At 47.9% G+C, this 71,718-nt stretch overlaps 3 protein-coding genes across 3 annotated transcripts; all 3 read right to left on the bottom strand.

Annotated features, from left to right (window-relative positions):
- Positions 1-19,513: 19,513 nt before the first annotated feature.
- LOC141022398 (uncharacterized) lies at positions 19,514-23,755 on the bottom strand. The gene is made up of 6 exons (XM_073498637.1): positions 23,256-23,755; positions 21,804-22,986; positions 21,497-21,584; positions 20,650-20,702; positions 20,184-20,256; positions 19,514-19,818 (listed from the first exon to the last, which is right to left on the bottom strand). The coding sequence occupies exons 2-5, from the start codon at positions 21,971-21,973 to the stop codon at positions 20,241-20,243; spliced, it is 327 nt and encodes a 108-aa protein (XP_073354738.1). The 5' UTR covers positions 21,974-22,986; positions 23,256-23,755; the 3' UTR covers positions 19,514-19,818; positions 20,184-20,240.
- Positions 23,756-27,952: 4,197 nt separating this feature from the next.
- Positions 27,953-29,144, bottom strand: LOC109786284 (uncharacterized). Its single transcript, XM_045228156.1, has one exon. It carries the CDS (start codon positions 29,136-29,138, stop codon positions 28,896-28,898), a length of 243 nt encoding a protein of 80 aa, XP_045084091.1. The 5' UTR covers positions 29,139-29,144; the 3' UTR covers positions 27,953-28,895.
- An 8,245-nt stretch (positions 29,145-37,389) lies between these two features.
- LOC109786283 (fasciclin-like arabinogalactan protein 1) lies at positions 37,390-40,343 on the bottom strand. The gene is made up of 2 exons (XM_020344863.3): positions 39,542-40,343; positions 37,390-37,887 (listed from the first exon to the last, which is right to left on the bottom strand). The coding sequence occupies exon 1, from the start codon at positions 40,341-40,343 to the stop codon at positions 39,543-39,545; it is 801 nt and encodes a 266-aa protein (XP_020200452.1). The 3' UTR covers positions 37,390-37,887; position 39,542.
- Positions 40,344-71,718: the final 31,375 nt, after the last annotated feature.

The following is a 71,718-nucleotide window of genomic DNA, read 5'->3' as shown; positions in this document are numbered from 1 at the left end:
ATAAGGAGTGGAAAGACCCTAAGCTTGGGGATGCCCAAGGCACCCCAAGGTAATATTCAAGGAAGACTCAAGCACCTAAGCTTGGGGATGCCCTGGAAGGCATCCCCTCTTTCGTCTTCAAAACTATCGGTATACCTTACTCGGAGCTATATTTTTATTCGTCACATGATATGTGTTTTGCTTGGAGCGTATTTTCAATTTTACTTGCTGTTTGAATAAAATCATTGGGTCTGAAATCTTGAATGAAAAAGAATCCTCCCATGGCTAGTTAATTATTTGACTACTCAGTGTTCTTCACTTATGTCTTTTTGGAGTAGTTTGTCATTTACTCACGTGCTTCACGTATATCCTATGAGTAAAAGGTTGCGTGAATTGAATATCATAAATCTGAATTTATATACGTTTCATATGCGTATAACATGGGGAGTAATGACTTCACACATAATAAGTATAGGTGGTAAACTTATTGAAAGTTAGCAAACGCAGAATTGGTCATTTGAACAATTCATGAAAGAATATTGAAGGAAGAGAGATTTCACATATAAATATACTATTTGGACATCTTTTGTAATTGTGAGCACTCATTAAAATATGACATGCTAAAAGGTTGATGTTGGACAAGGAAGACAACTTAATGGGTTATGTTTTCCTATATCCGAAACGTTATATTGTCTTGGATCATCCAACATGTTGAGCTTGCCTTTTCATCTCGTGCTAGCCAAATTCTTTGCACCAAGTAGAAATACTAATTGTGCTTCCAAACATCCCTTAAACCAGTTTTGCCATGAGAGTCCACCATACCTACCTATGGATTGAGTAAGATCCTTCAAGTAAGTTGTCATCGGTGCATGCAATAAAATTTGCTCTCTAAATATGTATGATCTATTAGTGTGAAGAAAATAAGCTTTATACGAACTTGTGAAAGGGAAGAAATAAAAGGGACGGACTGCATAATAAAGGTCTTATCACAAGAGGCAATATAAAGTGACGTTCTTTTGCATTAAGATTTTGTTCATCGAATCATAAAAGCGCATGACAACCTCTGCTTCCCTTTGCGAAGGGCCTATCTTTTACTTTTACCTTCTACCCCTATATAGGAGTCATGGTGATTTTCACCTTTCCTTTTTACATTTTTTCTTTGGCAAGCACTTTGTGTTGGAGCGATCCGGATATATATATCCACTTGGATGTAGGTTTTCATAAATTATTATTGTTGACATTACCCTTGAGGTAAAAGGTTGGGAGGCGAAACTATAAGCCCCTATCTTTCTTTGTGTCCGATTAAAACTTTGAACCCATAAATATCACATGAGTTTTAGCAATTGTGAAAGATTAAATGATGGTTGAGTATGTGGAGTTTGCTGAATCAAAGCTCTTACATAGACTCTTCCCGAAAATAAGATGAATTGCAATTGTTTGATGACTAAGACCACGGTTTGTTAGTTTTCAAGAAAGTTTACGATCTATACTTTAACATGTGAATAGCTTGTTACTTGATCATGAGAAGTTTTATGAGTTGAGCTACTGTTATGATATATAATGATGCTAGAAAAAGTGATTGGAACTATCATTGATCAAACTTATGCACTTGCTAGCATTCACACTTCATAAATTATTTCTTTTATCATTTACCTACTCGAGGACGAGCAGGAATTAAGCTTGGGGATGCTGATACGTCTCCAACGTATCTATAATTTATGAAGTATTCATGCCATGTTTACAATAGTTTTATATGATTTTGGTATGATTTGATTAGAACTGACCCGGACTGACACTGTTTCAGCAGAACTACCGTGGTGTTGTTTTTGTGCAGAAATAAAAGTTCTCGGAATGCGATAAAAATTAACGGAGAATTTTTCTGGAAAATATAAAAAATACTGGAACAAAAATCTACCGGAGGGCAGTCCCATGGGCCCCGCGAGGGTGGGGGCGCGCCCACCCCCTGGGGCGCGCCCCCTATCTCGTGGCCACCTCGGGGACCCCCCTGACTTGTTCTCGACGCCATCCTCTTCTATAAATACAGAAACCTTCAGAAAATAACCTAGATCGGAAGTTCCGCCGCCGCAAGCCTCTGTAGCCACGAGAAATCAATCTAGGCCCTCTCTGGCACCCTGCCGGAGGGGGCCATCTTCACCGGAGGCCATGGAGGAGGATCCCGGAGGGGCCATCATCGCCATGAAGGCCAAGGACCAGAGGGAGAACCTCTCCCCATCTAGGGGGGAGGCCATGGAGGAGGAAGCACAAGGGGGAGAACGTCTCCTCCTCTCTCTCGGTGGCGCCGGAGTGCCATCGGGAGGGGAATCATCGCCGCGGTGATCGTCTTCGTCAACATCACCATCCTCATCTCTTTTACGCGGTCCACTCTCCCGCACCCCGCTGTAATCCCTAGTTGAACATGGTGCTTTATGCCACATATTATGATCCAATGATGTCTTGCCATCCTATGATGTTTTGAGTAGATATCCTTTGTCTTTGGGTTGATTGATGATCTAGATTGGTATGAGTTGTATGTTTTATTTGGTGCTGTCCTATTGTGCCCTCCGTGTCGCGCAAGCGTGAAGGATTTCCGCTGTAGGGTGTTGCAATACGTTTATGATTCGCTTATAGTGGGTTGCTTGAGTGACAGAAGCATAAACCCGAGTAAGGGGGTTGTTGCATATGGGATAAAGGGGACTTGATGCTTTAATGCTATGGTTGGGTTTTACCTTAATGATCTTTAGTAGTTGCATATGCTTGCTAGAGTTCCAATCATAAGTGCATACGATCCAAGAAGAGAAAGTATGTTAGCTTATGCCTCTCCCTCATATGAAATTGCAATGACGACTATCGGTCTTGTTAACAATTGCCTAGGACAATTCCGCACACCGATCCATCATTATTCCACACTCGCTATTTATAATATTTAGTACTATATTCTAACTTTATGATAACAGCACCTACTTTTATGTTTTAGCTCTCCTATATCATGCAAAGTTATCCTCGTCATACCCATAACGTAGTTTTATTTCTCATTTCAAGTTGGAAGCAAACGTTCGGTGCACGTAGAGTCGTATCAGTGGCAGATAGGACTTGAGAGAATATTGATCTTACCTTTAGCTCATTTTGGGTTCGACACTCCATACTTATCACTTCCACCATTGGGAATTTCTACGATGATTCCCTGCACTTGGGGATTATCAATCGGGTCCAATGAAAATCTTTTTTGACAATACTGGTGCAATTGCCTTGGCAAAGGAATCCAGATTTCACAAGAGAACCAAGCACATCAAGAGACGCTTCAATTCCATCCGTGATCAAGTCAAGGAGGGAGACATAGAGATTTGCAAGATACATACAGATCTGAATGTTGCAGACCCGTTGACTAAGCCTCTCTCACGAGCAAAACATGATCAACACCAAGACTCCATGGGTGTTAGAATCATTACTGTGTAATCTAGATTATTAAGTCTAGTGCAAGTGGGAGACTGAAGGAAATATGCCCTAGAGGCAATAATAAAGTTGTTATTTATATTTCCTTATATCATGGTAAATGTTTATTATTCATGCTAGAATTGTATTAACCAGAAACTTAGTACATGTGTGAATACATAGACAAACAGAGTGTCACTAGTATGCCTCTACTTGACTAGCTCGTTGAATCAAAGATGGTTAAGTTTCCTAGCCATAGACATGAGTTGTCATTTGATTAACGGGATCACATCATTAGAGAATGATGTGATTGACTTGACCCATTCCGTTAGCTTAGCACTTGATCGTTTAGTATATTGCTATTGCTTTCTTCATGACTTATACATATTCCTATGACTATGAGATTATGCAACTCCCGAATACCAGTGGAACACTTTGTGTGCTACCAAACGTCACAACGTAACTGGTAAAGGTGCTCTACAGGTGTCTCTGATGCTGTTTGTTGAGTTGGCATAGATCGAGATTAGGATTTGTCACTCCGATTGTCAGAGAGGTATCTCTGGGCCCTCTCGGTAATGCACATCACTATAAGCCTTGCAAGCACTGTGACTAATGAGTTAGTTGCAGGATGATGCATTACGGAACGAGTAAAGAGACTTGCCAGTAACGAGATTGAACTAGGTATTGAGATACAGACGATCCAATCTCGGGCAAGTAACATACCGATGACAAAGGGAACAAAGTATGTTGTTATGCGGTTTGACCGATAAAGATCTTCGTAGAATATGTGGGAGCCAATATGAGCATCCAGGTTCCGCTATTGGTTATTGACCAGAGACGTGTCTCGGTCATGTCTACATAGTTCTCGAACCCGTAGGGTCCGCATGCTTAACGTTTGGTGATGATCGGTATTATGAGTTTATGTGTTTTGATGTACCAATGGTAGTTCGGAGTCCCGGATGTGATCACGGACATGACGAGGAGTCTTGAAATGATCGAGACATAAAGATTTATATATTGGATGACTATATTCGGACACCGGAAGTGTTCCGGGTGGTTTCGGGTAAAACCGGAGTGCCGGAGGGTTACCGAAACCCTCTGGGAGATCTAATGGGCCACATGGGCCTTAGTGGAGAGAGAGAGGGCCGGCTAGGGCAGGCCGCGCGCCCCCTCCCCCTCTGCTCTGAATTGGACTAGGGAAGGGGGGCAGCGCCTGTCATGGTTCTAAGTCTGACAGTAGAATGGGGGTAGGGATGTAGAGGCAAGGTCCTAGCTATGGAGAAGCTATACGCAAGAGTTTCACGAGTTCAGGCCCTTCTCGGAGGAAGTAACAGCCCTACGTCTCGAAGCCCGGAGGCGGTCGACTGGATTATATGCGTGTGTGTGTTACGGGGGGTGCGAACCCTTGTCTCAGAGGAGGGGGTGGCTTATATAGAGTGCGCCAGGACCCCAGCTCCCCTCCGTTACACAGGATTCAATGTACATAAAGTGAGAGCATTACAGGTAACGTCAATAATAAAGTGCTATAAATGATCATTAAGTCTATGAGTAAACGCCCGACCGTTGCTGTGCGGAGTGGCTTTAGGTCTTCTGCACGTCGAGTGGTTGAGTGGTCGAGTGACCTAAATAAGGAGGGATCTCCGAGTGAATGGTAGGTCGAGTGGATTGCACTCGACACCTTTGTTGAGCCCTCTCTGTTTGCTCTTGAACTTCTTTGCTCCTAGGACAAGGACCTTAGGTAGGACGTATAGGTCAGGCCTATTACCCTACCCCAGGTCTATGTCCTCATCATTAGCCCCCGAATGGATTGAGGTCCGAGTGAAAAGAAGGTTGAAGTTGATCTTGCTTTGACTCTTGTCTTTCTCAAGAATTTATCTCTGAACGGAGGCTAGTGTTGGAACTTCGGCTTCGTTTCAGTCTCCTTGATCGATTCAGGAATTGTCGATTCGTTTTTATAATGTCACCCGCCGAGTGTTGTCTTTGACGCGAAATCTTTGGCGTGATCGGTTGTAGAGGATCCCGGATTTCGCGGGATTCGAAATTTCGGTGAAAGCGCGCCAGGCGGAGCGTGTCGTGGTAAGCGGAGTGGATAAACAGGACGTTCGATTTCTGCGCCACCTTTTTCGCCACGTACCCCGTGCGCGACTGTTGCGGGATTTGACAGGATCGCCCGGACCCACGCGTCAGCCACTCGGAAGTGGGCCTTTAAAAGCGGCGAGGCCGAGGCATCCGCACTGTGCGTGCCCATTCTCCTTCTTCTTCCTCTCGCTCCTTCACACCATCCGGCTTCTCCACTCTCGACGCCTCTGCTCCGCCGCCATGGCGAAGGAGAGAACGGCAGCGCTGGAACGCGCGAAGAAGGCGACGGGGGAGGCGAAAGGCAAGAAGACGAATCGGGGATCTTCATCGCGCTCGGGGCTGCCGCGGGGTTGGATCCAGGGACATTGGATCCGATCCTCGCTTCAGCAGGAAGACTTGGATGATATGGCCAAGTTAGGGTTGATCGTCCATGGGTTCGTGCGGCTGCTGGAGGGGGAAACGGAGCCACAGCCGCAACCGGGTGAGTGTGTTCTGCTTGCCACTCATGTCGACCGCGGTTTCTCGCTTCCTCCACACCCCTTCTTTCGAGGATTCTTGAATTTCCTCGGGGCTCAACTCCATCATTTCACTCCCAACACCATCACATACCTTGCCGCATTCGTGTCCATGTGCGAGAATTTTCTGGGGTGTCGACCGCACTGGGGTCTTTTCAAGCACATTTTCACCATCCGCTCCCAAACAATGAAGAAAGCGAACTCGAACGATGAGAAAACTCATGTTATCCAGATGTGTGGGGGTCTAGGTATTCAGAAGAGGAAGAGGAGTTCCTTCCCTTCGATGACTCTTCCTGAGTCGGTCAGGGGCTGGCAGTCGACCTGGTTCTACTGCCAGGATATCGCGACCCCAGGCCAGTCGACTGGACTTCCCCCTTTCTCTTTTGATGGTGTTCAAACTCCATCTTCGTTGAAAGTGACCGCCGCGGAGAAGCCAGAGACGGGCATGTTGGTCGAGAGAGTAGTTCAACTAATCAACCAAGGTGTCACCGGTATGGATCTGCTGGAGGTGTTCCTCAGTCGGCGCATTCAACCACTCCAAGCTCGTGACCACTCCATGTGGATGTACTCCGGGGCTGGTGATACCGCTCGTGTTCATCCGGAGGAGGTGGAGGCAAAAACAGTGGCTGAGGGGCATCACCGGGAACAAGGACAACCCCAGGGGCGCCAAGAGAGTCAAACCTTTCAGCGAAAGCAACCAGCCAGACAAGGTCTGGCCACTACACTTGATTGAATTTGGATGTGTTTTCTGACTGTTTGTTGATTCGGCTGATTTCCACTCGGCTCCTTGTTTTGTAGATTTATACAGAGATGTACTCAATGCCCAATGGCGAGCAAGCTTTGGAGCAGGACCGTGAAGGCGAGGACAGCGCGGAGGAGAGCGGCGAGTGGGAGTCACCAGCTGACAATGATGAAGATGAGATCGATGAGTCGGACAACGAGGAGGTAGCCGACTCACCACCTCATTCCGAACGTCGATCCAAGCAGCACCATGATCCCGCGGGCAGGCGCGGCAAGGCTGTGGCCTCGAGCGCTCCATCTCAAAAGCGCGCTCGGTCTTCGACTCTAGAGTTGGCTGAGAAGGTCACCAAGCAGCCCAAGATCAATCCTTCGAAGGCTCGGAAGACCTTGCCTAGAATCAAGATGGACGTTCATGTTGCTTCTGGGTAAATGTTCTCCCCGTATTTTCTTGTTCTGAGCGATTCTCTTGTACTGACTGAGTGGATGATGAACCTTTATAGCCCGGCTTCGGCTGCGACTGATATGGATATCGACAAGACCCCACTCGACGAGGAAACCGCCGATGTAGCTACCTCCAAAGCCAGTAAGTCTGCTCAACTCGAATTTATTTGGACGACTGGATTGTTTGTCAGCTATCTCTTTGACTTTCTCTGTTTGTTGCAGCGCCACGGGACGTTGTTGTGCTCCCGGACGATGAAGAAGAAGTACCGCTGAGGGGAAGGAGGAGGAGGGACAAGGAACTGGGCAGGAAAGCGCCTGAGGTCCAGGTTCCTCAGTCAACTGAGATGCCTGAGATGGCAGTCGAGCGATCGACAGATCTGGCACGTACCAACGTCACTTTCGCTATCCCGCTGTCGACTGATTGTCCATCAGGATCAGCTGCTCAGACTTCTGGTGCGCCAATACCGACTGCTCTGCCATCATCGCTTTTCACTGCGTATCAAACTCCGGACGACCCACCGGCTGCCGCCAAAGAAGCTCTTCTTCAGTTGAACCTTGTGATGGGGCAAATGAAAGTGGTGCATGAGGCCAGTCTGGTGGCCTTCAATGCCGGAGCAGCTCTGCAGGCCAATGTCCAGGTTAGTTGATTCCTGATTGATCATACTTCTCATCCGATCACCCACTGGGTGTGACTGTTTTGAAGTTTTACGTTAATATGAGTCGTCTTGATTTGAATCTTTGAACTAGTGGGGGCACTCTTAGTGCACCCACTGGGTGTAGTCCCCGAGACCATAGTTCACTGCGGGCAGTCGACTGTGGTCTGAGAATCTAAATTTTGTCACTCGGTCTGGACGGACCAGGTCGAATGAATCCAGAATCAGTGGGGGCACGCTAAGTGCACCCACTGGGTGTAGTCCCCGAGACGGTGGTTGACTGCGGGCAGTCGACTATGGTCTGAGAACTGCTTTGCCTTTTTTTACTCTCGCACTGGGCAGGCCATGTCGAGTGTTTATTCAAACCAGTGGGGGCATGCTAAGTGCACCCACTGGGTGTAGTCCCCGAGACTGTCGTTGAATGTTTGATTCGGTGGTAGTCTTAGAGTAGCTATCACTGTGATGACTTTTTATCTCAGTCAACTGATATGGCTTATACTGCAAAAATCTTGTGATCTTGGGGCTCAGCTTTCAGCAATGAACAAGCAGCAAATCAGCCTCAACCTTGATCTGGAATTGGCCAAGAAGAATCTCAAGACTGCTCGTGATGAAGTAGCTGCCATGGGAGGTAACCAATCGTCAACTGTCCATCTCACTGCTGGCACTTTTCCTTTCCATTTTTTGAACCGAGTGACTCCACTCGAGCAGATGTATGTAGTGAAAACCGTCAACTCCAAGCCCGTCTGAAGAATGTTATTTCTTTAGAGAAAATGAAGCACGCTTTGGAGAAGAAGGATCTGGATCTTGTTGCTGCACAGAAGGAAGCGCGAGAGAAGACAGCGCTTGCTGACAAGAAGCTTGCTTCAATCGGCAAGTTAGAAGAAGAGAACTCCAAACTGAAGACTGCTGTTTCTGACGCCAATCGGGAGGTCGAGCGACTGAAGAAAGACAAGGACAAGCTGACTGACGAGCTTGGGAGCCTCAAGGCCAAGAAGGGGGAGTTGGAGTCTTATCTGGGCCAGCTTGCTGCAAAGCTGGTCCTAAAACTTGAAGGTATCGATGATTGACTGACTTATTGCGGTCGACTGTCAAGCCTGATCGTATCATCGACTCACTATTTATTCAACTGTGCAGAGCTTTGCCAAGACTTTGAAGCGGAAACTGGGTGGGTCGAGACGGGTCTCGATCCCATAAATTGTCCAGTCAAGGATGACGTCGCAATGAATGTGCTGCGATTGGAATCTTGCATGGACAGCGCGGTTGCTTATCTTGCCCGTCTGAAGGCGGCGATGACTCGGGTTGATGCTGAACTCTGGCCTCAGGCGGAACTATCTCAAGACCTCGAGTCTCTGATGGCTCGACTGAACCAAATACCTGACCGAGTGCAAGAATGGAAAAAGTCTGCTCGTTGCGGTGCTGATGTCGCCTTGTCTCTGGTCCGAGTGCACTGCAAGGATGTCAAAGAAGACAAGCTGGCGGAGCTCAAGGTTGCTAACACAAAAAGGCACACTTTCCAGTCCTTTATGGGCACTTTCCTTGACGCTGCCACTCGCATCGCAGACAGCATAGACCTTGACAGTTTCTGCGACCCAGCCAGACCTTCTCCCGAGGAGTGACCAAAAACATTATGCTCCACCTTTATTTGCCTCGGAATGCCGAGTGATTGTGTAATCTTTAAACTTCTTCGGGCTTGATGCTCGAGTACTTTTGATGTGCGGTCCGGAACCTTAGGATTTATCTAAACTTTGTTTACCTTGAAATATGCTTACGTTTGTCTTCGAGTGGGTTTCGTTCTTCACTCGGAATAATCTTTGAACTTGAGATGCAGCTCTGAGGAGGAGATTCCAGTCGACCTGCACCTCATCGTCCTCGTGGATGAGGATGGAGCGTACGTTGTACTTGTGGTGTAGCTCCAAAGGAGAAGGTTACAGTCGACCTGCACCTCGTCGTCCTTGCGGATAGGGATGGAGCCTACTTTGTATTTGTGGCGTAGCTCTGAGGAGAAGGTTGTAGACGACTTGCACCTCATCGTCCTTGCAGATAGGGATGGAGCGTACGTTGTATTTGTGTCGTAGCTCCGAGGAGAAGGTTGTAGTTGACCTGCACCTCGTCGTCCTTAGGCGAGTACTGGACTGCAGCTAAGCCACCGAGTGGGAGGGTTGCTCATCACTCGGTAGGATTTTTCAAACTTAGGCGAGTACTGGACTGCAGCTAAGCCCCCGAGTGGGAGGGTTGCTCATCACTCGGTAGGATTTTTCAAACTTAGGCGAGTACTGGACTGCAGCTAAGCCCCCGAGTGGGAGGGTTGCTCATCACTCGGTAAGATTTTTCAAACTTAGGCGAGTACTGGACTGCAGCTAAGCCCCCGAGTGGGAGGGTTGCTCATCACTCGGTAGGATTTTTCAAACTTAGGCGAGTACTGGACTGCAGCTAAGCCCCCGAGTGGGAGGGTTGCTCACCACTCGGTAGGATTTTTCAAACTTAGGCGAGTACTGGACTGCAGCTAAGCCCCCGAGTGGGAGGGTTGCTCATCACTCGGTAGGATTTTTCAAACTTAGGCGAGTACTGGACTGCAGCTAAGCCCCCGAGTGGGAGGGTTGCTCACCACTCGGTAGGATTTTTCAAACTTAGGCGAGTACTGGACTGCAGCTAAGCCCCCGAGTGGGAGGGTTGCTCACCACTCGGTAGGATTTTTCAAACTTAGGCGAGTACTGGACTGCATCTAAGCCCCCGAGTGGGAGGGTTGCTCACCACTCGGTAGGATTTTTTCACACTTAGGCGAGTACTGGACTGCAGCTAAGCCTCCGAGTGGGAGGGTTGCTCATCACTCGGTAGGATTTTTCACACTTAGGCGAGTACTGGACTGCAGCTAAGCCCCCGAGTGAGAGGCTTGCTCACCACTCGGTAGGATTTTTTCACACTTAGGCGAGTACTGGACTGCAGCTAAGCCCCCGAGTGAGAGGCTTGCTCACCACTCGGTAGGATTTTTTCACACTTAGGCGAGTACTGGGCTGCAGCTAAGCCCCCGAGTGGGAGGGTTGCTCACCACTCGGTAGGATTTTTCAAACTTAGGCGAGTACTGGACTGCAGCTAAGCCCCCGAGTGGGAGGGTTGCTCACCACTCGGTAGGATTTTTTCACACTTAGGCGAGTACTGGACTGCAGCTAAGCCTCCGAGTGGGAGGGTTGCTCATCACTCGGTAGGATTTTTCACACTTAGGCAAGTACTGGACTGCAGCTAAGCCCCCGAGTGGGAGGGTTGCTCACCACTCGGTAGGATTTTTTCACACTTAGGCGAGTACTGGACTGCAGCTAAGCCTCCGAGTGGGAGGGTTGCTCATCACTCGGTAGGATTTTTCACACTTAGGCGAGTACTGGACTACAGCTAAGCCCCCAAGTGGGAGGGTTGCTCACCACTCGGTAGGATTTTTTCACACTTAGGCGAGTACTGGACTGCGGCTAAGCCTCCGAGTGGGAGGGTTGCTCATCACTCGGTAGGATTTTTCACACTTAGGCGAGTACTGGACTGCAGCTAAGCCCCCGAGTGAGAGGCTTGCTCACCACTCGGTAGGATTTTTCACACTTAGGCGAAACGGATTCGCAGCTAAGCCCCCGAGTGAGAGGCTTGCTCATCACTCGGTAGGATTTTTCAAACTTTAGGTGAAACGGATTCGCGGCAAAGTCACCCCCTGGGGGATTTCAGACGCAAACAAAAGTAACAACAACCATTTAGGAAGACTGTAAAGCTCTTGTCTTTGATAAACAGACTACAAAGGTATTTCTTATTACATCTCATCCGAATGAGTACTTAAGTATAAAAGGGGCGGAGCAGCTCTGCGTTCCAAGCCAGTGGCTCGTCTTTCTGATGCTCGACATTGTAAAGATGGTATGCTCCATTGTGGAGAACTCTGGTGACAATGAAGGGACCTTCCCAAGCAGGGGCGGGCTTGTGTGGTTTCTGCTGATCCACTCGAAGTACCAAGTCTCCCTCTTGAAAGGCTCGGCCTCTCACGTTTCTGGCGTGGAATCGACGCGAGTCTTGCTGATAAATGGTCGACCGGATTAAGGCCATATCTCTTTCCTCCTCTAGGAGATCGACTGCGTCCTACCGGGCCTGTTCTGCTTCATCTTCAGAGAAGAGCTCGACTCGGGGTGCATTGTGAAGCAAGTCACTCGGTAGAACAGCTTCTGCTCCATAAACCAAGAAGAATGGAGTTCGGCCAGTCGACCGATTGGGAGTTGTCCTCAATCCCCAAAGAACTGATGGAATTTCATCGACCCAGGCACCTGCTGCGTGCTTGAGATCACGCATCAGTCGGGGTTTCAGTCCTTTGAGAATCAAGCCATTTGCTCTTTCTGCTTGTTCATTCGACTGAGGGTGGGCGACCGAAGCATAGTCGACTCGTGTGCCTTGGGAAGCAAAGAAGGCTCTGAACTCATCAGAATCGAAGTTCGACCCGTTGTCAGTGATGATGCTGTGCGGAACTCCATATCTGAATGTCAATTCTCTGATGAAACTGGCGGCAGTACTGGCCTCAAGATTCTTGATAAGCTTGGCTTCAATCCATTTGGTAAACTTGTCGACTGCTACAAGCACATGAGTGAAGCCACTCCTACCAGTCCTCAGGGGTCCAACCATATCCAATCCCCAAACAGCAAAGGGCCAGACGAGTGGAATAGTCTTCAGGGCTGACGCAGGCTTGTGGGACATATTGGAGTAAAACTGGCAGCCTTCGCATTTGTCGACTATATCTTTCGCCATTTCATTTGCTCGTGGCCAATAAAATCCAGCTCGGTATGCTTTGGCCACAATGGTCCGAGAGGACGCATGGTGACCACAGGTCCCCGAGTGGATGTCGTTGAGGATCATTCGACCTTCTTCTGGTGTTATGCATTTCTGGCTGACTCCAGTTATGCTTTCCCAGAACAATTGTCCTCTTATCACAGTGAAGGCTTTGGATCGACGGACTATCTGTCGAGCCTCTTCTTCATCCTCTGGGAGTTCCTTCCTCAGGATATATGCAATGTATGGCACTGTCCAGTCGGGAGTGATGACTAAAACCTCCATGATCAAGTCGACCACGGCTGGGACTTCGACTTCAGTCGGATCTGTGGCACTCTTAGGCTGTGGGGGTTCTTCAGTGAAAGGATCTTCTTGAACTGAAGGTGTATGAATGTGTTCTAAAAACACATTGCTGGGAATGGCTTCCCTCTTGGAATCTATCTTTGCCAAATCATCGGCTGCTTGATTTTTCAGTCGGGGTATATGATGGAGCTCTAACCCGTCAAATTTCTTTTCCAACTTCCTCACCACATTGCAGTAACCAGCCATAGCTGGGCTTCTGACGTCCCACTCCCTCATCACTTGATTGACAACCAAATCTGAGTCGCCATAGACCATGAGGCGACGGACGCCGAGCGAGATGGCCATACGTAACCCATATAAGAGTGCTTCATATTCTGCTTCGTTATTGGAGGAATCAAAGTGAATCTGGAGAACATATCTGAGCTTGTCTCCTCGGGGGGATACCAGTACCACCCCAGCACCGGAACCATTCAGCATCTTGGAACCATCAAAGAACATGGTCCAGTGCTCCGAGTGGATTTGAGTTGGCAGTTGCTGTTCGATCCACTCGGCGAGGACATCTGCTATTGCTTGGGACTTGATAGCTTTCTTTGCCTCAAACTTAATATCCAAGGGAAGGAGTTCAATCGCCCACTTTGCCACTCGACCAGTTGCATCTCTGTTGTTCAGAATCTCTGATAATGGAGCGTCACTGACGACTGTAATGGAGTGGTCAGAGAAATAATGTGCAACCTTCTTCGTGGTCATATAAATCCCATAAACAAGCTTCTAATAATGTGGGTATCTTTGCTTTGATGGAGTCAAAACTTCAGAAACATAATATACTGGGCGCTGAACTTTATAGGCTTTTCCTTCCTCTTCTCACTCGACCGTGAGTACCGTACTGAAAACTTGTCCAGTGGCTGCAATGTAAAGCAGTAAAGGCTCTTTACTGATTGGGGCAGCAAGCACCGGCTGGGTGGAAAGCAGGGTTTTGAGCTCTGCAAATGCTGCATCAGCTTCAGGAGTCCACTCGAACTTATCAGACTTCTTCATTAGTCGATAAAGAGGCAATGCCTTTTCACCGAGGCGAGAAATGAATCAACTCAAGGCGGCCAAACAACCTGTAAGCTTCTGGACATCGTGCACACGCACAGGGCGTTTCATTCGGAGAATGGCACCACTTTCTCTGGGTTAGCGTCGAACCCTTGTTCGGAAACGAGGAAACCGAGTAATTTTCCGCCCCGAATGTGCACTTTGATGGATTAAGCTTGATATCATACCTTCTGAGGTTGGCAAAAGTTTCAGCAAGGTCAGCCAACAGGTCGGAACCTTTACGTGACTTGACCACAATGTCATCCATGTATGCTTCCACATTCCGACTGATTTGAGTGAGTAAACACTTCTGAATCATCCTCATGAATGTGGCTCCAGCATTCTTCAGGCCGAATGGCATGGTGACGTAACAGAAGCACCCAAATGGAGTGATGAAAGCTATTTTTATCTCATCGGGTCCATACAGTCGGATCTGATGATACCCGAAATAAGCGTCCAAAAAGGGTAAGCGCTCACACCCTGCAGTCGAGTCAACTATTTGATCGATGCGGGGGAGAGGAAAGCGATCTTTCGGGCAGGCCCGATTGATATGCTTGAAGTCAATGCACATGCGAAGTGAGTCTTCCTTCTTGGGGACCATGAAAACATTGGCTAGCCACTCGGAGTGGTAAATCTCTCGGATAAACTCAGCTGCTAGGAGCCGAGCCACTTCTTCACCGATTGCTTTTCTCTTCTGCACGGCGGACCGTCGAAGATGTTCTTTGACCGGTTTCACTTTTGGGTTGACTCGCAAACGGTGCTCAGCCAGCCCCCTGGGAACACCCGGCATGTCAGAAGGTTTCCATGCAAAGATGTCCCAGTTCTCACGGAGGAACTGGATGAGCGCTTCCTCCTATTTGGAGTCGAGTGTTGTCGAGATATGAGTCGGAGCAGCATTGGGATCGGTCGGATGAATATGAATCGGCTTCGTTTCACCAGACGACTGAAATGCTGAATCCGTGGCAGGCTTCTTAGCTCGCAACAAATCACTCGGATCTGTATTTTTTATATACTCTTGTAATTCCACGACTACCATTTGTGCATCGACGATCTTTGAGCCCTTCTGGAAGCACTCTTCTGCCTTCTTCTGATTGCCAGTGATAGTGATCACTCCTTTAGGACCAGGCATCTTCAATTTAAGGTAAACGTAACATGGTCGAGCCATGAAACGTGCATAAGCCGGCCTGCCCAGAATAGCATGATAAGCACTCTGGAAATCGACCACTTCAAACGTCAACTTTTCTTTGCGGTAATTCTTGGAATCACCGAAAACCACATCGAGGGCGATCTGGCCGAGTGACTCAGCCTTCTTGCCAGGAATAACCCCATGGAAACTCATATTGCTTTCACTGAGTCTGGATATCGGAATGCCCATCCCTTTCAAGGTCTCCGCATACAATATATTCAGGCCACTGCCACCATCCATCAGAACCTTAGTCAACCGAGTGCCTTCGACAACTGGGTCGACCACCAACGCTTGCCTTCCAGGGGTGGCTATGTGTGTCGGCTGATCAGACTAGTCGAATGTAATGGCAGTCTGGGACCACTTCAAGTAACTGGGTGTCGCTGGAGCGACCATGTTCACTTCTCTGTTGATGACTTTCAGTCGACTCTTGCTCTCAACATTAGCAAAAATCATCAGAGTGGAATTGACGCGGGGGTAACCATCATCGTCCTCTTCCTTATCCTCAACTTCGTCCGATTCTTTCTCCTTTTCTTTGGGTTGTTTCTCTCGGAACTGCTGGATTAGGAGCCGACATTGTCGAGTGGTATGTTTCGGGTAAATGAGATTACCCTCCTCATCTTTTTTGATGTGAATGTGGCATGGTAAATCCAACACATCATTTCCATCTTGATCTTTTACTTTCCTGGGGTTCCCTGGCCCTTTGGGCTTCCCCTTGAACTTTCCTTGAGTCACGGCTAAGGTTTCTCCAGGAGCAGCTGGCTCGGCTTTGCGCTTCTGCTTCCGACTGGAGTTCCCTCCCCTGGTTTCGTGGGCGACTGCTTTGTGCTTGCCACTCCGGAGCCGATCCTCCTCTTCTCCGTTAGCATACTTGGTGGCAATTTCCATCATTTGACTCAGAGACATATCTCCGGTCCGACCGAACTTCAGATTCAATTCTCGATATTTAACACCTTCCTTAAAGGCACAAACTGCTTGGTGATTAGACACATTTTCCACCGTGTGGTGCAACGTGATCCACCTCTGGATATAATCTCTCAAAGTTTCATTCGACTTCTGCACACAAGACTGTAGCTCAGTTAGCCCTGCTGGCCGTTTGCATGTACCCTCAAATGTTCTGACAAACACTCGGGTAAGCTCTTCCCAGCTGTAAATACTGCCAGGCGCTAACTGATTAAACCACACTCTAGTCGAACCCTCTAACATCAGAGGCAGGTGCTTCATGGCCACTTCGTCATTGCCACCACCGTCTGCACAGCCACTCGGTAGTCCTCAAGCCAAGTGTCAGGCTTGGACTCACCAGTGAATTTGCTAACTCCAGTCGCCAACCTGAAGTTGGGAGGAATCACTGCTGCTCTGTTGGCTCCGCTGAAACACTCGGGACCTGAAACATGCACCCTGTTGCCGGTCGGGTAATCTCTATCGTGGACATCTCTGTGTGCTCTGTTCCTGTCAACCAAACCTTGAACGAGAATGGATCTCGCGTCAAAGCCTGGCTCCCGGGGGTCGACTGGAATCCTTCGCCCACCACTGCGAGGGCGCCTGTCATCGTGTTGCCGAGGCGCGTTTGACCCACTCCTTGGGGGAGGCGTGGGCACTCGACGACGATCATCGTGGTCGAGTCGGTGATCATACTGCTCACGGTTTCTGTACTGATCTCGTCGGTCCCCACGTCCCTCACGCCTCGGGGGCGATCTTGGACTGTGAGCCGACTGGATTGTGTCTGCTACCACGGATCTGCTATGGATCCTATTCCGCGACTGAGATACTGCTGTGTTTTGTTCCCCTGCTGCCCGGAGTAAAGCCCTGATCTGCATCAAACCTCTGCCAGCTTCAGACTGGGAGGGCTGAATCAACTCTGCTATTCGGGTTGCATCTGTGAGATTCTGAATCGGAGTTCGGTATACCTGAGTTGGAGGCGGAAAAAGTTGTCGTCGACTGGACTTAGGAATCCGCTGCCGAGCACGCTTGTCGAGTGCGTGCTGGAGATTCTCCAGTCGAGTGCGCTCAGCCAAGTTGGACAGGCGCACCTCCTCCAAGGCCCGAGCCTCGAGGGTCTCTCCAACGATAGGAGTGTGAAGTGCATCCATGTTGCGGCGGCGAAGCTCTTCCCTCTGCTGCGAAGAGAGGGGCTCGGGGCGGTACTCCTCGTGGGCACGCGACGGATCGCCTCCGCCGTCGCCACCATCCTTGCGGGGGAAGCCAGGAGGACTGCGCAGTCCGTTGACCATCAGGACTTCCGCCGCAGGGTCACTGTTGTCGCACTCGGACACAGTCTCAACGGAGCCAGTCGAACAGGCCGTATAGAGTTTCGTCGGGCTCGATTGCCGCGACTTGGGGGGTGGCCGATTGGCGAGCCACCGCGTGCTTCACCCACCGCTGGAGCCTCGACCGACTGGAACGCTTGTGCCGGCGGGCAGCAGGGAGTGAAGACGCCACCGGAGCCGACCGATACTGAGTCGACGGCTGCCACAGGAGGACGCCGCGGACGCACGCACGAAAGTGCGTTGCCCCGCGGACGGGGAGCGCCTCGACATCGAGTGGAGCTTCTTAGAGCCAAGCGGAATCATCGGCGACGAACACGAGCGCGCCGACACGGATCTCGCGGCCCTCGGCCTATCCTCCGCCTAAAACCATGCTGATGGGGATCGAAAAAATCGCAACTTCTCCAACAAGTCGCTAAGACGCCTGCCCCACGGTGGGCGCCAACTGTCGTGGTTCTAAGTATGACAGTAGAATGGGGGGTAGGGGTGTAGAGGCAAGGTCCTAGCTATGGAGAAGCTGTACGCAAGAGATTCACGAGTTCAGGCCCTTCTCGGAGGAAGTAACAGCCCTACGTCTCGGAGCCCGGAGGCGGTCGACTGGATTATATGCGTGTGTGTGTTACAAGGGGTGCGAACCCTTGTCTCAGAGGAGGCGGGTGGCTTATATAGAGTGCGCCAGGACCCCAGCTCCCCTCCGTTACACAGGATTCAATGTACATAAAGTGAGAGCGTTACAGGTAACGTCAATAATAAAGTGCTATAAATGATCATTAAGTCTATGAGTAAACGCCCGACCGTTGATGTGCGGAGTGGCTTTAGGTCTTCTGCACGTCGAGTGGTTGAGTGGTCGAGTGACCTAAATAAGGAGGGATCTCCGAGTGAATGGTAGGTTGAGTGGATTGCACTCGACACCTTTGTTGAGCCCTCTCTGTTTGCTCTTGAACTTCATTGCTCCTAGGACAAGGACCTTAGGTAGGACGTATAGGTCAGGCCTATTACCCTACCCCAGGTCTATGTCCTCATCAGCGCCCCCCTTTCCTTCTCCCTCTCCTCCTTCCTTTCCCCCTCCTACTAGGAGTAGGAAAGGGGAGTCAGTCCTACTCCTACTAGGAGGAGGACTCCTCCTCTCCTGGCGCCACAAGGGCCTGCCAGCCTCCCCCTTGCTCCTTTATATACGGGGGCAGGGGGCACCCTAGAACACACAACAGACATTGTTCTTAGCCGTGTGCGGTGCCCCCCTCCACCATAATCCACCTCGGTCATATCGTTGCAGTGCTTAGGCGAAGCCCTGCGCCGGTAGCTTCATCATCACCGTCATCATGCCGTCGTGCTGACGAAGCTCTCCCTCGACACTCTGCTGGATCGTGAGTTCATGGGACGTCACCGAGCCGAACGTGTGCAGATCGCGGAGGTGTCGTACCTTCGGTGCTAGAATTGGTCGATCGTGAAGATGTACGACTACATCAACTGCGTTGTCATAACGCTTCCGCTTACGGTCTACGAGGGTATGTAGACAATACTCTCCCCTCTCGTTGCTATGCATCACCATGATCTTGCGTGTGCATAGGAATTTTTTTGAAATTACTACGTTCCCCAACAAGAGCACTACAAGAAATATGTCAACTTGCGACCACCACTATTGGTCACTGAAAGGTCATTGTTTTTCATTTGCGACCTTTTTTTGACCAAAAACAGAAGGTCAAAAGCTGGCGGTCGTAAACTGAAATTAACGACCTTCTCTGTGATATGTAAAAGGTCGTTGGTTCTTCGACCAAAATTTTGGTCACTAGCAGCCCCCCCAAGCCACGTAGGATCCAGCATGGCAAGCTGACGTGGATAAGATTCAGCCCGGTCCGATTAGGTGTCTATATGGGACGAGCCCATTAATTCAGCCTTTTTAATATATATTTTTCTGTTAATTTCGCTAGCTACATGGGCCTGGCCCAACAATTTAGCCTTTTAATTTCTTTGCACATCCCTTTTGACGACAGATTTTTTTCCTGTATTTTTCTGGGTCATTTCTTTGCTGGGCCTCTCAAGTTTTCTCCTCAGAAATAATTGTTCAATATATCTTGGGCTGGGCCGAAATAATTGATCCAGTCCAACTTTTTTTATTATGCCATTGACATTACAACACATCACACTACAAGCTATCTTGGGCCTAGCCCAGTTCCAATACATTTTCAAAGCAACATGAAATGTTATAGGAGCCCAAAATATCTTTACATGCATTCGTTCTAGCAGTACATATCTTTACATCCAAGGTACCAGTAAGTGCCAAACAAAACTATTCTACAGAAAAGAAAAGAAAATAGATGACAAGACATCACAGAAGTTCCTATTGTCCTGCTCCTTCAACATTTGAAAACCTTCGCCTGGCAGTAGATCAATCATGAGTGAGAAACAATACAGCAGCAAAACAATACAGAAACAATACGGTTGATTATTCAGAGAAGTTAAACTAAGTGCAGGTCACCCAAAACTGAATTTCTTGCAATCCAAACAACACAAACAGCAGGGAGATGGTTGCATAGATACAAATCCATGTGGTAGCAGCAAAATTGGCCAATCTGGACCGCATCTTCTCTGTTTGGTACTAACTAAATAAAAAAATGGACTTGTTCATACAAATCCCTCTTGAATTCCTTGACACAACCAGGATTTGCATCAAATATTCCTTAATTTAGCGACATTAGTAAGCAGAGAAAGAGGGGGGAAGGGAGATGGGGATGCTACCTGCCTTGTCCTGAAGTTCCAACCACCAGACCAGAGAGAAGTTGCTCCTCGTCTTCTTTCCTTAGCCCCAAATTCGCCTGCAATAACCACAATTCCAGTCAGGGTAAATTCTCAGGTCAAGGTAACCTATCTCCCCAGAAAGACACTTCCAGGGGTGCGTCCGAGCGGGTGCAGATCATGGCAATCACTTGTCATAGCTGAAGGAATAGCAGTTCGCAAGGAAATCACTGAAGCAGTAAAACACTAAACACCAGGCTTATAATTGTCAAGCTACTTTAGGCTCCTCATCCGTCTGACAAGTGCAAGCAATTTCTTTTTTCATAGACAATGGCATCCCTCAATGTATATAACTACATAATTAACAAAAACTACGGAGTTGGGTCATTGCATCAACCAGCGATCTGATCTCACAAGCCCCACCCAGGTGGTGGACTGGTGGTAGTACAGCAGCTAGAGGGCGCATCACTCACCGGTTGAAAAGCTCGACCTGGTACTCCATCTCCTTCTCCGCCATCCCGAACATCTGCATGGCGCAACCACCACCATCAATTAACCTCAATCACAAGCTCGAAATCGAAGAGGAAGGCATATACACACAAAAAAAGAACATGAAAATTCCAGAAAAAGGCGACTTGTAGCTGCCAGGCAGCAACTTGAGAATGAATGATTGATATCCTAGAAGTTGTAAACTGGAAGCCAGAGAAGCTACTAGTCAGGTTAGTTTCATGTTCTGAAACTGAATGCATGGGGTCGAGTTTCAGTATTCTGTGTAAATTAGTCATATGATGTACCTGTAGTTACGCAATGATTTTGCTCACGTTAGATAGCATGTACTTCTATACGAGAGAAAGAAGGATTGCTATAAAATCTGCTACATTTTATTGTGCAATGTCAGTCAGTTTGTGTAGCTAAACTGCTAACAATGAACCGACCAAGTGCATATATACTGCTCGTGAGCATGACCAATTTTTTAATCAGACTAAATTAAGACCGCAAGATAATGTTCTCGCACTGGAAGGTTACATGTGTACTTCTTCAGAATAATCCAATCATTTTATGACAAAACCAAATATGTTGCAGAATAAAAAATCTACAAGGTGAATAGTAGAAGCTGAGTTTTCAAAGAATGTATCACTTTCAGCTATACAAGATTGCCCATCCTCAAGAAAACAATTATAATTTGGAGTCATGGCCTGAACAGCCCCAGTAACTCATCCTCAAGAAAACAATTATAAAAGACTAATCTTAACCCACTGGTAGCAGTCGAACACTAGCAACTAGTGAGCACTGAAGAAACAGCACAATGAAATAGCTCACCCTGATGGTGTCGGTGTAGTTCCATCCGACCTCCTTGGAGAGCTGGCCGAGGAGGCAGTACCTATGCCCAGGCTGCAGCCTCAGAACCCTGCAAAACCATAAGCGACGTCAGCATCAAACACACATACAAGACGCACGCAGTACAAGCAATGTCAGCAGCAGTAATGCATTCATCAATAAAAAATGGCAGCAAAAGCAAGCCTAAGAGCCAAACTTCACACTGAGTTTCCAATCCAAAACCTTACACTACAGACTGGACTATTACATTGACCATCCTAACATTCAGAGCTAGAAGAAAGCAACACACCTGAGACCTTGTCCTCCCACCAGTAGATGAACCAGAGGTTGGCCCCCTGCTTGTCCATCTTGTAGAGCTCGTACCAGTGCTCGGCCACCTTCGATATGAGCGCTCCGAACCCGGTCGCCAGCACGACACCTGCAGGCAAGGCGTAAGCTACGGATCACAACAGTATGCATCGGATGGCAACAATAACATCAACAAGTACAAATAGCAGCATCTCAATCACTGTATAATCAATCAGTAAGCACAAATAGCAACAGCAAGCATTCTCCCAATCACAGACTACACTAATCAGCACCCCTCTCTCTCAATCTATCTCCAGCAGATGAAAAAGCAATCTCTCACTCATCCCAGCCCAAGCCTCTCCCACCTTTCTCTCTCAATCTCATATCACCTGAACTCGTGAACATCTCTCACCTGAACTCGTGAAGCATCTCTCACCTGAACTCAATTTAGGAGAGCCATGACTCTGTCAAATTTCAATCTTACTAACTGAAGTTTTGGAAAATGAATTGCAGGATTCTGTTTGCAATCTTTTGTCTTTGGATAACCATAGGTATGCAATTCACTTCTTGCCCATAGGCTAGAACAATGGTGATGAGAAGAACCAGGATCACCACTGCGGCGTCCTGACACCCTCTCGCGCTGCATTGCAACACCACCAGTCAATAGAACCTAAACGGAGCAGAAGTCACCACCAGTCTAGGCTCATGGTCTGGAGACAAAAGGCCCGCATGCTGTCGGCAACCTTAGTCAAGGAATTACAACGCAGCAGCGCCCGGATTTATTACTAGCAACGCTGAGATATACACTAATCTATGAAACATTGCATCAATAGCACTGAACAAGTAACCACACCGGCATGCATGAACGCAGGAGTAGTAGATTTTACTGTATTTCAGAGTCGATTACTTGATATATATAGTATATAAGTCAGAACATTCAAATAGGATAAGTCAGGACACGAATAGATTTTTCTTGGTTGTGCAATTTAAAGATCCTACGACGAGGCAAACCGGAATATATACACAGTTGATTGGCACGCCTTATTTACAGGAGGCATTCAGAGCGATTGCCGTGGCAGCCAGCGCCATCTAGAGCAATCCGAAGGTGTTCTCGCCGCTGTAGGTCATGTAGAGGAAGCCGTCCTCGTCCTTGTTCTCCTCGTAAATGGCAGACATCAGGGCAGCTGCAAACAGAGGATGAACATGAACTTTGGTTATTAGAACATTGGACCATGCAATGTACTACAAAGCAAGGAGAGTCTGTTGCTGCTCCCTACCTGTCGGGTCTAAACTAGATTGACCAACAAGTTCGATTGACCCGCGAGGATCTACTACCCAAAATTCGATTGTCCCGCACAGACCATCACCAAACAGTTCTGATCGATCGAACTCCGAGCGAAACAATAAACAGACGACGCGCGAGCGCAAGAGGGGATCGGTCGTTGGCGCATGCCCTGGAGGACGTAGGCGGCCTTGGCGGAGTCGGAGTAGCTGGGGAGCGACATGCCGAGGTCGAGGTCAAAGGAAGACGGAGGAAGAAGGGTTCCTCTCATCTCTGTCGAGGTCGGATCTTGACGACGACGCGAGTCCGGCTCGATCTGGACCCCGCCTGAGGTGGGACGAGGACGAGACGCAGCCGTCCCCTCGTGCAGACGAAGGTCCAGATCGACGCCCTGGTGCGATCCGCGTGAGATCCCTCTTCTCTTCTGATGGGAGGAGGAGAGGGAGGGGGCGGTAGGTGTGGGGGGAGAGAGCGGGAGCGGCGGCCGGCGACGAGGTCAGACGGGGCGATGGGTGGCAGCGGCGAGGTCAGACGGGACGGTGGGTGGCGGCGGCGAGGAGGAGCGGCTTGAGGTGGGAGGGGAGGGGAGGCCGCGGCAGGATCGGCGGGACGGTGGGTGGCGGCGGTGGTCCAATGGAGGGAGAGGGGAGAGGGGTTAGGGTTTGGGCTGCAGGTCGTGGGGGGAGGAGTGGTGTGCGGGGGAGAGGGGGAGAGGGGGGAGGAGTGGTGTGCGGTGGGTGAGTGGTGGCATTCGGCCACTAACAGGTGGGCCTGCGAGGAATTAGGCCCACATGTCAGTGTCCTGAACGACATGTGGTGTAGGTGAGGAGAGCTGCTTTCGGGTGGGTGTGGGTGGGGAGAGGGTGAGGGGTGTGGGCCGTTGGATCTGGCAGTATCCGACGGTCTCTAATGCTTGATCCGCGTGACATGCCCATAGACCAATCAGAACGAAGTGCAGGCTTTGATGACGTTATGACCATCTAAAATGGTCGTGATCAATTTTCCATTTTTCGAGTGTCCAAAATGAGTTTTTTTGTGAAGGACTTACCGTATATTAGTTGCAAAATTGAACCAAATCAATTTTCTAAAATATTAGGCCATATTTAATGCACAATTGACAAAATGTTTGGGTGTCAAAAGTTTTGATCCACCTCTGGTGAAAAAGGCAAATTCCCGCTGATTCAGCAGGAAGCGGGTCAAATTTGAACTGCAGCTGCCTCATAGTTTGCTCTGTATTTTTTCCAAAAATCATTTCTAGGTACATAAGTATCTATTTAATCAGAGAAACACAAAAAAAATTCAAGATTCAACAAGTAGATAGGAACGGTCATTCCCGCCGTTTTGACCGCATTTTGAAACGGGCATAAAAATTTCAAAAAAAATCAAAAAATTGGAAACCTAAATAATAAACTTGTAATACGACAATTCTTTTGAAAAAGTGTTCTCAGAAATGAGCTATCATGTGTCAATATTCATGGCTTTCGATCCAAATGATCAATCTTATGGCCACATTCATGGCATAGTTTGTTCACGTGACCTCATATCATGCACAAGGTTGCATCTTGGAATGGCAAACAATGTTGCCTAAGGGAGTTTTCATTTTCTTTGGACGAAAAATCAATTTTCCATTTTCCGAGTGCCCGAAATGAGTTTTTTTTAAGGACCTACCATATATTTGTTGCAAAATTGGACCAAATCAATTTTGTAAAATACTAGGCCATATTTAATGCACAATTGACAAAATGGTTGGGTGTCAAAAGTTTTGATCCACCTCTGGTGAAAAAGGCAAATTCCCGCTGATTCAGTAGGAAGCGGGTCAAATTTGAACTGTAGCTGCCTCATAGTTTGCTCTGTATTTTTTTCCAAACATCATATCTAGGTACATAAGTATATATTTAATCAGAGAAACACCAAAAAAAAATCAGGATTCAACCACTAGCTAGGAACTGTCATTCCCGCCGTTTTGATCGCATTTTGAAACGGGCATAAAAAATTCAAAAAAAATCAAAAAATGGAAAACCTTCGCATTGTGTTATCACATGTGACCAAGTTACCAGGAAAAATAATAAACTTGTAATACGACAATTCTTTTGAAAAAGTGTTCTCAGAAATGAGTTATCATGTGTCAAGATTCATGGCTTTCAAGCCAAATGATCAATCTTATGGCCACATTCATGGCATAGTATGTTCAAATGACCTCATATCATGCACAAGGGTGCATCTTGGAATGGCAAACAATGTTGCCTAAGGGAGTTTTCATTTTCTTTGGACGAAAAATCAATTTTCCATTTTCTGAGTGCCCAAAATGAGTTTTTTTGTGAAGGACCTACCATATATTTGTTGCAAAATTGGACCAAACCAATTTTATAAAATACTAGGCCATATTTAATGCGCAATTGACAAAATGGTTGGGTGTTAAAAGTTTTGATCCACCTCTGGTGAAAAAGACAAATTCTCGCCGATTCAATAGGAAGCGGGTCAAATATGAACTGTAGCTGCCTCATAGTTTGCTCTTTATTTTTTACAAAAATCAATTCTAGTTACATAACTATCTATTTAATCAGAGAAACATCAAAAGATTTCCAAGATTCAACAACTAGCTAGGAACGGTCAAGCCCGCCATTTTGACCGTGTTTTGAAACGGGCATAAAAAATTCAAAAAAAATCAAAAAATTCAAAAACCTTCGCATTGTGTCATCATATGTGACCAAGTTTCCATGAAAAATAATAAACTTGTAATACGGCAATTATTTTTAAAAAGTGTTCTCAGAAATGAGCTATCATGCGTGAAGATTCATGGCTTTCAAGCCAAATGATCAATCTTATGGCCACATTCATGGCATAGTTTGTTCAAATGATCTCATATTGTGCACAAGGGTGCATCTTGGAATTCCAAACAATGTTGCCTAAGGGAGTTTTCATTTTCTTTGCACGGAAAATTCATTTTCCATTTTTCGAGTGCCTAAAATGAGGTTTTTTTGTGAAGCAACTACCAAATAATTGTTGCAAAATAGGACCAAATCAATTTTATAAAATACTATGCCATGTTTAATACACAATTGACAAAATGGTTGGGTGTAAAAAGTTTTTATCCACCTCTGGTGAAAAAGACAAATTTCCGCCGACTCAGCAGGAAGCGGGTCAAACTTGAACTGTAGCTGCCTTATAGTTTGCTCTTTATTTTTTCCAAAAATCATTTCTAGGTACATAAGTATCTATTTAACCATAAATACATGGTTCGGTTGTGATACGTTGAGGTTTGGACGGTGGCCCAGGGCCCCAACTCCAAAGCGCGTAGACTCGCATGCCCGTCGCGTGGTCACCGCGTGACCGTGGCATTTCCATGCGTTTTGGGAAGCCTAGGCATGTCTAGTAGGTTTGGCACTCCCCAGGTACATGCTTGGAAGAAAATAACAACAGAAGAATCTCACGAGGAGATCGAACAATGCTCAAACATGAATTAACACCCAAGTGTTTGATTAGTGGTACGGGAAATGCACATGGCCAATGGGCCTGAGTTTTGGCCGAGGATGATCATCTACTAAGGACACTATCTTGGAAAATTTGCAGCTCAAATGGAGGAGCCTAGGTGTCACTTGCTTTGCAACGTACCACATTGGACAAAAATATGAATGTTGCAGCCACACTCACATGTATTATTAGATGGGGCTCAAATTTTGTGGAGAGCTATGATTTGGGAATATAGAAGATGTGGCAAAAATTCAGCTCATTAGGATATGCCTAGCTAGTACTTCCTTCACAACAGTTCGAGTTGAACAAAAACTTTGGAAATTTGCCGAGGAAGATTTACCACGCAAATGGAGTTGAATATTGTCATGAGGCAATGATTTGGATAGTAAAGAATGCCCAATTTTTTTGGGAATTTTGGGAATGACAGAAATATAGGTTGCTTCACAACCTAGGGCAAAAATTGACACATGGACATGACACATATGCAAAACTGATGAGGTGGCGCCTAGTCATAGCAATAAGTACCAATGCATCCACGTTCACAACCTCATGACCATTTATATTGGTCGTAATCAGGTAGAAATAAGGTCATTGGCCACTCTTGTCTGCTTTGTGACCATTTGGTGTAAGCAATTTCAGAGTTTGAGCCCTTCCAAGCGAATTGGCCGTGGATTTACGACCAATTCAGCTAGGGTCACTAAGAGAAGGTCACAAGTTGACATATTTCTTGTAGTGGAGGAAGCTCAATGCGCAACTACTTTCTATCGGGTCATACCTTCCCGTTGTACGTGTTCCGACGATGTTTCCGCGTGAACGAACGGTTATTCTGTCAACTTGTTGATGACATGGAAAACAATGAACCTTTCTTCCAACAACGGATAAATATCGTTGGTTTCCTCAGTTTTCCCTTATTAGAAGGTGATTGTGGCACTTTGAATGATTGCATATGGTGTTCTTGCGGATGCATTGGACAAGTATGTTCGAATGTCCCAAAATACAACCACAAAGTGCATGAAAGTGTCCGTCGAAACTGTGGTGGGGGTTTATGAAGAGCAGTATCTACGAGCACCCAATACCGAGGACATGGCCAGAGCTTCTAGCGATGGAGGTGGTAGAATTGCCCTACACCTTGGCACGACTAATTCACCGGGCATCGCCATGATCTAACAATAATTTTGGAAGTTGTTGCCTTCTAAGATTTGTGAATTTGGCATTGCTACTTTGGATTGCCTAGATCTCATAATGACATCAATGTCTTACAAAGATCTCATCTATTTGCATGGTTAGCCGCTGGTCCTTCTCCACCTTATAAAACTAGCCAATCACATTTATCCATCTTAGTCAACATTTGTGTGAAGACATTTCTAACCTTGAGACCAAAAAACTTAAGCATTTCACCAAGGTGCAAGAAGATCACACGATGGACATAGAGAGGCGTTTGGATTGTTGCAAGCAAGGTTTTCAATTTTTAGGTCTGCTCGTTTATGGAACAAGGATGTCTTGACATATACCATCGTATGCGTGTGATTCTAAACAACATGATCATTGAAGAAGAGAGATATGGCTATCTCCGCTGACTATGGAAATCTTGGCACAATCTTCAGGCACACAAACCGTCTCAAGCATTTTTAGGCATACCGATAGATTGAAGACCGGGTCATCCATCATCAACTGAAGGAGAATCTTATTGTCCATCACTGACGGCTACCTCAAAGACAACGTGTTTAAATTTCTTTAGAATTTATTTACTTTTACTTGAACAGTTTATTTAATTGGATTCTTTGTTGTATTTCCTATCAGCGTTTGTTAATAATATTTGTTGAATTATTGCACTGTTTGACCTGAATTATTGCAATAGTGTAGAAAGCAAAAAAACAAAGAAAAATATATGAATGTTGCATTACGCCGACTCTATATTCGCATAGACTCCGCAACCTCCAAAATGTTGTGAAACGCATTGTATATATACATTATAAAGGCTGTGAATATGACAACTTTGCTATAATTGGTCTTATATCAATGGACCATTGTACACATCGGTCTGAAATGTATAAAACGCCAAAAGATCGATCTGAAACGTGGAATGAAACGACAAGTTTTCCGTCTGAATCCAGTTTATTTCACGTCAGAAGAACACAAGCACCCGACCGGGAAATGCCGGTCAGGTCTGCGTGGCACATCCACACTTGCAAAATCACCGATGAAAAAGATCAATCAACTAATAAACGCAGCACTAAAAATATTAACCGACACGCATGCGCGACACTAGCACCCACGGATCACAAACTCATCATCTTGGAAAAAAAAAAGGAAGTAATCGAACGAAGATCGGTCCACGGTTCAGCGCCTGGCGGGCGCGGGGTCGGCCTTGATGGCGCTGGACGGGTCGGGGTCCACTGGCGGGGTGGCGCCCCCGGCGACCGCGGAGGCGGCCTGCGTGCCGGCGTTCTTGGCCGCCTCGGCGCCGCTGGCGACCTCCTTGGCGAAGGGGACGGACTCCGCGCTGCTGTCCGCGGAGGCGAGCGGCGCCGCGGCGAGGGCGGCGAGCAGCAGGAGGGCCGCGAGGGCGAGCGCGCGAGACATGGCCAGGGCGTGCGGTAGTCGAGTGCTCGAGTTGCTGGCAGTGCGGGGACGGGAGAGGACGGTGCACCGTGCTGGAGCGTGGGCGGGCGTATATATATGAGCAAGGGCGGGAAGGGAAGGGCAAGGTCCGCCGCAGCGCGCGGCCATGGTGATGGCGGGTGGCCGCGCGCCAGCAAGTGGCTTGCATGCTTGACATTGGTTGGTGATCGCGTGGACATGTGCCCTGGTGTGGTTCTTCTTGCGTGCTATAATCGCTTGACCATTTCTTGGACATCCCAAGCCTCTTGTGCTACGTAGCGTAGCATGCATCTTTACTTCTTTAGTTGTGGTCGTGCAGAATGTTAGGGCACTACGAGCATACGTGTCCTCTCTATCCACTAATCTCTCCTGACTTTCACTGTTCGATCCTCCCTGATTTTCAAGCCAACCACCTCAACCCGTAATTTTTTTATGTAAATATAAGTCCGTAAATGTAGCATTACTCGACTATTGTGGGCATCATCTCGCTCCGTATCCCTATTCCATTGCTTTTAACCCGGACCGAGAAATTCACAGTTAGGAATTGATAATTCTAATTGTTTATTTTTTTTATCTCACGGAACATTCCAAAATCTTGGTGCTCTGAGCCAAACATGATCAACCACAAGATGGCTATCCCTATCTCATTCAGAAATAGTCGGTGAACCAAGCACGCTTAGTCGTAGAACTGTGCAACTAATTATTTGGGCATTTCTCGGTCTACAAATGCACATGGAGTTGCGCCCGACTTTAAGCTCATTCGGTTTAAAGATGACATGTTTAATTATTATGTGGCAAGAAATTACTGAATCCACCCCAAGTAGTTATCTTCTATATCTAAATAATTAGCCTCCACTAACCTATTTTTCACAACATGGTACACATGCTATATGAGGATGCCAACATGCACGAAAAAGACTCACCACAACATGCAAATATGCATGGAAAAAGATTTTGCTAAATAATTGTATATACTAAAACATATGTATTATAAATTTTAGTTCTTATATTATTAATTTATATTATATCTAGTATTTAGCCTCTACTAACCTATTTTTCTCACCATGCACACATGCCACTTGAACATGCAATGAGAAATGTTCACCTCAACATGTAAATATGCACGGGAAAAGACTCAAATCGATAAATTACATATAGTGACTCATATGTATTTTAGTTCATATATTAGTAATTTAAAATTCCTACTCATATCATCTAGTATTAAGTAAAAAAGAAAAGCTTGTAACTTAATTGTTGCAATAAGGATAACTTCATCTTACTGGGAGGTCGGTACCAGTAAAAAGCCGTGACATGTATCCATATATAACACTAAAGAAGTACGATGAAAATCAGAATCACAACAAATTATTAGTAAGGCTTCTAAAAAGGAAACAAGATCATCAAGAGAAACAGAAAGAAGCACCAAAAGACATATGTGGCACATGAATTTATATGGACTTCTCTTTGTAAAATTGTAAAAAGAAAAACTACCACATGTATGTCGGGTTTATCATCTAGAATTTCAAGATTAAAGCCGATTGTACTCAGAGCCCATATATGTGAATAATACATTGGAGCCTAGAATATAAGATTAGAATATCGTGCCTTTTTCTTTCGACCAAGAAAAGACGCCAGCGGTGCCATATATTATATTCAAGCACAGATTACACTAGTATAACAAAGCCCTTGGGGATAAAATCTGCAATACAATGTAACATAGGGCACTGAATTTTTTGCATTATCGGGAAGCACACACAAGTTTTTTAAAGCTTGAAAAATGTAAGGGTTATTTTCAAGGGTATGAGTGCAGCCGAACAATTACACTGGGCTACAAATGCTACAAATCAAACAACTAACCATCAACTATCCTCCAAATTAAATACCTACACAAGCCTTTAGTACACTTTTTTACAGAATTATGGTCCCTCAAAACACATATGCAGATTTTTTGAATAAAAAAGGATGTGGAGTATGGTAATGGCAAAACTGTCTCTAATTTTATGTGTCTCATGTTTTTTTTATGACTTGGAACATTCCAAGTGTGATTTTAAGATTTTGTACGTCTATATATGGGATTATGGAGTATAATTTCTTTCACGTGTAGTAATCCTCTTCTTTCTTTCTTGGATTTGCTAGAAGTTGTTTCGATGGCTATTTGTTTATGGCGTAACACCCTAAATTAGGACTGCGATAGCCAAGAGCCATTTCCAGCCAAGATGGCATTTGTGAAAGGCGTGGCTAGCAGTCATGGTAGGAGGAGTGGCATTTTTGCAAAACTTCCAATGCAGTTTGTTTAATTAACGGCAGTTTTTGTGCAGGAAACTGCCACCATCATTTAGATCGGGCGTTCGTCAGGATTGGGCTTCTGACAAACGTTCACCAGATAGCATTTTCACTGAATTATTGTTGCGTTCAATTAGGGCATATGAGAATGTGTGTTACATAAAAAATAAAAAATGATTTGCAAACTGGAGGGAGCCATATATATGCTAACACGGAAATATTTGATTCGATAAATACTGTTATTACAAATAACACGAATTAAGGAACACGACAAATAACACGGCTCATAATAACACTTGAAAAGACGGAAAAACAAAAATTTGAATTACGACGGCATCCTCCTAGCAGGGCAACAGGCCTATACGTAGTAGTATTATTATTGTCTCGAAACTAAAATCCATGCGGACGATCTGGTCAGCATCGAACGGATCCTTCCAGAAGGGCATGCACTCGGGTTCACTTGTCGTCGTTGTCGTCGTTGTCGGGCGAGAGGCCGGCGATGCCCTCAGGCCCGGGGGCAGCCGCCGGTCCATCGGAGGGCCCCTCCGCGGGCGAGTCGGCGGCCGGCGCGTCGGCCGAGGGGGCGTCGGAGGCCTTCTCCTCCTTGTCCTTGGCGGCCTTCTTGGCGTTGGCCAACGGCGCGACGGCCAGGGCGACGAGGAGGAGCGCGGCGAGGATGAGGGCCGTGCGGCGGGCCATGGCTCAGCTGCGTCGACTACTGCACTTCCTGGCGGTGCTGGTGCTGCTGCTGTGCGTAGTGATCTCTGAGGCTTGGTTCGCTGTGGATGTGGCGTGGGGAGAGGCGACGGGGCGGTGTTATGTAGCTGCCGGAGGTGGCTATTTCTGGGCGGGGCTGCCTGGACGTTGCGTCGCGCGTGGTTCTGGGCGGTGGCTACGGCGCAGTGGTGGCGCGCAGTTGTAGGTAGCCGCGGGACGGGTTCAGATCCTGTTCCAGCCGCTGGATGGATGTTTTGGTGTTTGTTGTCGCCACTTGTTTTTGTTGTCTTCTTTGTTTTGACACTGTTTTGTTTTGCCGGGCCCTCTCCAGCACACCACAGGCCGACACCCCGACAACCTTCTATTGGGCCTGGGCTATTGTCGTTGTTAGGGCACCCACAATGTGTGTGCCAAATAGCATTGCCAAATTGAGTTTCGGTTCCTCACAGCGTCATCATACATTGTGGAGACTAGTGCCGTACGCAAACCAATATGAACCGAAGCTTTCTTCGTGCTTCGGTGCCAAACTTCCCAAGACAATAAAATACTATATGGATCTCACCAAACTACACGAACCATGTGGGGTTGGCATACATGTAGCAATTTTCTAAAGCATTATATTTTTGCGGGGGTCTTACTGTGAGGATGTTGTACACAATATGAGAAACAGTACACTGTGGAGAAATGGGCTATTTGACATCGATGGCAAAGTTCTGGCCACATCACAAATTTGACATCATGACATTGGGGATGCCCTTATTGTCAATGTTGTTGTTGTTGCACAAGAAAAAAGTATTCACACGCTGGGCAAGTAAAGTGTATGGTAAAAAATTGGGGGGGGGGGGGGGCAAAAGTCATTATAAAAATTCCCATGCACAATACACACACAGAGAGAAAAAAATGTTGCACCACGTTGTTTTCTTTTTGATAGGCAAGTTGTTGTTCTATTTTGAATGGGAGATTGCAAGTTTTTGTTCTATAAAAAGGATACACAAAACATGTGAAAGAACATGCGGTGCCCCCATGTTTGGTTTTGGTAATTGATGACAATCTCTATGGACTAATGGGTGCCTTGAGTTATATTTGAAGGATTTGTCCATAGGCATTTCTTGAAGTCCATGTGTTGGTTTCAAGGAGTTTATGTGGTGACCAAGGTGTTATTAAGGAATTATCCAAAGATTGGTCATGTGAGAGTTGAGCTTATTGCAAGCATGTCTTGAAGAAGAAGATTGTGTGATCATTCATGTTTACCTTCAAGACATCATCCAAATGAAGAGAGTTGGAAAGAATCAAGGTTGATCAAGACTAGGTCAAGAGTGAATCAAGTTGATCAACACACAAAGCGCACAAGATGTACTGAGGGATCAAGCGATCCCATGGTATGGTAAGCATTGTCAATTACGCTTTGTGTACTAACCCATGGTCTTCGTGAGAGTTCTTTGTGGGGTTAGGTTGCGGTGTGCAAGTTCAAGTGAAGCGCGCAAGTTCAAGTAAAGCATCACGAAGAGATCAAATGCTTGAAGCCATTGTGGTGACAATGGACTTGTGAGTATGAGGGAGCAATCAACTAGTCTTCATCGAGCCAACGCAATCAAGAAAGGTGGTTCATCTTGAGGGAGTCAAGATCGTCATCATCTAGCTCAAGTGGACCATGTGCAAGGCAAAGGTTTGCTCTTGATAGGTTTTCTATTTTACCGGTCTCGTGATGATAGCTGGGAGACCGGGTTATAGGATCGATTGCCGTACTATCAAGGGGGGCTCTCGATGAGTAGCTTGATCGTATCGTTCGTAGAGAGCTCAAACCATTGCATCCTTGCATCATCTTTATTGGTTCTTGTTTGGTTCTTCTCTTTGTGAGTTTTGGAGCTTATGGTCATCTTGATGACAAGCTCGAGTTCATCGAAAACGGAGTTCACTCGCATCTTCTATGATGTTTTCGATGTTGGAGGTTATGCCGGTTCTTCTCGGTTGAAGGTTTCACTCCTCTATTTGTTGGCATACCTCCCCTGCCTCTTCTTACTATAACTAGTCGCTGTTTTGATGCTACTCGTCGTCTTGTATCCAACAAGCTTGAGTTTGCTCAATTCGGAGCTCATATGAAGAAGTTTTGGCAGTTCTGTTTTTCTCCCAGCGGTAGTACCGCGGTGGCAGCGGTAGTACCGCTTGTAGCGTCAAGCGGTAGTACCGCTCCAGTACCGCTCTACTACCGCCTCGATTTTGGGTCTGCTCTTTTCGTGTCGGGTTCAGCGGTAGTCGCGCGGCAGTAAGGCACGGTAGTTCCGCCTATTAGCGGTATACCGCTCCGGTCGAGCGGTAGTACCGCTACTGCACTACTGCCACCGTACTCTGCTCTGTCCTGCCTCCTTTTGTCCTGTGTTCTGCTCCTCCAGCGGTAGTACCGCTGGGGCGAGCGGTAGTACCGCTTATCGGCGGTACTGCCGCCCCAAGGTTCTTGTTTTGTTGGTCCTTTTCACTGCTTCTTCCGCCCGAGCGGTAGTACCGCTCGTGGAGCGGTAGTACCGCTCGTGTGCGGGCTGAGCACATAACGGTTGGATTTTCCCCCTCCTATAAAAGGGGGTCTTCTTCCCCAATGAACCTTATCTCTTGAGCTCGTGTTCTTCCCCCATTGTTGACCTTCTTCGAGCTTGCTAACTCTCAATTCCTCCATGGATTCTTGCTAGTTTTTGAGGGAAAAGAGAGAGGAGATCTAGATCCACATTTCCACCAATCACTTTCTCCTCTATGTGAGGGGAACCCCTTGGATCTAGATCTTGGAGTTCTTGGTGTTCTCCTTCTTGTTCTTCGTCTCAATTTCCTCCCTAGCATTAGTTGCTTTGGTGGGATTTGAGAGAGAAGGACTTGGGCACTCTGTGTGCCCTTGCCATTGCATTTGGTGCATCGGTTTGAGTTCTCCACGGTGATACGTGGAAGTTACAAGTTGAGAAGCTTATTACTCTTGGGTGCTTGGTACCCTTGAGCTTGTTCCTCTTGGGTGCTTGGTACCCTTGAGCTTGTTCCTCTTGGGTGCTTGGGCGCCCTAGACGGTTGGTGGTGTTCGGAGCTCAATCATTGTGGTGTAAAGCTCCGGGCAAGCGTCGGGGTCTCCAATTAGGTTGTGGAGATCGCCCCGAGCAATTTGACGGGTTCCGGTGACCGCCCCCAAGGGTTGCCAAAGTGTACAGGTTCGGTGACCGCCCCCAAGGGTTGCCATTTGTACGGGTTCGGTGACCGCCCTCAAGGGTCCCTTAGTGGAATCACGGCATCTTGCATTGTGCGAGGGCTTGAGGAGATTACGGTGGCCCTAGTGGCTTCTTGGGGAGCATTGTGCCTCCACACCGCTCCAAACTGAGATTAGCATCCGCAAGGGTGTGAACTTCGGGATACATCGTCGTCTCCGCGTGCCTCGGTTATCTCTTACCCGAGCCCTTTACTTATACACTTTACCTTGTGATAGCCATATTGTTTCTTGTCATATATCTTGCTATCACCTAAGTAGTTTTTCTTGCTTAGCATAAGTTGTTGGTGCACATAGGTGAGCCTAGTTGTTGTAGGTTTTGTGCTTGACAAATTAACCGCTAGGTTTATTCCGCATTTGTTCAAGCCTCAACCGTAATTATTTTAAAGCGCCTATTCACCCCCCCCCCCCCCTAGGCGACATTCACGATCTTTCAACATATGTGTTGTGTGCACAACTAAAAATGTTAATAAAAAAATCATGAAAAATTTAAAATGTTTTCAAAATTTTAAAAAGTATCCATGAAACTTAAAAATGTCCATGGGCCTAAAACAATATCGTAAATTTAATGTTCATCATGTATTTTTTAAAAAGTTCAATGTGCATTTAAAAAATCATCATTATAAGAAAAATGTTTGTCTTGTATTTAAAAATCAAATTGTATTTAAAATATCCACCAAAGTATTGATATAATGATCGTCGTGCAAAAATTGACAATGTTCGTTAGAAAATGTTATCAAATATTTAAAAAGTGTTCATCATCCATTAAAATTTGTTGAACGTTACTTAAAAATATGTATCGCGTATTTGAAAAGATATGTTTACTTGTATTTAAAATTGTTACTCGTGTATTCAAAAAATTCGTTGTGCATTTAAAATATGTTCAATGTTATTTAAAAAAGGTTTCACATATTTAAAACTGATCAAATTGCCCGCGTTTGTAGTTGTAGTCGTACTGTACATGCAACTAGGTCGGGGTCAGGAGGAAAGTTGCATGTGAGTGTTCACAGGCAACTGGATTGGGTTGAGGGGCATGTTGAGTGTCGAGTGTTGAAATGCAATTGGGTCGGCATTAGGGCCAAGTTGTGTGTCGAGTGTGGGCATGCAGCTACGCCAGGTTGGGGGGCAAGTTGCGTGTCGAGTACATACATGTAACTGAGTCGGGTTGGTGGGCAAGTTACATGTCGAAACTGCACGCAATCGGGTCTGGTTGAGTTGTGTGTCAAGGTTTGACAAGTTGGGTCAGGGCAAGTTGTATGTGTAGGTTGGACATGCAACTGGATCAACGGAGTTGTGTGTCAAGTTTGACATGTAATTGGGTCGTGGCCGAGTGAGGGGGAGAAGCAAGTTGGACGTTGAATATGTACATGCAACTGGGTCGGGTTGGGGCAAGTTGCATACCAATGCTAGGTCGGGATGGAGTTATGTGTCAAGGTTTATCATGCAACTGTGTGTTGGGATTGAGGAGGAGGCAAGTTGTTTGTGGAGGATGGACATGCAGTTGGGTCGTCTCAGGAGCAAGTTATGTGTCGAAGGTAGATATGCAACTATGTCGGGGTCGGAGGGCAAGTTGTGCTAAGGGTGGACATATACAATTGGGTCGGGTGGAGTTGTGTCTCAAGGTTTGACATACAATTAGGTCCGTTCGTTGGGGCAAGTTGCATGTCAAAAATGGACATGCAATTGGGTCGAGTTTGGGAGGGCGCAGATTGTATGTTGAGGATGGACATTGCTATTGGGTCCGAAGGCAGAGGGCAAGGTACGTGTCGATGATGAACATGTAATTGGGTCGAGTGGAGTTGCATGGTGAGGGACATGCAACTGGGGCAGGGTAGAATATTGGCCACATGAAGAGAGAGACGCGGTGGAACGAATGGCTAGGAAAGCGCTCCATGTGAGGGGATAAGAAAGAGCTTGAGCGGTGTGTGGGCCCAATGAAACACGATGGGCGACAAGTGAGATTGGTCAATCGATACCAAAGTAAAACTAGGCAAAAACTAAAGTCTACAACATGACCAGTACAACTTTTATTTCTTTCAGAGAATATGAGTGATATACTTTTTCTTGAATTAAGAGGTTTCCCCCAAATTTTCATTTTTGAAATTTGATAATACACACCAACCATCGAGTGTTCACCGCGATCAGATTTCGGCAACATCCTGCATATCCCAGCCAAACTGTCTAACAAACTCACACACTAACAAACTATTACTAACTTCATTCTTACAGATGTGCCTCTCGGGCCACGTAGCGAAAGAACGCTGATAAGACCTCGGCTATACCTAAACGAGAATTGTCACAAGTAACATCTACATAGCAGCGGCAACAAAGACCAAACTGAAGACTAAGAACTTGAACGTCTATGAACAACTTAACCAGCAATGCGAAGGACCATTGGAGGCTTGGAGCCCAGCTTCTGGGCTTGTTGAAGATCTCAGTTAACACTTGCAGCAGAAGCCTTGCTCCTTTGACTTGTACCCCGCGTTGTTCTCATTTCTGTATTCAGAATTTTGGCCAATAAGCAGATTGCGTAATAATGCTTGAAGGATCGCAGGGATAAATATTTTGAAAAAAATGCTTTATTTCTAGATTTCCACAAAGCCCACGACACCGCAACAACTCCTACTGCTATGATCCATCTAGCTTTCCTAGGAAAACCAAAAATCCAACCATGAATGATTTACTTAGGAAAAGGAATACAGATCCTTGCAACTGTACACGTCATCATCCATTCAGGCGTCGGGGGCAGGCGCCGGCGACAGCGTGTCGGCCAAGCTGTTGACCTCCACGGCCGGCGCGTAGGCGGACTCGTCGATGGAGTCGGCCGCCGGGCCGTCTGCAGCCGGCGCGTCGGCAGGGGCGGGGGCGTCGGCGGCGCTCTCGGCCCTGACCAGCGGCGCCACGGCCACGGCGGCAAGGAGGAGCGCGGCTAGGAGCAGCGTCGTGCGAGCCATGACTGCGCCGGTGCGCGCGCGCGTTACGTGGGTGGGTGGGTGCGCAGGCGTTGGTTAACGAACTAGCTCGCCGTCGTCGCGTGCGTGCGGATGGCTTGCCGATCGGCGTGCGCGCGGGTTGCCGTTGCCGTGGCCGTGCCCGTGGCCGTTCTTTAGGCGTGCATGGCTCTTCTCGGCCGCTGGTGTCGCGGTGGTGGCGCGCGCGTGTCGGCAACCTCGGCCGGACCGCGGGAACTGCTCGACCGTTCACGAGATTGCTCGGCCGACACATGATTGCTGACTGCTGTTCATTAAATCGTCTCGTCTCGGTGCACCGTCCAATCCAGAGGAGCACCACTCTCTTGCACCAAAAGATGTTTGGGCTACGCCTAGAGCCCCGTGCGTAGTGGGCCAGCGGCAGCGGCGGAGGCCCAGCGTGCCGGTATCACTCTCACTGCTAAGCTTTAGCGCTCCATGTGGGGGATATAATTAGGCCGAAAGCCCGAAATGGAAGGTGCTGTAACTTCTCTTCTTCTTTCGCTGTTGATCGCCATGCATCAGCATCAGCCCGGGCCAAGCTTTTTCACCGCTCCTTCCTCCTCTCTTTATTCTACTCCTTGTCACCTGCACTACTTTTACTTTCATGTGTGGTTTGTGTTGTTTGACCTGCTTGAGCCGGGGATGGCAAAGCATCCACCGACAGCTGAAGTCCCAAGAAATGAATGAAAGCTCGCGCGCCGTTCAAGCAACGGACCCGTCGTCGTTGCATTTGTTTACAGGATCTGACGAAGACGCCATAGATATTTGAGACTTGGCTCCAACCACAAATTGACTTTGTAGGACTAGGAACATGTCACTCAAAACATGTTGTCGACGAGAATTCACAAAATACGCTCGTCCGTTAACACGGCATGGAGCAAGTTCGCTCCAAGGTTTCACTCGCCGGTCGCCGGATCGACCAAAAGAACATCAATGTCTGGGGAGCTCAAGATGGCATGAAACCTCTCATGCGTGGTCTTGTACTCTTGTAGTAGCACGAGCAGAATCATGGCGGCAACTCACGGATAATAAGAACATCTAAAGAGAAGAAGAAAAAGCAGATGAAAATCGAGCACACAACTAGTATGTCTTCCGCGGAAGAAGCACTACACGAGCACGCCGTCACACCACGATCGATCACGCCAACGGATCAAGCACCAGGGAGGGAAATAAAATACCCTAAGCCAGCGTGGAAGCCACGGCCACGGTCGCCAGCGCCGCGGCGAGCCACCTTGCGCGCGGCGCGCCGGCGGCCGCGCTCTTCTTGGAGTCCTTCTTCTGGTCCGCCGGGGCGGTGTCCTCGGCCTCGGGCCCGGGCGCGTCCGCGACGGCTGGGGGCGAGCGGTGGCGCGCGGCGCCGCCCTTGCCCGCCTTGGGCGCGTCGGCGGCCGGGGCGGGCGCGGGCGCGGGGGTCGGGGACGGCGCGGGCTTGAACAGCTCGACGGGCTCGAACACCCTGTCGACGGCGTAGACGGCGACGGGGTCCGTGTCCAGCAGCGTGGACCTGACCCGCGCGACGGCCCCGGAGGCGCCCGTCTTGATGGTGACGACGTTGCCCTCGTTCTGCAGCGTGAAGTTGTAGTTCCGGGCGGAGCCGTCGGTGGCGAGCGTGTTCATGACGCCGTTGTTGGACTTGAGGCTCCCCGGCGAGTAGTAGACGGGGACGGCGTGGAACAGCAGCAGCGACGCCTTGCCGTCGGCGGTGAGGTTCTTGTACCGGGGCATGAAGGACGCCACGGCGTCGTCGGAGGGGCAGAAGACCGTCATGCCGCCGCTCGCGGCCGCGTCGTAGGTGGACGCCGCGTCGGGCGAGGCCGCGATCAGCGCCGCGAAGGCCTTGCACCCGCCCTTGGCCATCGCCGCCGTGGCGTTCGGCGGCGCCGGCGGGGCGGCCGGGGCCTTGGCCTTGGCCCCCGCGGCGGCCGCGAGGGGCAGCGCGACGAGCAAGACCAGCGCGACGGCGAGGCGAAGGCACCGCATTGTGCGGAGCGTGAGGGGAGTGTGGACTGAGAGTGGCGTGCACCTAGCTAGCTCGGCTCGCCCGGATATGTAGCGTGAGCGTGGCGCCCATGCCCCTGGCCAGTGGGCACTGGGGTTTAAGGTAAGATGCCTGCCGTGCCGCGCGTAGTTGGCAAAGCTCGCCATGCATTTTCCAACGCTTTTTTTGTTTGCTTTCTCTCACTTCCTGGCGTAACACTAGCTTTTTTTGCACGTATTTCCACTTGTTCTCCATCTCCCACCTTCGGTTTGGATCTCTGTGGCGTTGGATGTAGCAGTGACGAGCACAAATGGTGTTCTTTTCGTATAGAGAAAATTAGCATCAGCATGGAGTTATCGTGCACTCCATGCATGCCATGCCTAGCTACTTTGTTCATTTCTGGCCTCGATCGATCGGTCGATCCTTGTGGCTGTCGGTTTGGCTAGATCTCATCTGCCCGTATTGAATACGAAAAAAGGTGACGAAACCGAAATGGAAAAACTGCGAACTACTCCATGGACGAGTAGTAATAGCACTGTATATTCTCGGGTAGTAGGAGGAGTGGTACTGTTTATGCATTCGATCGGCAACTTGCCGTTCTTTTGGAGCGTGCGTGGAGCAATCACGGTGGAGAAGAGAAATCATGGCGCACTGGCGCCGCTGAGTGGGCTGGAACAGGAACAGCAAGCCGTGCGGCGGCGGGGCCAGGCGACAGGCTGAATTCAAGTGAAATCCATTTATCCAAACGCACCGCTACTAATTGTGTCCGGCCGGGCTGGCGACCCCAAACGCACACTGATCATGAAACGGTTATACGGACTTGATAGCTGTGATGTCTAATCCATGGCCATCTGCGGCTGCGGTGCTAATGATTTTCTCTGCGGTGCTAGCCGGGCGCAGTGTGCGCAAACAGTTGCTCCGTCGGTTACTTGTGTTCTGCCAGTGGCCTCGTCGAGTGGTACGGCATATTTCTTGGAGTGATTTATTTTTGGACTCGGTTAATTTTATCGTCAAGGCAGCGTGGTGCGGAGGTCGACAGGCTGGAAGAACGGATGCCGAGGCAACGTATCCCCGGGGTCAAAAGGGGTGGTGAGGATGAGGGAAGAAAAAAAGAACGAAAGAAAGAAAGAAAGGTCATCTCTTCTGTCTCAAAATCCGGTCCACATCGAGCGCCGGCCATGGCGCGAGCAAGCGAGCTTTCGCAACTGCCCATGGCATCAACCGCCCTAGACAGCAGTACCAGTACAGGTCCCAACTGCCACCCAGAGAACCTGCGCGTCGGAGAAGCACAGGGGATTAAAAGATCCGTGTCGCCAATGCCAGGTGCATAGACACGAAAAACCTTGAGAGAAATAGTAATTATATAGAGTACTATATACCTTTCGATCTTGCATTATCATACTGGCCATTTTTCTATGCGTGTAATTGGCCATTTTTCTGGCGGGAAACGTTATCCAACAGTAACGTGCGGCCCTGTTTCCCGGTCTCTGCTTCCTGCGGCAGGAAAAGCACGCGAGATGGATAGATCGTCACATCATGCACTTATAAAGGAGATTCGTAGGTTGGCTGGAAGCAATGCTAGGAAGATCTCTTTTACTCTTTGTAGCCGTCTGCAGAACAGGATTAGTCATGAGCTGGCCGCCTATGGCCGTAGCACTCCGCGCACAGCAGTCTGGCTTACTGCCGGGATAGGCTTTGTTGTAAACCTGGCTCTCGCTGAGAAGCCTCCTTGAGTAACGAGAATTCATTTTTCCCCGCAAAAAAAAGCATGCGGCGCGAGGGCGGGGCCGGCGGCCATCAACGATCGAGAAAGCCACGGGCGATGTACGGCGGCGAGCCGCCAAAAGCCCCGGATCCAATGCGCGGCGTACGGCGACGCGAGCTCCAGGGTTGAGCTAGAGACGGCCGTTCTGATTTTCCATCGGACGTCGTGGCGGCATGAGTGTGCGGGCGCCTTTCGCCGGGGTCCGAAGCTCCCAGCCTGCCAATAGGGCGCACTAATCCTTCTCCAGGGCCTCCTCTCTCTCCTGGGCCGGCCCGGTACCGTGGCTTCTGTTGGAAATATGCCCTAGAGGCAATAATAAATAGGTTATTATTATATTTCCTTGTTGATGATAATCGTTTATTATCCATGCTAGAATTGTATTGATAGGAAACTCAGATACATGTGTGGATACATAGACAACACCATGTCCCTAGTAAGCCTCTAGTTGACTAGCTCGTTGATCAATAGATGGTTACGGTTTCCTGACCATGGACATTGGATGTCGTTGATAACGGGATCACATCATTAGGAGAATGATGTGATGGACAAGACCCAATCCTAAGCCTAGCACAAGATCGTGTAGTTCGTTTGCTCAGAGCTTTTCTAATGTCAAGTATCAGTTCCTTAGACCATGAGATTATGCAACTCCCGGATACCGTAGGAATGCTTTGGGTGTACCAAACGTCACAACGTAACTGGGTGGCTATACAGGTGCACTACAGGTATCTCTGAAAGTGTCTGTTGGGTTGGCACGAATCGAGACTGGGATTTGTCACTCCGTGTAAACGGAGAGGTATCTCTGGGCCCACTCGGTAGGACATCATCATAATGTGCACAATGTGACCAAGGAGTTGATCACGGGATGATGTGAGTTATGGAACGAGTAAAGAGACTTGCCGGTAACGAGATTGAACAAGGTATAGGGATACCGACGATCGAATCTCGGGCAAGTAACATACCGTTGGACAAAGGGAATTGCATACGGGATTGATTGAATCCCCGACATCGTGGTTCATCCGATGAGATCATCGTGGAACATGTGGGAGCCAACATGGGTATCCAGATCCCGCTGTTGGTTATTGACCGGAGAACGTCTCGGTCATGTCTGCATGGTTCCCGAACCCGTAGGGTCTACACGCTTAAGGTTCGATGACGCTAGGGTTATAGGGAAAGTATGTACGTGGTTACCGAATGTTGTTCGGAGTCCCGGATGAGATCCCGGACGTCACGAGGAGTTCCGGAATGGTCCGGAGGTAAATATTTATATATGGGAAGTCCTGTTTTGGTCACCGGAAAAGTTTCGGGTGAAATCGGTAATGTACCGGGACCACCGGGAGGGTCCCGGGGGTCCACCAAGTGGGGCCACCAGCCCCAGAAGGCTGCGTGGGCCAAGTGTGGGAGGGGACCAGCCCCAGGTGGGCTGGTGCGCCCCCCCACCAAGGCCCAAGGCGCATGGGAGAGTGGGAGGGGGCAAACCCTAGGTCCAGATGGGCCTTAGGGCCCATCTAGTGGGGCGCCCCCCTCCCCTCCCCTTGGCCGCCCCCCCTTGATGGGATCTAGGGCTGGCCACCTCCTCTTGGGGGTGGAAACCCTAAGGGGGGCGCAGCCCCCTCCCCCCTATATATAGTTGAGGTTTGGGCTGCCCAAGACACACGAGAACGTCTCTCTTTCGGTGCAGCCCTACCCCTCTCCCTCCTCCTCCTCTCCCGCGGTGCTTGGCGAAGCCCTGCGGGATTGCCACGCTCCTCCACCACCACCACGCCGTCGTGCTGCTGCTGGATGGAGTCTTCCCCAACCTCTCCCTCTCTCCTTGCTGGATCAAGGCATGGGAGACATCACCGGGCTGCACGTGTGTTGAACGCGGAGGCACCGTTCTTCGGTGCTTAGATCGGAATCAACCGCGATCTGAATCGCTACGAGTACGACTCCCTCATCCGCGTTCTTGCAACGCTTCCGCATCGCGATCTACAAGGGTATGTAGATGCACTCCCCTTCCCCTCGTTGCTAGATTACTCCATAGATTGATCTTGGTGATGCGTAGAAAATTTTGAATTTCTGCTACGTTATCCAACAGCTTCTCCTCGCCCAGGTGCAGTTGGGTCGCTAACACCCCCTCCTTCTTCAGACACGACTTGTCTCTAAGTCGAGTAAATAGCATAAAACTACTACTTTACAGGCTACGGTTTTAAAAAACTATCGGTTTTTAATTTTTCTCAGATAACTACCAGATGAGCGGCCAGCTGTTTCAGAAAACCCAAAACATTCCTTACTAGCGATTTAAACTGTTTTATGACAGGTCGGGTCCACCCCTAAACAATCCGTTTGTTTGGCCGTTTTGTTTGATTGTTACCTTACATGGGGGACCCCGTGTAAGTTGTCTCTTCTTCCTCTATCTTCTCTGGCTCTTTCTTCTTCCTCCCCCCTACCCGACTACCCCCACCCGCCGACGGCCACCTCCACATTCCGTCACGCGCTAAGACAAGGATGACGGCGGGAACGAAGGACGCGCGGAGGAGTAGCTGCAGCGTAGGAACACGGGTCGCTGCCATCCGTGTGCCATGGCCAGGAGCGCGCCCGCGACGCCGAGGAGCAAGGGCCGCCGCCAAGAGCGCGAAGGAGAATGGGTTGCCACCAGTCGCGGCAAGGAGCACGGGTCGACACCAGCCGCGCCATGGCCAGGGGCTCGGGCTGCCGCGTCCAGGAGCACGGGCCACTGCGTGCCATGGCAAGGAGCAGCGGCAGCGGTCGGCATGGAACTCCGCCACCCAGTCCGTCGCCCGCCTTGCGCTGAGGAACGAGGCGGCCGAGCCACCTCCTTTCACCTTGCCGGCGACCTGGCCGCCGGTGAGCTGCCGGCGTCGTTTCTCTGGGCGAGTTATCCTCAAGGGCCCGATTGCTTTGTCTGAAAAATCCAGGGACCCGATTGCTTTTTTCTGAGAACTTACAGGGGTTGTCTGTAAATGTGTAAGAGAACATATTTTTTATATTAGAATATTACAAAGAGACACTGACATGCGGACCCCATATGTAAGGTAATAGTCAAACAGATGGTCAAACAAACGGTTTCCTACATGCGGGTCCCAACTGTCATAATCGCGATCAATTTTAAAGCACTCTATGATTAGGTTTTTTTGAAACAGCGGACCGCTCATTTGGTAGTTATCTGAGGAAAAATAAAAACCGGTAGTTTTTTGGTACCCTAGCCTATAAAGTAGTAGTTTTATGCTATTTACTCCTCTAAGTCGGTGCAGCAGGAAAACGTCGCCCGAGATCTTCGAGATCTTCCCAAGTGTCTGGAGTAGCTTGATTATCCTGCCAACGTACCAGGCCTGCTCGCGTATCTTGTGGGAGCCGTGACGCCACCGTTTGTCTAGGATCTTGACAGGCACACTGATAGTGTCAGCAATGGTTGGAAGTGACGAGGAAGCACTTGTACCTGGTATCAGCGCCTTGCGAAGTTGCGATACATGAAAGACGGGGAAGATGGATGATCATTCGGGTAGTTGCAGTTCATACGTGACGTCATTCACTCGTCAGATGATCGGATAAGGCCTGAAAAATTTGAATCTGAGAATCTGGTTGGCCCGTCGGGCCAAAGATGTCTGAATGTAAGGCTGTAGATTGAGGAAAACCTGATCGCCCACTTGGAATTCTCTGGGGGTTCGTTGGTTAGCTTGATTCTTCATTATTTTCTTGGCATGAACAAGGTGCTGCCGTAGAGCGTCTGGAATCTGTTGGCGTTCCTCAAGCCACTCGTTGAGGTCGGGTACAGGGGCGGACCCCCCCCCCCGATCGCCCCCCCTAACCATCTAATTTTTTGCGGGGACCTCCCTAACCATCTAGTGCAGATATTAGTACTAATATGGGGCAGTATATACGAGTATTCAAGTACTAATCTCCGTATCCTATCATAAAGGCCCAAACTGACCCGTTTCTTGTTGTGCTGTGTACGTGACAAAGCCCAGTGGGCTGCCAAAAAGTCTGGGATCTACTCTGTGAAATCTGCTTACCGATCTTTGATGACCCGCAACGAGCATGGCGCTCTAGGGGAAGGGACCGTGACCGAATCTTCAGAGAATCAAAAACAGTTATGGTCTAGACTCTAGAAGCTCAAGGTTGTGCCAAAAGTGCGGGTGTTTTGGTGGCGAGTACTCAGGAATATTTTGCCTGTTGAAAGCATATTGTAGTACCGGCACATTGCGGAGATGGCCCGGTGTAAAGTCTGTTTTCATACAGACGAAGATATCTATCATGCACTGATTAAGTGCACGCATGCAAAGATGTTTTGGAGTGAGGCAAGAGATTGGCTCGATGTCAAGCTCCCAGATCTTCATACAATGACATGGTCCCAAGACATCTTGTGTGACCCCAGGTTTGAAGACAGTGAACATGCAAAAATCATCACAGTTATGTGGGCGATTTGGACGTCCCGGAACAATATCACTCATGACAGGACAAGTCTTGACCCGGTGGTGACTATGAAGAAGGCTAGGGAAGACCTGGCGATTTTGGAGCTACCCAGGGCGTTGGCTCGAACCCTACCAGGATTTGGGTGGCGCCCCCCTGATGAGGGCTGCATCAAGATCAACACCGATGCAGGGATATCGATGGAGGCAAGGCTTGCTGGATTGGGAGGTGTCGCACATTCACCTTCAGCATTCATCGGAGCTTGGTGCAAACCGACTCGTGGTGTTACCGACCCGCTAGTTGCGGAGGCTATGGCTCTTCGCGAAGGCGTGGTTTTTGCAAAGCTTCGAGGCTTTGAGCGAGTACAGATGGAGACTGATAGCAAAGATGTGGTGGATCTCTGGAACTCGTGCCGTTCTTCGCACTCCCTCATAGCGCCTGTGTTATTAGATATTGAAGAGCTAGCAGATACTTTTTCTTCTTTTAATATTGTTCATGTAAAGAGGCATTCAAATGTTCCGGCCCACCTTTATGCAAGACATGCCAGCACATTGGAGGTGACGGAGTGTTGGATGAGCTTTCCCCCCGGACTTCTGGTCACTAGCCTGATGGCGGACAGTGCCGGAGCTCGGTTGATTGAATAAAGCTCTTCAGTTCCACGCAAAAAAAGAACGTGACAAAGCCCAGAAAGAGCCCATGCCCCACGTTGCTTAGCCAGGATTAGCGGCGAACTGTAACTTGCTCCCTTCGTTCGAGTAAACCTAATCCGAATCTGTAGGTTGTTAGATCGATTCCACGCCGCCGCTGGCCGCCATAAGGCTCCTTCTCGCCGTTATTCCAGGCCACCGCTCGCCGCGATGCTAGTCACCGGACGCCAAATAAGAAGGACACCGGCCGCGATGGCGCCGTGCTAAACATGGGCGCTCCTGCCCCTGCCTCTGTTAATCCTGCCGCAGTGTCAACCGTATTCAAGTATGTTTATCATGGTGTTTATTCTTCAAGCCCTCGAATCTAAAGGTATCATCTACGTTCCACTCTTGTTGATGGACGACTGCAGCCTACCAGTCTAATTCATTGGTTCACATTCATACAAGAGAATTGATTAATTTACTGCACGTCTTCCTTTTAATCACAGAACAGTTTGTTTGAAATTTATATGGTCGCTATATGAAAATATTGTTTGTGCAAAGGTTCTTCCAATTAGATTATCAGATTGTTTGATGAGCTTCGTAGTTATAAACAATTTTATTAATTGAATTGAGGTTTTTATTGTCAAATATATTTTTTCAATTATCTATATCAATGTGTTGCTGAGACTTTTTATTTCTAATGTTTTATTTCCTGCACAAAGTTTCACCTTGTGGTGCGATGTGCTCCGCATAGTGCATTTGTTCGCCATTGTAGCATTTCACACTTACAAGGGACTCTGCGTTAAACCCCTCTCACTTTAGAGCAAGTTTTATCGCTTCTGTGTTTAAATTGATATTTTTCTTCTTCGCCCCGCTCATGTTCAAATCCGGGCTCCGCCCCTGCTCAGGTAGGGGAGTTGCATGTTCTAGTACCACGCCCAACTGCAGCGGTTCTTGACCATAAACCACAAAGAATGGAGTCTTACCCAAGGTATAGTGGTATGTTGAATTGTACCAGAATTCTGCCAACGCCAACCATCTGCTCCAATTTGCTAGAGTGTTGTGCACGAAGTAGCGTAGATATGTCTCAATGCATTGGTTAGCACGCTCCATTTGCCTGTCCGTTTGTAGATGGTGGGAAGAGCTCATCTTCAGCTCCACTCCTTGCAACTTGAAAATCTCTTGCCAGACCTTGCTGGTGAAAACAACGTCCCGATCTGAAATGTTTGCTTCAGGCATACCATGGACCTTATAGACTTGATCATTGTACAACTGTGCAATGCTCTGCGCTGTGTAAGGATTCTTGACCAGAAGAAAATGCACATACTTGGGGAAAGTGTCCACAATGACAAGTATGCAGTTATATTGCCTGGACTGTGGTAATCCTCCGATGAAATCCATCTAAACTAGATCCCAGCAGCGTTTGGCAACGGGCAGAGGGTGTAGTAGTTCGTGGTATTGCGCGCGATCAGGTTTTGCCCGTTGACACACTTGGCATGGCCACACATGTACCTTGACCCGTTGTTTCATTCCAAGCCAGGCGAACATGTGTTTAATCCGGCGATAAGTAGTAGGAAACCTGGAATGGCCTCCGATAGCGTTGTCATGCAAAGAACGCATGACCTGTTGATGTAGGTGTGCATTGTTACCCAACCAGACATGACCTTTGAATCGTACTATGCCCGTGTTGATGGTGAAGTTTCCTCCAGCCACGGTTGCTACAACGAGCTGGGAGATCAATTGTTGTGTTTTGGGGCCAGCCTCATAGCCCTTGACAATTTCCTGCAGCCATGCCGGTTGGCACACTGAGATAGCCTGTAATTGTTCCGGGGTAGAGATAGGTCGCCTCGACAGTGCATCAGCAGCACTATTCTTCGTACCCTTGTGAAAATAGATGTGATACTACATGCCCAACAACTTGGTAAAAGCATTTTGTTGCCATGGGGTGTGTAGGCGTTGCTCTTTTAAGTGGACCAAGCTGCGTTGATCAGTCTTGACCAAGAACTCCCCAGACTGAAGATATGGTCGCCATTGCTTGACTGCCAGGACAATTGCGAGATATTCTTTTTCATATGTCAATAACCCTTTGGTTCGTGGGCCCAATGTTTTGCTGAGATACACGATTGGATGCCTGATACGTCTCTAAAGTATCTATAATTTATGAAGTATTTAAGCTGTTATATTATCATTCTTGAATGTTTTACAATCATTTTATAGCAACTTTATATCATTTTTTGGGACTAACCTATTGACATAGTGCCCAGTGCCAGTTGCTGTTTTTTGCTTGTTTTTAACATCACAGAAAATCAATATCAAACAGAGTCCAAACGCAGCGAAACTTTTTATGGATTTTTTATGGACCAGAAGACATCCAATGGGCCAGAGCAGCACCAGGGGGGTGCCCCAAGGGGGGCACAACCCACCAGGGCGCGCCTGGGCCCCCAAGCGCGCCCCGTTGGATAGTGCCCACCTCGGTGGCCTCCGGCACCCCACTTCGTCGCCCTATAAATTCCCAAATGTTCCAAAAACCCTCGCGAAGACCCTAGATCAGAAGTTCCGCCGCCGCAAGCCTCTGTAGCCACGAGAAACCAATCTAGATCCCGTTCCGGCACCTGCCGGAGGGGGAAATCATCACCGGTGGCCATCTTCATCATCCCGACGGCCACCATGATGAGGAGGGAGTAGTCCACCCTTGGGGCTGAGGGTTTGTACCAGTAGCTATGTGTTTACTCTCTCTCTCTCTCTCTCTCTCTCTCTCTCTCTCTCTCTTGTGTTCTTGAGATGGCACGATCTTGATGTATCGTGAGCTTTGTTAATATAGTCGGATCATATGGTGTTTTCCCTTCTCTACCTGGTTGTGATGAATTGAGTTTTCCCTTTGAGATTTCGTTTTATCGGATCGGATACTTTTTTGGATTTGAGAACACCTTATATATGTCTTGCTATGAATACTCGTGGTGACAATGGGGTATCGTATTGATTCACTTGATATATGTTTTGGCACTCAACTCGCGGATTCCCGAGGTGACATTGGGTTAATCTATGCATAGGGATTGATGCACGTTCTTGTCTTTGTTTCTCCGGTAGAAATCTTGGGGCACTATTTGAGGTTCTTTGTGTTGGATTGAGTATTATGAATCTGAAATTATTTGGTGTTATTTTAGTACGAATTATTGGATAGATCGATCGGAAAGAATAGCTTCGAGGTGGTTTCGTACCCTACAAACAATTTCTTCTTATGTTCTCCGCTAGATAGGAACTTTGGAGTGATTCTTCACCGCACTTTGAGGGATGGTTATATGATCCAATTATATTAGCATTGTTGGGAGATTGCACTAGCGAAATTACGGACCCTAGGCCTCATTTTCAAGCATTGCAATACCGTTTGTGCTCACTTTTGTCACTTGCTACCTTGCTGTTTTTATTGTTCCTATTACAAAAATCAATATCTACCATCATTACTACGCTTGTATCGCCGTCTCTTCGCCGAACTAGTGCACCTATACGAATTGTCATAGTATTTGGTGTGTTGGGGACACAAGAGACTTTTTATTATTTGATTGCAGGTTGTTTGAGAGAGATCATTTTCATCCTATGCCTCCCACGGATTGATAAACCTTAGGTCATCCACTTGAGGGAAAATTGTTACTGTCCTACAAAACTCTGCGCTTGGAAGCCCAACACGAGTCTACAAGAACAAGTTGTGCAATAGACATCAAGCTCTTTTCTGGCACCGTTGCCGGGGAGGTGAGTGCTTGAAGGTATATCTTTAGATCTTGCAATTGAATCTTTTAGTTTCTTGTTTCACTTGTTTGGTTTTATAATAGAAAATTACAAAAAAATGGAGATTGGGTTACCTCAGGTTGTTCTCTATCTTGAGAATAAGGATTCCGATGATTGTGCTCAATTGCTAGAAAAAGAATTCAACAAAATTTATGGCATAAAAACGTTGGATAATGGGCATGATTGCAGTATTGCTAGTATGAATTCTTTGAATATCCATGATGTTATTGATGATTGCATTAGTCATGATAATGATGTCTCCTATAAGAATGTCAATTTTTGCGGAGTGAATTGGGAGTGCAATTGCATAAATATTTAGAAAGGAAAAAGTTGCAAGAGAGGCTAGATGATTGTGCTAAAAGATTTAATTTTTCTCGCCATCCTTGTGAACTTTGCAATGAACGTGGTCATTTAAATCTCCAATGCAAACTGTTTCATGATCAAATCGTGTCCATAAATTGTGATAACTTGATTACCTTTGAGCATCATAATGAGCTTAGTCTTCTTTTGGGGTATGAAGAAATGAAACGTATAACTGAGGGTATTCCAAAATTTAATCTCAAGAGATTTCTTGATTTTGATCTAGAGGAAATTTATATGTTTTGTGCGGTAAATTGCATTGAGAATCCTTATATTGCCAACTATCTAAAGACATGAAAACAAATGTAATATGAAAAGAGTACTAATGAAAGGGAAAATATTTCCCAATACCCTCCTAGTGTGTATTATGATGAATCAGGTAACAAGGAGGAGCTTCCTATCCAATCAATCTCTTCAACAAGAAGCTCAAAAAAATTGATTAAACCCATATGTGAGGTGGTGAAGAAGAAAAGGAAAAAAAATGAGAAGTATAGGTAAAAAGGTAACTCTCCCAAGTAATATTGCTCCTATCACCATTGTGCCTCATGAAAGTGAATCAAATATGTTGATGGAGGATGATGATATTGAGTATGATTTCGTGACGCCTATTACTTGTTGTAATGATTATGATTGGGAAGATAATGATACTTCTTATAATCTTGGAAATCTTTTTGGCAGCAACTTGGGAAATTATGATGATAGCAATTGTTATACCGTTGGTGCTATTCATACTATTAATGATGAGAGTGATTATGCTTATGATATGCCAAGTAATAAGCTTGGGGATGCTATGTTTGATGAGAACGACATGTTTGAGAATTTATTTGCTGAAATTAATTTTTGTCCCAAGCTTGGGGATGATATGCTTAATGAAGATGATCTTTTTAGTCCCCCTACTCTGAATGATCAAATTTTCTATGATGATTGCATGCCTCCTATCTATGATGAGAACAAAGTTGCTACTTATGATGATTATTGTGATGATACTTATGTTATAAAAAGTAGTGATTATTATATTTATAAAACTTGTCATAGTTATGATTACCCTTTTCCTGAACATTAGTCTTTTCATGTGGAAACAATTTATAGTATTCGAGTTTCATATGATACTCCCACCATTGTGAATGAGAAGAAATTTTCTTATGTGGAGAGTAATAAAATTTCTATGCTTGTGGATCATGAAAACAATGCTTCATGTGATGGTTATATTGATGAATCTATTCATGATGCTACTGAAAATTATTATGAGAGAGGAACTTACAATTCATGATGCTCTCTTTATGTTTCAATTCTTATCTTTTATGCGAGCATCATTGAAATCATCATGTCTACCTAAAAGGCATTAAAGAAAAGCACTTGTTGGTAGACAACCCAACATTTACCCCCTACTATTTTTATGTGTTCACATGATTATGCTACTGTAGTAATCATGTTTTATTGCTTTTGTTTCAATAAAGTGCCAAGTAAAGCCTTTGAGATAGTGTGGATGATAGTTGACTTGAATCTGTGCAAAAACAGAAACTTTTGAGCTCAGTCCAGGAATTTTGAAAATTCACTAGAAGGTAATTTTGATCTGACTTTTTTACAGGTGATAGATATACAAATTCTATACGTTGTCCTAATTTTTCAGATTTTTTTGAGTAGCAGAAGTATGGTTGGAGTACAGATTACTACAGACTGTTCTGTTTCTGACAGATTCTGTTTTCAATGCATAGTTTGCTTGTTTTCTAGTTTCTACGGCTTATATTGCTCAATATAAATTGTAGAATGATATGCTACAGTAGGCATTGTGTGGAAAGAATTATTAATCTTGTCTTTGACAGTACCAAAGTGAAATGGTTTGCTCTTTATCATACTAACCTATCTAACGAAGTTCCGTTAAGTTTTTAAGTTTTGGGTGAGTTGTCAATATGAGGAGAATAAGGAGTGACAAGACCCTAAGTTTGGGGATGCCCAAGGCACCCCAAGGTAATATTCAAGGTGTTAGAATAAATCCGAGGCATACCCTCGATCATCCGAGGACCAAGCAATCACACGAGCACGACACCGAGATTTGTTAACGAGGTTCACCGATATGGCTACATCCCCGGGGCCTGACTATGGGCGCTCCCTCCCCATGACACCGCTACAATACCGCACCAGGTCGCCCTGGAGGCCGGCACATGCCACCAGCTTCCCTTGCGTTCCAGTGCTATTATGTTGGCATAGGTTACATCGTGTGTCTAGCCCCGCTATATATGAGAGGCCTAGGATACAAGTGTCCTACTTGGACATGACTCCATATCCTATCTAAACACAATACAACTATAAGTCCAACTGTAACCTACCTTGTACACAATATTCGACACAACTCTAACAAACTCCACCTTGGCGAATATTCTTCCCCACCTTGAGTTCGTCAATGCATCAAACTTCCATGTACATTGGACTTGAGTAGATCCCATGAGTACCGCTGCTACTCCAAAGACTCCATGTGACTCCACCTGCCACTTGTATCCCCTTCTTTTCTTGACCACAGTCAACGCTCGAGCCAAATTAAGTTCCTTATTACTCTAGTTTGTGCTCCCAACTTCTAGAGTATCAGTCCAACGCCATTACACACTGATCACTGACCTGCGTGAAAGTGAACAACTCACATTTTGGGTGTCACACACAAGAGTTACCTGAACTCAACACCACCGCTCCTTTCTTGACCGACTGTCTGAAACTTGAAGAAATTTCACCGTTCCTTGTAATCATCCCGAGTCAAATTCGCAGTTGTCTCACCACATGTATGACCACCAGAGCCCTGGCCCGTCTCCATGCCCCGTGCATACCGCACGCCTCGCCGCTATTACTGCGTCGAGTCTTGTCACATCCCTAGTTCTGGTATGACCTAGACTAGCTAGTCATGTGTGCATCATGTTTAAATTTCATTTAAATTTGAAATGGGGATTTGTGAAACCCTCAGAAATCATTTCTCGAAGTAACCTAGTTAAAAATTGCTCCAAAAAGGTCCAAGAAAATGTTCATGTTGCTCTCTGAAAATGTTGGTCAGAGGTAAAATTCAAACCAATATTTTTAGAAGCTCATAAATATTTATTTTGGCCATTTGGAATTAATGCATAAATATTTGCATTGGATATATATTAGTTATATATTTAATATATGTCCAATATCTCTGATTTTTGGTGTGGGGCTTTGGATTAATCCAACTAGTCCCTACAAAAATTATCAGAGGCAAACAAATTGATTTAGTATTTTACTAAATCAGAAACAAAAATTACAGAAATAGAAAAGAAAACAAAAACAGAAAGGAAAAAGGAGTAGGAGCCTACTTGGGCTTCTTACTTGGCAGCCCAGTGGCCCAATAGGCCGGCCCAGCCGACTGGCCAGTGCCAGTCGTCCTCCACCTCCCGCTAGGAGGCCAGGGGCGTGTGGCCGACGCGTGCGCACCGCCGTGCCGCCACGCCACCTGCCTGCCTGTCCTCCCCCTCGTCGCCTGGATGCCCCGCGCGACGCCACGCGCCGCCCCGCACCTCTCTCTCCCTCTCCCGTGGCCTCCCCTCCTCTCCCTCGCTCTCTCTCACCGCGCCCGAGCGCTACCGTCGCCGCCGCATGCCGTTGCCGCGCCCACCGCCACGGCCTCGTCTCCCTGACAAGTCCAACAGCTCCGCGCCGTCTTCCTTGTCCTCGAAGCCAAGCCACGTGCCTCGGGAGGCCCTGGAGCGCCACCATCGCCATCGTCTTCGTCTCCGGCCACCCGAGATCGCCGTCGCCGTTCCGCTCGCGTTCGACCCTGCCCGAGCTCGCTGACGACGTCTACGGCCTCGCCGTGTCACGACCGGATTTTTGGGATAATAATTTCCCAGAAAAACGGCCTTTGTGCTCACCAGCCCCAGGATTACCGTTAGCTGATGAGGCACCAACTTGATACAAGAATTCCAAGCAAGGTACAAAAATATGTAGTACAAGACCATTGTGGCCTAGGAGTACAACATTTGGTTTCTAGTGGTCGAGGGCGGAAGCGGTTGGATACATCTGCGTCTATGGGACTCCATTTCCCACAAGAACAGCTGACCAGGATAACTCCTATCTTCGCAAGGTTGCTATCGTCAACACGTAGGCTCCGAGGCTGTCACCGCGATGCTTATCTCCATGCGCGAAAATCTGGCCAAGACAATAGCCAGGGACAAGCCAGTGAGTACGTTTGAATGTACTCGCAAACATTTAGAACACGGGTATAATATATCAAACGTGCTCCGGAATACTATATGATCACACGCCTGTCACGAAAAATAGGAAAAACCATGATGCACACATGTGGTAAAAAACAAAATAATCCAAAGTAAAGTACTAGGTGCCGAACGAGGGTCTGAATGACTCCTCGAGAGGAAACTGCAAGAATAATAGTACTGGGTGCCAAACGAGGGTCTGAATGACTCCTCGAGAGGAAACTGCAAGAATAATAATGCCGCAGTCGGGCGTCGGGGCGACACCACATAAAGGGCTTATAAAAGATAAATAAACAGCAAGCATGCCGCAGTCGGGCGTCTGAGCGACACCACATAAAGGGCTTATAAAAGATAAATAAACAACAAGCATGCCGCAGTCGGGCGTCTGAGCGACACCACATAAAGGGCTTATAAAAGAATAATCACAGTGAATATCCAGGAGGTAGAACCATCCTAGGGATACTCAACAAAAATACATAATGTAAATGGTTAGTCCATAATAATAATAAAATTACAACATGATCCTCAGATGTCACAGGTCATGGACAAAAATTTAGTCTAGTCGTTTCTCCATCCGAAGACCGTCACTGAGTTCTAGCTGATTCGTTCTCCATCCGAATACTGTTACTATGATCCAGTTAGCCTTGTCTCCATCCGAAAAACCGTCACTGAGCTCTAATTAAATCGTTCTCCATTCGAATACCGTTACCAGATTTAACTCAGACTGTGGTCCTTACTCAAGAATATGGCTAACCAACAGGATATATCCTCTGCAGAGGGAGTACTATTTTCCCACGAGTAACGGATTTATTTAGTCCATCGGGACTAATTCCGCCTACGGTCTTTTAATTGAAAACACGCCTGACCTGCACACACCAGCTTAACTCATCGATGTCTGGAATCACCCACGACACCTGCCAAGCAAAACTCTAAGTGGGGAGGCTACAACCTCGACGTAGCATGGGATCAAATTTCTATTCGCGCGCTCTAAGGGGGTGCCCCCCCTCTCGGTCCCAACCGGAAAACACCCATGCCCCCGGACCAAGTGGCATGCCTACCGCAGGCCTCCGGTATCTTCCACTATGGCCTCTCTGTACGGTGTGTGCTTTGGTAAGGGGTTGACAACTTACTGAACCATACCCCGTCTGCGACAGGGACAAGTGGTGGTACCAACAAATAGGGAAGCTACTGATCAAGACTCGACCTGCGACCGACTCAGGTGGTCCAAGTATCCTCCAACAATATTACCATTAGTGGAATAAATCACCACTCATTAAGCCTCACCATGCCATACCGGACATACTCGTCTCGACGAGGGACTAGGGACAAGCTCGTGTCTACCCAAGACCACGACTTTCCCGGCTACCTTCCGGTATGCATGAGGGGCTCACGAGGATGGTCCAAAACACTAGCGTAACCATTGCTGACCACAAGATATCTCCAAAAAGCACTCATGTGAATGATCTTACCGTCACATATAATAGCATACACTCCACGTCAAAGTGGTGTCGAAACCGTATCAAAACACCACCCAAAAATATTATGCCAGAGTTCAGAAATGCTTGCCTTCAAGAGTATGCAAGGGATGCACTTTTTGGAAGCTTTCCCTTTTCTCCAAAAATCCTATTTTGCAAAATATCCAAATAACAAATATTTCAAACACAGTACAAAAAGTTGTCTCAAATATTTTTGAAATAAATCTTAAAATAAACTAGATGAAATTTGAGAGGGGTAGGAAAAAGAATCAACTTATTAGGAGTTTTATTTTAAAAGTTATAGCCAGTCAAAGTTTGGTCAAATCTCAGCTTTTAAATAAAACCAGAAAAGAAAACGTTTCGAGGGGAAATACGCTTTCGTAGTAGAGGAAACGTACTCAGGACGTCTGCGCCTTCACTTAAAACAGAGCAGACAGCGCGTGGGTCACTGACAGTGGGTCCAGAGGGCCCACTGGTCAGGTTTGACCGTTCTTCCCTCCTTCTCCTATCTTCTACCCGACGGGAGCGGGGCTCCGGCGATCGCCGTCGACGAATGACAGCGCCACACGGGCATCCAAGAGCGGGGATGGAACGGCTAGACCGAGGCGGTCCTCTGGGTGGGTGCTAGGTAGGTGGGGACGGAGGAGGTCACCGGCGGCGAGCTCCGCGGCGGACGGAGGCTACGGTGGCGAAGTGACTTTTGTGCTCCGGTAATCTCTGACCGAAGTTGGGTAGTTGGGCAGCTCCGCATGGACTAGAGGAAACTACTGGTGGCGTTGGTCGGGCGAAAGAGCGGCTGGTTGCGACGAATCGCACCGGAGCTTGGCGGCGGCCGAACTGGCCGGAGTTGAGGAAGATGGCCACTACGGGTCGATCCACTGCGTGGGAAGCTTCACGGGGAGGGTCTGATGTCGCCTGAAGCCTTGAACGAGCTCGGGGACCCTTTATATAGGCGCTCGAGGTTGGACCGCGGCGGCTGAAGATAGGATCGCCGGCGACAGCCGTTTCTGTAGCTGCAGGGCGTCATGGCGGCGACGAACGCGTGCCGACGAGCATGAGGATAAGCACGAGCTATTCACAGGGGCAGCTGGCGCGCTGGTGTGGTTTGGGCGGTGCCGGACATGGCAGAGGCCGCTGCCGACGCCGGCGTGCCGCCAAGGGCGCTGCCAGCAGCGCTGCAGGGCGCCAGAGATGCCGTGGAGCAGGAGGCGGGCTAGTGCGCGGTTCAGCGATGCAGAAGGGGCCAGGGACGGGTCGCGTCGAGTGCGGCAGTGCGGCGTGTCGGTTCAGTGCGCGCGCGTGCAAAACATGCGCTCTGGGCGCGCCCAGAGCACGCACGGCACCTGCTCGACGAAATGCCAGTGCGGTCTAGAGCGCGAGGGTGGAGCTGGCACTGCACAGGATGGAGGTAGGGGTAGCAAGGCACTCAGTGGACATGGTTGCTGGGTCATTGGAGCAAGTTCACAGTGCAAACAAGGAACTCATGCCAAAACAGACTGTGCATACCAGGTGTTCGACAGAATGCCAAGTGCACTTAGGTAACTCTTGGAGTGGCCAAAATCTCCAGATCAGGGTCTCTTTAGATGCAGGAGATGGTGGTACGATCACTTGGGCAAAACCAGAAACTTGTTAGTGCAAGTCTTGGAGAAAACCAGTTTTGGGCAGAAACTAAAGGCTATCATTGCATGCACCAAAAATATGCCAAAGGGTCCAATCTCCTGGACTTAAGAGTTTGGCAGAGAGTACTATAGGTAGGAAAAAGCTCAAGAGCACTAGAGCAAAATAGAATGGGGTTGCAGTTCAAAACACCAAACTGGACCAGAATGAAAAAGAGGTTGATTCACTCAAATTTTTCAAAGAACAACCCTGGGTTTTTGCATAGAGTTGAATTGTATGCATCCACTGACATCTCCAAACACTTGGAAGAATTTTTAAAGAAATATTTAAATGGGTTGTAGTGCAAAAGTGCCTACTGGACCAGATTGGAAAAGTTGGTGTAGAGCTCAAAATCTCCAATGGCCAAAAGGTATTTTTGCATAAAAGTGATGTGGAAACATCACATGACATCCCCAAATTTTGGTGAAATTTTTGAAGGCACTTATCAAAAGTTTGCAGTGCAAAAAGGGGCTCCAAAATTATGAAAGATCATTTTAAAGGCATTAAAGCTCCTGGAAATTAATTATGCAGATAAATCCACTGATATGGAATTGTTTTTATAAAAAGGGCATATAAGTCCAATAAAACTTTTGGAAAGTTTTCCATTAGGGGCAAAAATCGAAAATAATAAAAGGGTAAATCTTGACAAATGGAAAAGTTTTATTTCCTGGCAAAATTTTAAAAAATAAAACAAGGTCAAAATTTTTGGGTGTCACAACACTACCCCCCTTAAGAAAAATCTCGTCCTCGAGATTTGTTAAAAGCTGTTTTGAACAAAAACTGTTTTTATCAAAAGAGAATCATTTAACTGCACAAAAACAAAGCGGCTAAAGTGAGAGGGCAATAAGTGGTGTGAAAACCACAGTGTGATAGACTGGAGTAGTGTGGAAAAATCCACGGTTAGGGAAAACGAGATATTTCTACGCAGATACAGTAATTTAGAATAAATTCTAAATTACTAAAATACGCTGGTCGCACCCGAGAGCACAGTGCTCTCTCTGGCTGACAGGTGGACCCAGGGCCCACTGTCGGCCTCTTCTCCTACCCCTGGCTCTCTCTTCTCTCTCGCGCGCTCTCCCGCGCTTCCTCCACCGGCGATGCCTAGCTCGTAGGGCATCGAGGCCATACCGTGGTAGTGCGCGACGTGCTAGCTGCCGGGGCAGCGTGCACTCACCTCGCGGGCCAGTGCGCTATCGGCACTGCTCGCGGACTCGCCTCCGAACACCGGCGATCGCGCGACAAGCGGCGCTGGTGGACCTCACCCACCGTACACCGATCTCGATCTATAAAACGACCGCGGTGCTCCTCTCTTCTCCCTCACACCTGGCCTTGTTCCTACTCCTCCTTCCTTCTCCTCCACTGGTGTTTGCAGGAGCTCGAGACGAGGCTCTAATGGCGGAGGCGATGCCGGACTGGTATGTGGTCCTGGTGTGTGGAGGTTTGGCGGTGCTGCTGGGGTTCTCCGTGCTCCTGTGCGCGATGATCCTGGATGATCGTCGAGATGCTGCCGCTCGAGTGTTAGCTCTTCGCGGCGGCGGCGATCACGTGGATTAGGCGCGTCACTGAGCGCTAACAGCTGTCGATGTGCTGGGGCAACTCGTGCCTGAATGGTCACTCCCAAATCTCTCTCACTGAGACTGTGGTGTCCTCGAGTGTGGTTAGTTAGGCGCAAAAATGTGCTCAAGGATTTGCCGTAGTGCCCGAGGTCGAGTGGTTGTTGTCGTGAGTCTGCTGTTACGATGTTGCGCGAATAAAAATCCATGGCATGAAAATATATACGTGGCAGTGACTCGGGGAAAGAAATCTCCTCAAAACCATGCCGCGAGAGACAAAAATAAACAAAACAAAACTAACAGCAGTAAAACTGCTCACATAACCGAAACTAAAGAAAAACGGATCCGTCGCACAAAATTTACGAACACGCTACAACACATAAATAAAAAAACTGGGATAATAAATACAGCGAAGGCGTTTACAAGGAAAAAGGCAAAAAGACAGGGTCCTGAGAAAACGCCTCTGGTACTGGGGCACACTCCTCTTCTATCGGGGGAAGTGGGTTGACCAGTCGATGAATGCGCCTCTCCTAGTCAGGCCTTAGTGGTCTGCCAATAGCGATCCGAGGATTTAAATCAGCGAGGCTCTGGAGATAACCCATTACCCGCTGAGTTAAACGTTCCTGAGCGATAACGTACTGGGCAAGGTTGGCCAGTACTGGATCTCTCTCAATTCGTCCACCGGGAAAAGATGCAACTTCTCCGGGTGCTGCACGACTCGGAAAATAATAGTATCCTCGCTCGCTGGCATAGGGTACCGCGAATCGAAGACGAGTGAGCGCCTCGTACGCAGCAGCTTCTATGGCCATATGCGGAGTCGGCATGGATTTCCCCACGAAGGAGATTTCCGTGGGATCTTGGTTTGGGTAGGCGGGAGGGATGTGCACCACTGCCCAATATTTCGAGGTGGATGGGGTGATCCTCGATTTGAGCAACTCGTACTGGGGTGGACGGGTGGCACTCATGGTACTGCAGGTAAAGTCCCACAATAATTTGACAAAACTGCCCGGGGTTGCGTCCGGGGTTCTCAGATAAATAAATACTGGGGGTCGGCATGGCAAGGAATGGCTGTGAGTGCTGCGCACAAAGGCGAGGGATACTTGGCAAGGTCACGAAGTGGCCTTTATATAGCACCGGGCTGGGTTATCTACCGGAGTGAAGGGTAACTGGCTGTCGATCCTGTTCTCGGGTCAAGCCACAGATATACACATCCCATAAATGTGACGCATTACTGTGGGTGCCGTCGGGGTTGGTCTTGGTAGCTGCGCCCGAAATTTAAAAAATGCAACTGTACGCTAACGTACACATGCATAGTTACTACTCCAAAAATAGGAGCGTTCAAGCAGACAGCATGCAAAAAAAAGCGATACAAGACCACACCATTACAAAGCGTAGGAAAACTAAGGTTCGATACAACTCGAGCGACTTAGTCTACTACGTTAATGTCTAAGTGGGTTGGCCTTGCGGACGCCGATGCTTCTCCGCGGTTATCACCGTCGGGATTTGCTGGTTGAGGCTGAGGGGCTGCAGGGTCGGGGAAGTGGTGATGACCATCGCGGGGGTTGTTGGCCACAATCCCGTTGGAATGGGTTCCCAAAAGACGACGAAGCGCTTCTGGGGTCACCAAAGTACTCTGGTTGATGGCTGGCGCGGACCTCAAGGGATCGATCGGGTGTCCGAACAGGACGACTGGGTTGTCGGTGTCGGGCTCCGCTTCTCTCCTTGCCGGGGCTCGGCGAACCAGTTCTCCACGAGCTGCGATCAGATCAAGGGTGACCTGATCGAACAGTTGCTCTAGTGCGCTTACATAGCGCACCAGATGCAACAGCGCAGGATCTATCTCGTGGTCTCCGTTGGCAACTTGGGGCGGCCTACCATACCCGTCACGACTGCGGTAGTAGTAGAACGAGCGACAGTTAACTCTGGGCGACAAGTGCCGGAGTTGAACTATAGCTTCTCGGGCTGCCAGTTGGATGGCTTGCGGCTCAAAGGAAGTTGTCCTGCCAGTGAACCTGTAGGGGCGTTCTGGCGACAGACCCCTACCGTAGATTGCACAGTGGCCCAGTACTGACGGCTCTCACCGTACATGGGTCCCTGGTACACAACATACTCAGGAGGCTCTTCTAACGCGTAGGCACGGCGGGTGAGGTTTGCGAGCACGGTCACAAAACCCCCCAGGTTCGTCGCTGTGGTCTCATTGTGAACAATGGGACCAGGCATCGTGGCTTGGTTTTGGGGGAAGAGGTTGTGCTGTGCTGTGACTAGCGTGCCCTTTTTATAGGAAAAGGGGACGGAGTCTTCCTCCGCACGCTTGCGATAGAGACGGGTTGGGTGTCGGTCACTGGCACGTGATCGACGGGCTAGGCTGATAGGTTGGGCACCGTCCGCCGAAAGGCGTCGGGTCACTGTGGGGCTATCTTACGCGGGAAGCTTGACCGGGGTTAGGCTAAGGTCTGGTGGTCTGGTTAACCTAGGTTTATTGACCTGGCTAAGATAGGGTTAGCCAATGGTCAGCCTGGCTCTGATACCAAGTCTGTCACGACCGGATTTTTGGGATAATAATTTCCCAGAAAAACGGCCTTTGTGCTCACCAGCCCCAGGATTACCGTTAGCTGGTGAGGCACCAACTTGATACAAGAATTCCAAGCAAGGTACAAAAATATGTAGTACAAGACCATTGTGGCCTAGGAGTACAACATTTGGTTTCTAGTGGTTGAGGGCGGAAGCGGTTGGATACATCTGCATCTATGGGACTCCATTTCCCACAAGAATAGCTGACCAGGATAACTCCTATCTTCGCAAGGTTGCTATCGTCAACACGTAGGCTCCGAGGCTGTCACCGCGATGCTTATCTCCATGCGCAAAAATCTGGCCAAGACAATAGCCAGGGACAAGCCAGTGAGTACGTTTGAATGTACTCGCAAACATTTAGAACACGGGTATAATATATCAAACGTGCTCCGGAATACTATATGATCACACGCCTGTCACGAAAAATAGGAAAAACCATGATGCACACATGTGGTAAAAAACAAAATAATCCAAAGTAAAGTACTAGGTGCCAAACGAGGGTCTGAATGACTCCTCGAGAGGAAACTGCAAGAATAATAGTACTGGGTGCCAAACGAGGGTCTGAATGACTCCTCGAGAGGAAACTGCAAGAATAATAATGCCGCAGTCGGGCGTCGGGGCGACACCACATAAAGGGCTTATAAAAGATAAATAAACAACAAGCATGCCACAGTCGGGCGTCTGAGCGACACCACATAAAGGGCTTATAAAAGATAAATAAACAACAAGCATGCCGCAGTCGGGCGTCTGAGCGACACCACATAAAGGGCTTATAAAAGAATAATCACAGTGAATATCCAGGAGGTAGAACCATCCTAGGGATACTCAACAAAAATACATAATGTAAATGGTTAGTCCATAATAATAATAAAATTACAACATGATCCTCAGATGTCACAGGTCATGGACAAAAATTTAGTCTAGTCGTTTCTCCATCCGAAGACCGTCACTGAGTTCTAGCTGATTCGTTCTCCATCCGAATACCGTTACTATGATCCAGTTAGCCGTGTCTCCATCCGAAAAACCGTCACTGAGCTCTAATTAAATCGTTCTCCATTCGAATACCGTTACCAGATTTAACTCAGACTGTGGTCCTTACTCAAGAATATGGCTAACCAACAGGATATATCCTCTGCAGAGGGAGTACTATTTTCCCACGAGTAACGGATTTATTTAGTCCATCGGGACTAATTCCGCCTACGGTCTTTTAATTGAAAACACGCCTGACCTGCACACACCGGCTTAACTCACCGATGTCTGGAATCACCCACGACACCTGCCAAGCAAAACTCTAAGTGGGGAGGCTACAACCTCGACGTAGCATGGGATCAAATTTCTATTCGCGCGCTCTAAGGGGGTGCCCCCCCTCTCGGTCCCAACCGGAAAACACCCATGCCCCCGGACCAAGTTGCATGCCTACCGGAGGCCTCCGGTATCTTCCACTATGGCCTCTCCGTACGGTGTGTGCTTTGGTAAGGGGTTGACAACTTACTGAACCATACCCCGTCTGCGACAGGGACAAGTGGTGGTACCAACAAATAGGGAAGCTACTGATCAAGACTCGACCTACGACCGACTCAGGTGGTCCAAGTATCCTCCAACAATATTACCATTAGTGGAATAAATCACCACTCATTAAGCCTCACCATGCCATACCGGAGATACTCGTCTCGACGAGGGACTAGGGACAAGCTCGTGTCTACCCAAGACCACGACTTTCCGGCTACCTTCCGGTATGCATGAGGGGCTCACGAGGATGGTCCAAAACACTAGCGTAACCATTGCTGACCACAAGATATCTCCAAAAAGCACTCATGTGAATGATCTTACCGTCACATATAATAGCATACACTCCACGTCAAAGTGGTGTCGAAACCGTATCAAAACACCACCCAAAAATATCATGCCAGAGTTCAGAAATGCTTGCCTTCAAGAGTATGCAAGGGATGCACTTTTTGGAAGCTTTCCCTTTTCTCCAAAGATCCTATTTTGCAAAATATCCAAATAACAAATATTTCAAACACAGTACAAAAATTTGTCTCAAATATTTTTGAAATAAATCTTAAAATAAACTAGATGAAATTTGAGAGGGGTAGGAAAAAGAATCAACTCATTAGGAGTTTTATTTTAAAAGTTATAGCCAGTCAAAGTTTGGTCAAATCTCAGTTTTTAAATAAAACCAGAAAAGAAAACGTTTCGAGGGGAAATACGCTTTCGTAGTAGAGGAAACGTACTCAGGACGTCTGCGCCTTCACTTAAAACAGAGCAGACGGCGCGTGGGTCACTGACAGTGGGTCCAGAGGGCCCACTGGTCAGGTTTGACCGTTCTTCCCTCCTTCTCCTCTCTTCTACCCGACGGGAGCGGGGCTCCGGCGATCGCCGTCGACGAACGGCAGCGCCACACGGGCATCCTGGAGCGGGGATGGAACGGCCAGACCGAGGCGGTCCTCTGGGTGGGTGCTAGGTAGGTGGGGACATAGGAGGTCACCGGCGGCGAGCTCCGCGGCGGACGGAGGCTACGGTGGCGAAGTGACTTTTGTGCTCCGGTGGTCTCTGACCGAAGTTGGGTAGTTGGGCAGCTCCGCATGGACTAGAGGAAACTACTGGTGGCGTTGGTCGGGCGAAAGAGCGGCTGGTTGCGACGAATCGCACCGGAGCTTGGCGGTGGCCGAACTGGCCGGAGTTGAGGAAGATGGCCACTACGGGTCGATCTACTGCGTGGGAAGCTTCACGGGGAGGGTCTGATGTCGCCTGAAGCCTTGAACGAGCTCGGGGACCCTTTATATAGGCGCTCGAGGTTGGACCGCGGCGGCTGCAGATAGGATCGCCGGCGACAACCGTTTCTGTAGCTGCAGGGCGTCGTGGCGGCGACGAACGCGTGCCGACGAGCATGAGGATAAGCACGAGCTATTCACAGGGGCAGCTGGCGCGCTGGTGTGGTTTGGGCGGTGCCGGACATGGCAGAGGCCGCTGCCGACGCCGGCCTGCCGCCAAGGGCGCTGCCAGCGGCGCTGCAGGGCGCCAGAGATGCCGTGGAGCAGGGGGCGGGCTAGTGCGCGGTTCAGCGATGCAGAAGGGGCCAGGGACGGGTCGCGTCGAGTGCGGCAGTGCGGCGTGTCGGCTCAGTGCGCGCGCGTGCAAAACGTGCGCTCTGGGCGCGCCCAGAGCATGCACGGCACCTGCTCGACGAAATGCCAGTGCGGTCTAGAGCGCGAGGGTGGAGCTGGCACTGCACAGGATGGAGGTAGGGGTAGCAAGGCACTCAGTGGACATGGTTGCTGGGTCATTGGAGCAAGTTCACAGTGCAAACAAGGAACTCATGCCAAAACAGACTGTGCATACCAGGTGTTCGACAAAATGCCAAGTGCACTTAGGCAACTCTTGGAGTGGCCAAAATCTCCAGATCAGGGTCTCTTTAGATGCAGGAGATGGTGGTACGATCACTTGGGCAAAACCAGAAACTTGTTAGTGCAAGTCTTGGAGAAAACCAGTTTTGGGCAGAAACTAAAGGCTATCATTGCATGCACCAAAAATATGCCAAAGGGTACAATCTCCTGGACTTAAGAGTTTGGCAGAGAGTACTATAGGTAGGAAAAAGCTCAAGAGCACTAGAGCAAAATAGAATGGGGCTGCAGTTCAAAACACCAAACTGGACCAGAATGAAAAAGAGGTTGATTCACTCAAATTTTTCAAAGAACAACCCTGGGTTTTTGCACAGAGTTGAATTGTATGCATCCACTGACATCTCCAAACACTTGGAAGAATTTTTAAAGAAATATTTAAATGGGTTGTAGTGCAAAAGTGCCTACTGGACCAGATTGGAAAAGTTGGTGTAGAGCTCAAAATCTCCAATGGCCAAAAGGTATTTTTGCATAAAAGTGATGTGGAAACATCACATGACATCCCCAAATTTTGGTGAAATTTTTGAAGGCACTTATCAAAAGTTTGCAGTGCAAAAAGGGGCTCCAAAATTATGAAAGATCATTTTAAAGGCATTAAAGCTCCTGGAAATTAATTATGCAGATAAATCCACTGATATGGAATTGTTTTTATAAAAAGGGCATATAAGTCCAATAAAACTTTTGGAAAGTTTTCCATTAGGGGCAAAAATCGAAAATAATAAAAGGGTAAATCTTGACAAATGGAAAAGTTTTATTTCCTGGCAAAATTTTAAAAAATAAAACAAGGTCAAAATTTTTGGGTGTCACAACACTACCCCCCTTAAGAAAAATCTCGTCCTCGAGATTTGTTAAAAGCTGTTTTGAACAAAAACTGTTTTTATCAAAAGAGAATCATTTAACTGCACAAAAACAAAGCGGCTAAAGTGAGAGGGCAATAAGTGGTGTGAAAACCACAGTGTGATAGACTGGAGTAGTGTGGAAAAATCCACGGTTAGGGAAAACGAGATATTTCTACGCAGAAAAGTAATTTAGAATAAATTCTAATTTACTAAAATACGCTGGTCGCACCCGAGAGCACAGTGCTCTCTCTGGCTGACAGGTGGACCCAGGGCCCACTGTCGGCCCCTTCTCCTACCCCTGGCTCTCTCTTCTCTCTCGCGCGCTCTCCCGCGCTTCCTCCACCGGCGATGCCTAGCTCGTAGGGCATCGAGGCCATACCGTGGTAGTGCGCGACGTGCTAGCTGCCGGGGCAGCGTGCACTCACCTCGCGGGCCAGTGCGCTATCGGCACTGCTCGCGGACTCGCCTCCGAACACCGGCGATCGCGCGACGAGCGGCGCTGGTGGACCTCGCCCACCGTACAGCGATCTCGAGCTATAAAACGAGCGCGGTGCTCCTCTCTTCTCCCTCACACCTGGCCTTGTTCCTACTCCCGTTCCTTCTCCTCCACTGCTGTTTGCAGGAGCTCGAGACGAGGCTGGTTTGCTACTGAGTCAAAGCTGGTTTGCTACAACTAAACCCCACATTACCTTCTGGATACAAATGCATGTATGATAGGATATGATGTAAGTCTTGCTGAGTACCTTTGTACTCACATTGCTTTATTTATGTTTTTGCAGTGGAGACTTCGGTCTTACTAGTTTACGTGGACTTCGACAAGTAGCTTGTACCTCAGCTACGATCTTGATCGGATGTTTTAGATAGTCAGGCTCTTCAGCCTTTTTCATTTGTAGTTGTCTGTACTCAGACAAGTTAAGCTTCCGCATGTGCTTGTTGCTTGTATGCTCTGAATGTTGGGTCATGAGACCCCTGTTTGTAATACTTGGCTCCTCGGAGCCTAATGAATAAATACTTGAGTCGTAGAGTTATGCTGTGATGCCATGTTGTATTTACACATATCGAGCATATTGTGTGTATGATTGAAATGCTTGGTATGTGTGGGATCCGACAACCTAGTTGTTTATCCTTGGTAGCCTCTCTTATGGGGAAATGTAGTCTTGTGCTTCCATGAGCCATAGTAGTCCGCTACAGCCCGGTTCACCGGAGTCCTGCTAGCCCAGCACTACTTCTCCGGAACACTTGACTGGCCGGCATGTGATTCACTTCGTTCCTGTGTCTGTCCCTTTAGGGAAATGTCACGCGGTGACATCCGGAGTCCTGCCTAGCGTGCTACAGCCCGGTTCACCGGAGTCCTGTTAGCCCAGTGCTACAGCCCGGATTCGCACGCTGCTGACCGACATGCTCGATGTTGATTCATGTATGCCTGTCGCCGTAAGTTAGTGCCACTTTGGGTTCATGACTAGTCATGTCGGCCCGGGTTCTCTGTCATATGGATGCTAGCGACACTATCATATACGTGAGCCAAAAGGCGCAAACGGTCCCGGGCCATGGGAAGGCGACACCCGTGGGAATACCATGCGTGAGGCGGCAAAGTGATATGAGGTGTTACCGGCTAGATCGATGTGACTTGGAATTGGGGTCCTGACAGCTTTGGTATCAAAGCCTGACTCCCTGTAGGTTTACCAAGCCATATTGGTCGAAGTTGAGTCTAGAATTGTTTTGGTTATATAGGGGAATTGATTGTGGAAGGGAACGTAAGGCTCTTTTTACTCCTTATACCTCATGCCCTTCTGATCTGAGTCATCCTATTTGTCCTACAGGGTTAAGGAACTAGGCTTTCTCTTCTGTCTATCAGGAACACGTGTTACTATTTCGTAGTCTCATAGGATTGGTTGATCAAAGTCATACTCCAGTTTTCGAGTACTTCCGGTGTAGTTGATTAGTACTATCTCAGAACCTTGAGTGACGATGTTGAGTTGTGGTACTACCCCATCATTTGCAGAATGTCTCATTTTGAGCATTTTACTGCCGTTATGCTACCGGATTTGTCCTAGGAGTTCGAGAGATACTAATTTCCTTGAGCTACATACTGTATCCTATAGTTGATGTTGACTCCGTCCTTGGTTCCGCTTCTCAGGATGTCGTCAGTTAACCGAAGTTCTGTTGCTCGTTGCCTGAACCACGGAGGTGGTAGAGATGGGGAGGATCCTCCCGACCAGCCTTCGTTGGCAGAGTTCATGTTAGAGATGGAGAGGAACAAGCATGAGTCTAACCGCTTGTTAGTACGTATCGAGGAGAACACCGCACCCCAGTGCAAAGAGTCAGCGACCATCCATGATTTCATTGGTCTGAAACCACCCACCTTCCATCATTCCATTGAACCACTCGATGCAGATGACTGGCTCCGTAGTATCACACACAAGCTCCGTTCTGCGAACAGAGCTGAAAGTGACAAGGTGACCTATGCTGCATATCACCTGGAAGGTCCTGCTAGTCTTTGGTGGCAGAACTATGAGGCTATGCTTCCAGCTGGTCAGATTCCTACCTGGAGAGATTTCACTGAGGCTTTTCGCGAGCATCACATTCCTGAAGCCCTCATCGATCGCAAGAGAGAAGAGTTCTGTAGTTTCACCCAGAGTAAGATGGCTGTTGATGCTTACAGTAGAGAGTTTGAGAACCTCGCCCGCTATGCTACAGAAGAAGTGTCCACGGACGCCAAGAAGCAGGCTAGGTTCCGGAAGGGTCTCAACCCCAAGTTGCGTCGTGATCTCCACTTGCACCATTGCAATACATTCCAGGCTCTTGTGAACAAGGCCATTAATGCGGAGACAGCTCAGCTCACTTACGAGGAGTCTCGTAAGCACACCCGTGATTTGGGTTCTTCCTCCGGTTCTAGTTCTCAGAAGCGCCGGATTTGGGTTCCCAACTCTGCTCTTCCACCCGGCTACACACCGACGCCATCTTATGTGGCGCCTCACCCAGTTCAGCCATATGCTCCACCCAGGCCTATTGGTGGACCGCCTGCCAATGCGGGTCCACGTCCTACCTCCAAGATTTGTTACAAGTGCGGAGAGCCAGGCCACATTGCCCATATTTGCACTCAGACCAGTGTTGCTCCACCCCAGCCCGAGAAGTCTGTTGGCCGTGGTAGTAAGCCATCACGCAAGATGATCAGTGCCAAGTCAGCTCCCATTGAACATGGACGTGTGCATCACGTCTCAGCTAAAGACGCTCATGATGATCCAGATGTCGTTCTTGGTACACTCCTTGTAAACTGTCATCCAGCATCGGTTCTGTTCGATACTGGGGCATCTCATTCCTTCATTTCCGAAAGTTATGCCCGCTTGCATGACATGTCATTTTGTGATATGCCCTCCCCACTACTCATTCAAACTCCTGGATCCAAATGGCAAACTTCTAGGATAAGTTATGGCAATGAAATACATGTTGACAGACTTGTATTCCTAGCTTCCTTAATATCTCTTAATTCTTCAGATATTAACATCATCTTGGGTATGGACTGGATGAAAGCTCATTATGCCAAGATTGATTGTTACACCAGGTCTGTTCAGCTTACACACCCATCTGGCAAGATAGTGACTGTCTCCACCAGAATTGCAAAGTGTCAGCTTTATTCTCTTAATGCCAGCCCTCTTCCAGACCTTGAGGATATCCCGGTAGTCCGTGACTTTCCGGATGTCCTTCCAGAAGAACTGCCAGGTGTTCCACCTGACAGAGATGTAGAGCTTTTCATAGATCTTATCCCAGGAACCGCCCCAATCTCTAGGAGACCTTACAAGATGGCACCCTTAGAGCTAGCTGAGCTTAAGAAACAACTTGATGAGTCCTTGCAAAAGGGTTTCATCCATCCTAGTTCTTCTCCTTGGGCTTGCCCCATTCTCTTCATCAAGAAGAAGGATGGTACGGACCGGATGGTTGTAGATTATCGTCCTGTTAATTTGGTCATGATAAAGAACAAGTATCCGCTCCCCAGGATCAACGACCTGTATGATCAGCTCGCTGGATCCTCAATCTTTTCCAAGATGGATTTGAGGTTAGGCTACCACCAAATCAAGATTAGAAACAGGGACATTCCTAAGACGGCTTTTGTCACTCGTTATGGCTAGTACGAGTACACCGTCATGTCCTTTGGTCTAACCAATGCTCCAGCTACCTTTTCCCGTTTGATGAACTCGATCTTCATGGAGTACTTAGACAAGTTCGTCATGGTTTACCTCGATGATATCCTTATTTACTCGAAGAACGAGGAAGAGCATGCCGAACATCTTAGACTTGTGTTAGAGAAACTCAGAGAGCGCCGCCTTTATGCCAAGTTCTCCAAGTGCGAATTTTGGTTGCCAGAAGTGACCTACCTGGGCCACGTGGTCTCTGGTAAGGGCATTGCTGTCAATCCCGAAAGAGTTCAGGCCGTTCTTGATTGGACTCCACCTGAAACCGTTAAACAAGTTAGGAGTTTCCTTGGTCTAGCTAGTTATTGTCACCGCTTCATTGAGAACTTCTCCAAAGTGGCCAAACCTCTCACGGAACTTCTCAAGAAAGATAAAAAGTTTGAGTGGTCCCCACAGTGTGAGTACAGTTTTGAGGAACTGAAAAGACGCCTGACTTCTGCTCCCATACTTGTGCCACCAGATTTCACTAAAGACTTTGTTATCTACTGCGATGCCTCACGACAGGGACTAGGTTGCATTCTTATGCAGGATCGC

Source organism: Aegilops tauschii, chromosome 5 (genome assembly GCF_002575655.3).
Source record: "Aegilops tauschii subsp. strangulata cultivar AL8/78 chromosome 5, Aet v6.0, whole genome shotgun sequence".
In the NCBI taxonomy this organism is placed as follows: Eukaryota; Viridiplantae; Streptophyta; class Magnoliopsida; order Poales; family Poaceae; genus Aegilops; species Aegilops tauschii.
This window is presented reverse-complemented; position numbering and strand designations above follow the sequence as displayed.

What these genes read in the sequence shown, in the direction of transcription:
- LOC109786284 (XM_045228156.1), bottom strand. Translation starts at nt 29,138, where the DNA reads ATGTCTCGCGCGCTCGCCCTCGCGGCCCTCCTGCTGCTCGCCGCCCTC.
- LOC141022398 (XM_073498637.1), bottom strand. Translation starts at nt 21,973, where the DNA reads ATGCATACTGTTGTGATCCGTAGCTTACGCCTTGCCTGCAGGTGTCGT. An exon ending in GTGGGAGGACAAGGTCTCAG is followed by an intron (nt 21,585 to 21,803) that starts GTGTGTTGCTTT and finishes ATGGTTTTGCAG; the next exon opens with GGTTCTGAGGCTGCAGCCTG. An exon ending in ACTACACCGACACCATCAGG is followed by an intron (nt 20,703 to 21,496) that starts GTGAGCTATTTC and finishes TGCGCCATGCAG; the next exon opens with ATGTTCGGGATGGCGGAGAA.
- LOC109786283 (XM_020344863.3), bottom strand. Translation starts at nt 40,343, where the DNA reads ATGCGGTGCCTTCGCCTCGCCGTCGCGCTGGTCTTGCTCGTCGCGCTG.